Source organism: Anser anser (assembly GCF_964211835.1).
Source record: "Anser anser genome assembly, contig: HAP1_SCAFFOLD_51, whole genome shotgun sequence".
Classification (NCBI taxonomy): domain Eukaryota; kingdom Metazoa; phylum Chordata; class Aves; order Anseriformes; family Anatidae; genus Anser; species Anser anser.
In genome coordinates this window covers 577,967-650,055 of record NW_028154169.1, presented here as the reverse complement: position 1 = coordinate 650,055, position 72,089 = coordinate 577,967, and positions in this window count along the sequence as shown.

Below are 72,089 nucleotides of genomic sequence, written 5' to 3'. Positions count from 1 at the left end.
CCCGGTGTCTGCAGTGGGGGTCCACGGGCACCCCGGAGGACGTACCCTGGTGACTCCAGAGAGTCCACTTGAACCCCGGAGGACCCACCCCGGTGACTCCAGAGAGTCCACTTGCACCCCCGAGGACCCACCCCGGTCACTCCAGAGAGTCCACTTGCACCTGGAGGACCCACCCCGGTGACTCCAGAGAGTCCACTTGCATCCCGGAGGACTCTCCCCGGTAACTGCGGAAAGTCCACTTGCAACACAGAGGACCCACACCGGTGTCTCCCAGCGGGTCCACTGGATCCACGGAGGACCCACCCCGGTGTCTCCAGAGAGTCGACTTGCACCCCGGAGGATCCAACACGCTGTGTCCAGAGAGTCCACGGGCACCCTGGAGGACCCAACCCGGTGTCTCCAGAAAGTCCACGGGCTCCAACAAGGACCCATCCCAGCGACTCCAGAAAGTCTACTTGCACCCCGAACGACCCGCCCCGGTGACTCCAGAGTCCACTTTCACCACGGGGGACTCACCCTGGTGACTGCAGAGAGTCCACTTGCACCACTGGGGACTTAACCCGGAGACTCCAGAGAGTCCACTGGCACCACTGGGGACCCACCCCGGTGACTCTAGAGAGTCCACTGGCAGCAATGGGGACCCACCCCGGTGACTCTAGAGAGTCCACTGGCACCACGGGGGACCCACCCCGGTGACTCTAGAGAGTCCACTGGCAGCACTGGGGACCCATCCAGGTGACTCCAGAGAGTCCACTGGCACCACGAGGGACCCACTGCGGTGACTCCAGAGAGTCCACTTGCACCACGGGGGACCCGCCCCGGTGACTCCAGAGAGTGTCCACATGCACCACAGTGGACCCACCTAGGTCACTCCAGAGAGTCCACTGGCAGCACTAGGGACCCACCCCTGTGACTCCAGAGAGTCCACTTGCACCACTGTGGACCGACTCCGGTGACTCCAGAGAGTCCACTGGCACCACTGGGCACCCACGCCGGTGACTCCAGAGAGTCCACTTTCACCACGGGGCACCGACCCCGGTGACTCCCGAGAGTCGACTGTCACCAATGGGGACCCACCCCGGTGACTCCAGAGAGTCCAGTGGCACAACTGGGGACCCAGCACGGAGACTCCAGAGAGTCCACTGGCACCACTGGGGATGCACCCCGGTGACTCCACAGAGTGCACTGGCTCCGCTGAGTATGCACTCCGGTGACTCCAGAGAGTGCACTGGCACCGCTGGGGATGCACTCCGGTGACTCCAGAGAGTGCACTGGCACCACTAGGGATTCCCTGCAGTGACTCCAGAGAGTGCACTTGCACCACTGGGGATGCACCCCGGTGACTCCAGAGAGTGCACTGGCACCACTGGGGGTGCACCCCGGTGACTCCAGAGAGTGCACTGGGACCACTGGGGATGCACCCCGGTGAGTCCAGAGAGTGCACTGGCACCACTGGGGATGCACCCCGGTGACTCCAGAGAGTGCCCTGGCACCACTGGGGATGCACCCCGGTGAGTCCAGAGAGTACACTGGCACCACTGGGGATGCACTGCGGTGACTCCAGAGACTGCACTGGCACCACTGGGGATGCACCCCGGTGACTCCAGAGAGTGCACTGGCACCACTGCGGATGCACCCCGGTGATTCCAGTGAGTGCCCTGGCACCACTGGGGATGCACCCCGGTGACTCCAGAGAGTGCACTGGCACCACTGGGGATGCACAACGGAGACTCCATAGACTGCACTGGCACCACTGGGGATGCACTGCAGTGACTCCAGAGAGTGCACTGGTACGACTGGGGATGCACTGCAGTGACTCCAGAGACTGCACTGCCACCACTGGGGACCCACCCCGGTGACTCCAGAGAGTCCAGGGCACCACTGGGGACCTAACCTGGTGTCTCCAGAGAGTCCACTTGCACCACAGGAGACCAACCCCGGTGACTCCAGAGACTGCACTGGCACCACTGGGGATGCAGTACAGAGACGCCAGAGAGTGCACTGGCACCACTGGGGATGCACCCGGGTGAGTCCAGAGAGTGCACTGGCACCACTGGGCATGCACCCGGGAGACTCCAGAGAGTGCACTGGCACCACTGTGGATGCACCTCGGTGAGACCAGAGAGTGCCCTGGCACCACTGGGGATGCACCCCGGTGACTCCAGAGACTGCACTGGCACCACTGGTGATGCACTGCGGTGACTCCTGAGAGTGCACTGACACCACTGGGGATGCACTGCGGTGACTCCAGACAGGGCACTGGCACCACTGGGGATGCACTGCGGTGACTCCAGAGAGTGCCCTGGCACCACTGGGGATGCACCCCGGTGACTCCAGAGAGTGCCCTGGCACCACTGGGGATGCACTGCGGTGACTCCAGAGAGTGCCCTGGCACCACTGGGGATGCACCCCGGTGACTCCTGAGAGTGCACTGGCACCACTGGGGATGCACCCGGGTGATTCCAGAGAGTGCACTGGCACCACTGGGGATGCACTCCGGTGACTCCAGAGAGTGCACTGGTACCACTGGGGATGCACCCCGGTGAGTCCAGAGAGTGCACTGGCACCACTGGGGATGCACCCCGGTGAGTCCAGAGAGTGCACTGGTACCACTGGGGATGCACCCGGGAGACTCCAGAGAGTGCACTGGCACCACTGGGGATGCAACCCGGTGAGTCCAGAGAGTGCACTGGCACCACTGGGGATGCACCCAGCTGACTCCAGTGATTGCACTGGCACCACTGGTGATGCACTGCGGTGACTCCAGAGAGTGCACTGGCACCACTGGGGATGCACTGCGGTGACTCCAGAGAGTGCCCTGGCACAACTGGGGATGCACCCCAGTGACTCCAGAGAGTGCCCTGGCACCACTGGGGATGCACCCCGGTGACTCCAGAGAGTGCACTGGCACCACTGCGGATGCACCCGGGTGATTCCAGTGAGTGCCCTGGCACCACTGGGGATGCACCCCGGTGACTCCAGAGAGTGCACTGGCACCACTGGGGATGCACAACGGAGACTCCATAGACTGCACTGGCACCACTGGGGATGCACTGCAGTGACTCCAGAGAGTGCACTGGCACCACTGGGGATGCACCCCGGTGACTCCAGAGAGTGCCCTGGCACCACTGGGGGTGCACCCCGGTGACTCCAGTGAGTGCACTGGCACCACTGGGGATGCACTCCAGTGACTCCAGAGAGTGCACTGGCAGCACTGGGGATGCACCCCGGTGACTCCAGAGAGTGCACTGGCACCACTGGGGATGCACTCCAGTGACTCCAGAGAGTGCACTGGCAGCACTGGGGATGCACCCTGGTGACTCCAGAGAGTGCACTGGCACCACTGGGTATGCACCCCGGTGACTCCAGAGAGTGGCCTGGCACCACTGGGGATGCACCCCGGTGACTCCAGAGAGTGCACTGGCACCACTGGGGATGCACTGCAGTGACTCCAGAGAGTGCACTGGCACCACTGTGGATGCACCCGGGTGACTCCAGAGAGTGCACTGGCACCACTGGGGATGCACCCCGGTTAGTCCAGAGAGTGCACTGGCACCACTGGGGATGCACTGCGGTGACTCCAGAGAGTGCACTGGCACCACTGGGGATGCACCCCAGTGACTCCAGAGAGTGCCCTGGCACCACTGGGGATGCACCCCCGTGAGTCCAGAGAGTGCACTGGCACCACTGGGGATGCACTCCAGTGTCTCCAGAGAGTGCACTGGCAGCACTGGGGATGCACCGCGGTGACTCCAGAGAGTGCACTGGCACCACTGGGGATGCACCCCGGTGACTCCTGAGAGTGCACTGGCACCACTGGGGATGCACCCCAGTGACTCCTGAGAGTGCACTGGCACCACAGAGGATGCACCCCGGTGACTCCAGAGAGTGCACTGGCACTACGGAGACCCACCCCGGTGATTCCAGAGAGTCCACTTGCACCACTGGGGACTCACCCCGGTGATTCCAGAGAGTCCACTAGCACCACTGGGGTCCCACTCTGGTGACTCCAGAGAGTCCAGTGGCACAACTGGGGACCCAGCCCTGTGTCTCCAGAGAGTCCACTTGTACCACTAGGGACCCACCCCGGTGACTTCCGAGAGTTCACTGGCAGCACTTGGGAGCCACCCCGGAGACTCCAGAGAGTCCACTTGCACCACGGGGGACCCATCCCGGAGACACCAGAGAGTGCATTGGCACCACTGGGGACCCACCGCGGTGACTCCAGAGAGTCCACTATCACTACTGCGGACCCACCCCAGTGATTCCAGAGAAACCACTGGCACCACTGCGGACCCACCCCGGTGACTCCAGAGAGTCCACTTGCACTCCGGAGGACCCACCCCGGTGTCTGCAGTGGGGGTCCACGGGCACCCCGGAGGACGTACCCTGGTGACTCCAGAGAGTCCACTTGAACCCCGGAGGACCCACCCCGGTGACTCCAGAGAGTCCACTTGCACCCCCGAGGACCCACCCCGGTCACTCCAGAGAGTCCACTTGCATCCCGGAGGACTCTCCCCGGTAACTGCAGAAAGTCCACTTGCAACACAGAGGACCCACACCGGTGTCTCCCAGCGGGTCCACTGGATCCACGGAGGACCCACCCCGGTGTCTCCAGAGAGTCGACTTGCACCCCGGAGGATCCAACACGCTGTGTCCAGAGAGTCCACGGGCACCCTGGAGGACCCAACCCGGTGTCTCCAGAAAGTCCACGGGCTCCAACAAGGACCCATCCCAGCGACTCCAGAAAGTCTACTTGCACCCCGAACGACCCGCCCCGGTGACTCCAGAGTCCACTTTCACCACGGGGGACTCACCCTGGTGACTGCAGAGAGTCCACTTGCACCACTGGGGACTTAACCCGGAGACTCCAGAGAGTCCACTGGCACCACTGGGGACCCACCCCGGTGACTCTAGAGAGTCCACTGGCAGCAATGGGGACCCACCCCGGTGACTCTAGAGAGTCCACTGGCACCACGGGGGACCCACCCCGGTGACTCTAGAGAGTCCACTGGCAGCACTGGGGACCCATCCAGGTGACTCCAGAGAGTCCACTGGCACCACGAGGGACCCACTGCGGTGACTCCAGAGAGTCCACTTGCACCACGGGGGACCCGCCCCGGTGACTCCAGAGAGTGTCCACATGCACCACAGTGGACCCACCTAGGTCACTCCAGAGAGTCCACTGGCAGCACTAGGGACCCACCCCTGTGACTCCAGAGAGTCCACTTGCACCACTGTGGACCGACTCCGGTGACTCCAGAGAGTCCACTGGCACCACTGGGCACCCACGCCGGTGACTCCAGAGAGTCCACTTTCACCACGGGGCACCGACCCCGGTGACTCCCGAGAGTCGACTGTCACCAATGGGGACCCACCCCGGTGACTCCAGAGAGTCCAGTGGCACAACTGGGGACCCAGCACGGAGACTCCAGAGAGTCCACTGGCACCACTGGGGATGCACCCCGGTGACTCCACAGAGTGCACTGGCTCCGCTGAGTATGCACTCCGGTGACTCCAGAGAGTGCACTGGCACCGCTGGGGATGCACTCCGGTGACTCCAGAGAGTGCACTGGCACCACTAGGGATTCCCTGCAGTGACTCCAGAGAGTGCACTTGCACCACTGGGGATGCACCCCGGTGACTCCAGAGAGTGCACTGGCACCACTGGGGGTGCACCCCGGTGACTCCAGAGAGTCCACTTGCACCACTGGGGGTGCACCCCGGTGAGTCCAGAGAGTGCACTGGGACCACTGGGGATGCACCCCGGTGACTCCAGAGAGTGCACTGGCACCACTGGGGATGCACCCCGGTGAGTCCAGAGAGTGCCCTGGCACCACTGGGGATGCACCCCGGTGAGTCCAGAGAGTACACTGGCACCACTGGGGATGCACTGCGGTGACTCCAGAGAGTGCACTGGCACCACTGGGGATGCACCCCGGTGAGTCCAGAGAGTGCACTGGTACCACTGGGGATGCACCCCGGTGACTCCAGAGAGTGCCCTGGCACCACTGGGGATGCACCCCGGTGACACCAGAGAGTGCCCTGGCACCACTGGAGATGCACTGCGGTGACTCCAGAGAGTGCCCTGGCACCACTGGGGATGCACCCCGGTGACTCCTGAGAGTGCACTGGCACCACTGGGGATGCACCGCGGTGACTCCAGAGAGTGCCCTGGTACCACTGGGGATGCACCCCGGTGAGTCCAGAGAGTGCACTGGCACCACTGGGGATGCACCCCGGTGAGTCCAGAGAGTGCACTGGTACCACTGGGGATGCACCCGGGAGACTCCAGAGAGTGCACTGGCAACACTGGGGATGCAACCCGGTGAGTCCGGAGAGTGCACTGGCACCACTGGGGATGCACCCCGCTGACTCCAGTGATTGCACTGGCACCACTGGTGATGCACTGCGGTGACTCCAGAGAGTGCACTGGCACCACTGGGGATGCAGTGCAGTGAGTCCAGAGAGTGCCCTGGCACAACTGGGGATGCACCCCAGTGACTCCAGAGAGTGCCCTGGCACCACTGGGGATGCACCCTGGTGACTCCTGAGAGTGCACTGGCACCACTGGAGATGCACCCCGGTGAGTCCAGAGAGTGCACTGGCACCACTGGGGATGCACCCTGGTGACTACGGAGAGTGCACTGGCACCACTGGGGACGCACTGTGGTGACTCCAGAGAGGGCACTGGCACCACTGGAGATGCACCGCGGTGACTCCAGAGAGTGCACTGGCACCCCTGGGATGCACCCCGGTGAGTCCACAGAGTGCACTGGCACCACTGGGGATTCACCCGGGAGACTCCAGAGAGTGCACTGGCACCACTGGTGATGCACCGCGGTGACTCCAGAGAGTGCACTGGCACCACTGGGGATGCACTGCGGTAACTCCAGAGAGTGCCCTGGCACCACTGGGGATGCACACCGGTGACTCCAGAGAGTGCTCTGGCACCACTGGGGATGCACTGCGGTGACTCCAGAGAGTGCACTGGCACCACTGGGGATTCACCCCGGTGACTCCTGAGAGTGCACTGGCACCACTGGGGATGCACTGCAATGACTCCTGAGAGTGCACTGGCACCACTGGGGATGCACCACGGTGAGTCCAGAGAGTGCACTGGTACCACTGGGGATGCACCGCGGTGACTCCAGAGAGTGCACTGGCACGGCTGGAGATGCACCCCGCTGACTCCAGAGAGTGCACTGGCACCACTGGGGATACACCCCGGTTGACTCCAGAGAGTGCACTGGCACCACTGGGGTCGCACTGCGGTGACTCCAGAGAGTGCACTGGCACCACTGTGGATACACTGCAGTGACTCCAGAGAGTGCATTGACACCAGTGGGGATGCACCCCGGTGACTCCAGAGAGTGCACTGGCACCACTGGGGACCCACCCCGGTGACTCCAGAGAGTCCACTGGCAGCACTTGGGACCTACCCCGGAGACTCCAGAGAGTCCACTGGCAGCACTGGGGACCCACCCCGGAGACTCCAGAGAGTCCACTGGCACCATGGGGGACGCATCCCAGTGACTCCAGAGAGTCCACTTGCACCACTGGGGACCCGGCCCAGAGACTCCAGAGAGTCTACTGGCACCACTGGGGAACCACCCCGGTGACTCCTGAGAGTCCACAAGCACCACTGGGGACCCACCCCCGTGACTCCAGAGAAACCACTGGGACCACTGCGGACCCACCCCGGTGATTCCAGAGAGTCCACTTGCACCACGGGGGACCCACACCCGTGACTCCAGAGAGTCCACTGGCACCACGGGACACCCACCCCGGTAACTCTAGAGAGTCCACTTGCACCACTGGGGATGCACTGCGGTGACTCCAGAGAGTCCACTTGCACCACTGGGGATGCACTGCGGTTACTTCAGAGAGTGCACTGGCACCACTGGGGATGCACCGCGGTGACTCCAGAGAGTGCACTGGCACCTCTGGGGATGCACTGCGGAGACTCCAGTTAGTGCACTGGCACCACTGGGGATGCACTGCGGTGACTCCAGAGAGTGCACTGGCACCAATGGGGATGCACTGCGGTGACTCCAGAGATTGCACTGGCACCACTGGGGATGCACCCGGGTGACTCCAGAGACTGCACTGGCACCACTGGTGATGCACTGCGGTGACTCCTGAGAGTGCACTGACACCACTGGGGATGCACTGCGGTGACTCCAGACAGGGCACTGGCACCACTGGGGATGCACTGCGGTGACTCCAGAGAGTGCCCTGGCACCACTGGGGATGCACCCCGGTGACTCCAGAGAGTGCCCTGGCACCACTGGGGATGCACTGCGGTGACTCCAGAGAGTGCCCTGGCACCACTGGGGATGCACCCCGGTGACTCCTGAGAGTGCACTGGCACCACTGGGGATGCACCCGGGTGATTCCAGAGAGTGCACTGGCACCACTGGGGATGCACCGCGGTGACTCCAGAGAGTGCACTGGTACCACTGGGGATGCACCCCGGTGAGTCCAGAGAGTGCACTGGCACCACTGGGGATGCACCCCGGTGAGTCCAGAGAGTGCACTGGTACCACTGTGGATGCACCCGGGAGACTCCAGAGAGTGCACTGGCACCACTGGGGATGAAACCCGGTGAGTCCAGAGAGTGCACTGGCACCACTGGGGATGCAGCCCGCTGACTCCAGTGATTGCACTGGCACCACAGGTGATGCACTGCGGTGACTCCAGAGAGTGCACTGGAACCACTGGGGATGCACTGCGGTGACTCCAGAGAGTGCCCTGGCACAACTGGGGATGCACCCCAGTGACTCCAGAGAGTGCCCTGGCACCACTGGGGATGCACCCTGGTGACTCCTGAGAGTGAACTGGCACCACTGGAGATGCACCCCGGTGAGTCCAGAGAGTGCACTGGCACCACTGGGGATGCACCCTGGTGACTACGGAGAGTGCACTGGCACCACTGGGGATGCACTGTGGTGACTCCAGAGAGTGCACTGGCACCACTGGGGATGCACCCGGGTGAGTCCAGAGAGTGCACTGGCACCACTGGGGATGCACCCGGGAGACTCCAGAGAGTGCACTGGCACCACTGTGGATGCACCTCGGTGAGACCAGAGAGTGCCCTGGCACCACTGGGGATGCACCCCGGTGACTCCAGAGACTGCACTGGCACCACTGGTGATGCACTGCGGTGACTCCTGAGAGTGCACTGACACCACTGGGGATGCACTGCGGTGACTCCAGACAGGGCACTGGCACCACTGGGGATGCACTGCGGTGACTCCAGAGAGTGCCCTGGCACCACTGGGGATGCACCCCGGTGACTCCAGAGAGTGCCCTGGCACCACTGGGGATGCACTGCGGTGACTCCAGAGAGTGCCCTGGCACCACTGGGGATGCACCCCGGTGACTCCTGAGAGTGCACTGGCACCACTGGGGATGCACCCGGGTGATTCCAGAGAGTGCACTGGCACCACTGGGGATGCACCGCGGTGACTCCAGAGAGTGCACTGGTACCACTGGGGATGCACCCCGGTGAGTCCAGAGAGTGCACTGGCACCACTGGGGATGCACCCCGGTGAGTCCAGAGAGTGCACTGGTACCACTGTGGATGCACCCGGGAGACTCCAGAGAGTGCACTGGCACCACTGGGGATGAAACCCGGTGAGTCCAGAGAGTGCACTGGCACCACTGGGGATGCAGCCCGCTGACTCCAGTGATTGCACTGGCACCACAGGTGATGCACTGCGGTGACTCCAGAGAGTGCACTGGAACCACTGGGGATGCACTGCGGTGACTCCAGAGAGTGCCCTGGCACAACTGGGGATGCACCCCAGTGACTCCAGAGAGTGCCCTGGCACCACTGGGGATGCACCCTGGTGACTCCTGAGAGTGAACTGGCACCACTGGAGATGCACCCCGGTGAGTCCAGAGAGTGCACTGGCACCACTGGGGATGCACCCTGGTGACTACGGAGAGTGCACTGGCACCACTGGGGATGCACTGTGGTGACTCCAGAGAGTGCACTGGCACCACTGGGGATGCACCCGGGTGAGTCCAGAGAGTGCACTGGCACCACTGGGGATGCACCCGGGAGACTCCAGAGAGTGCACTGGCACCACTGTGGATGCACCTCGGTGAGACCAGAGAGTGCCCTGGCACCACTGGGGATGCACCCCGGTGACTCCAGAGACTGCACTGGCACCACTGGTGATGCACTGCGGTGACTCCTGAGAGTGCACTGACACCACTGGGGATGCACTGCGGTGACTCCAGACAGGGCACTGGCACCACTGGGGATGCACTGCGGTGACTCCAGAGAGTGCCCTGGCACCACTGGGGATGCACCCCGGTGACTCCAGAGAGTGCCCTGGCACCACTGGGGATGCACTGCGGTGACTCCAGAGAGTGCCCTGGCACCACTGGGGATGCACCGCGGTGACTCCTGAAAGTGCACTGGCACCACTGGGGATGCACCCCGGTGAGTCCAGAGAGTGCACTGGCACCACTGGGGATGCACCCCGGTGAGTCCAGAGAGTGCACTGGTACCACTGGGGATGCACCCGGGAGACTCCAGAGAGTGCACTGGCACCACTGGGGATGCAACCCGGTGAGTCCAGAGAGTGCACTGGCACCACTGGGGATGCACTGTGGTGACTCCAGAGAGGGCACTGGCACCACTGGAGATGCACCGCGGTGACTCCAGAGAGTGCACTGGCACCCCTGGGGATGCACCCCGGTGAGTCCACAGAGTGCACTGGCACCACTGGGGATTCACCCGGGAGACTCCAGAGAGTGCCCTGGCACCACTGGTGATGCACCGCGGTGACTCCAGAGAGTGTACTGGCACCACTGGGGATGCACCGCGGTGACTCCAGAGAGTGCCCTGGCACCACTGGGGATGCACACCGGTGACTCCAGAGAGTGCTCTGGCACCACTGGGGATGCACTGCGGTGACTCCAGAGAGTGCACTGGCACCACTGGGGATGCACTGCAATGACTCCTGAGAGTGCACTGGCACCACTGGGGATGCACCACGGTGAGTCCAGAGAGTGCACTGGTACCACTGGGGATGCACCGCGGTGACTCCAGAGAGTGCACTGGTACGGCTGGAGATGCACCCCGCTGACTCCAGAGAGTGCACTGGCACCACTGGGGATACACCCCGGTTGACTCCAGAGAGTGCACTGGCACCACTGGGGTCGCACTGCGGTGACTCCAGAGAGTGCACTGGCGCCACTGGGGATACACTGCAGTGACTCCAGAGAGTGCATTGACACCAGTGGGGATGCACCCCGGTGACTCCAGAGAGTGCACTGGCACCACTGGGGACCCACCCCGGTGACTCCAGAGAGTCCACTGGCAGGACTTGGGACCTACCCCGGAGACTCCAGAGAGTCCACTGGCAGCACTGGGGACCCACCCCGGAGACTCCAGAGAGTCCACTGGCACCATGGGGGACGCATCCCAGTGACTCCAGAGAGTCCACTTGCACCACTGGGGACCCGGCCCAGAGACTCCAGAGAGTCTACTGGCACCACTGGGGAACCACCCCGGTGACTCCTGAGAGTCCACAAGCACCACTGGGGACCCACCCCCGTGACTCCAGAGAAACCACTGGGACCACTGCGGACCCACCCCGGTGATTCCAGAGAGTCCACTTGCACCACGGGGGACCCACACCCGTGACTCCAGAGAGTCCACTGGCACCACGGGACACCCACCCCGGTAACTCTAGAGAGTCCACTTGCACCACTGGGGATGCACTGCGGTGACTCCAGAGAGTCCACTTGCACCACTGGGGATGCACTGCGGTAACTTCAGAGAGTGCACTGGCACCACTGGGGATGCACCGCGGTGACTCCAGAGAGTGCACTGGCACCTCTGGGGATGCACTGCGGAGACTCCAGTTAGTGCACTGGCACCACTGGGGATGCACTGCGGTGACTCCAGAGAGTGCACTGGCACCAATGGGGATGCACTGCGGTGACTCCAGAGATTGCACTGGCACCACTGGGGATGAACCCGGGTGACTCCAGAGAGTACACTGGCAACACTGGGGATGCACCCCGGTGAGTCCAGAGAGTGCACTGGCACCACTGGGGATGCACCGCGGTGACTCCAGACAGTGCACTGGCACCACTGGGGATGCACCCCGTTTGACAACCGAGAGTGCACTGGCACCACTGGGGATGCACTGCGGTGACTCCTGAGAGTGCACTGGCACCACTGGGGATGCAGTGCGGTGACTCCAGAGAGTGCACTTGCTCCACTGGGGATGTACTCCAGTGACTCCAGAGAGTGCACTGGCACCACTGGGGACGCACTGCGGTGACTTCAGAGAGTGCACTGGCACCAGTGGTAATGCACTCCAGTGAATCCAGAGAGGGCACTAGCACCAGTGGGCATGCACCCCGGTGACTCCAGAGAGTGCCCTGGCTCCACTGGGGATGCACTGCGGTGACTCCAGAGAGTGCCCTGGCTCCACTGGGGATGCACCCCGGTGACTCCAAAGAGTGCACTGGCACCACTGGGGATGCACCCTGGTGACTCCAGAGAGTGCACTGGCACCACTGGGGATGCACCCCGGTGAGTCCAGAGAGTGCCCTGGCACCACTGGGGATGCACCCCGGTGACTCCAGAGAGTGCACTGGCACCACTGGGGATGCACCCCGGTGACTCCAGAGAGTGCACTGGCACCACTGGGGATGCACCCCAGTGAGTCCAGAGAGTGCACTGGCACCACTGGGGATGCACTGCAGTGACTACAGAGAGTGCACTTGCAGGACTGGGGATGCACCGCGGTGACTCCAGAGAGTGCACTGGCACGACTGGGGATGCACTGCGGTGACTCCAGAGAGTGCACTGGCACCACTGGGGATGTACTCCAGTGACTCCAGAGAGTGCCCTGCAACCACGGGGGACACACTGCGGTGACTTCAGTGAGTGCACTGGCACCACTGGGGATGCACCCCGGTGACTCAGGAGACTGCACTGGCACCACTGGGGATGCACCCCGGTGACTCCAGAGAGTGCACTGGCACCACTTAGGACGCACCCCGGTGACTCCAGACAGTGCACTGGCACCTGTGGGGATGCACTGCAATGACTCCAGAGAGTGCACTGGCACCACTGGGGATGCACTGCAGTGACTCCAGAGAGTGCACTGGCACCACTGGGGATGCGCCCCGGTGACTCCAGAGAGTGCACTGGCACCACTGGTGATGCACCCCGATGACTCCAGAGAGTGCACTGGCACCACTGGGGATGCACCCCGGTGACTCCAGAGAGTGCACTGGCACCACTGGGGATGCACCCCGGTGATTCCAGCGAGTGCACTGGCACCACTGGGGATGCACCCCAGTGACTCCAGAGAGTGCACTGGCACCACTGGGGATGCACTCCGGTGACTCCAGAGAGTGCACTGGCATGACTGGGGATGCACTGCGGTGACTCCAGAGAGTGCACTGGCACCACTGGGGATGTACTCCAGTGACTCCAGAGAGTGCCCTGGCACACGGGGGACGCACTGCGGTGACTCCAGAGAGTGCACTGGCACCTCTGGGGATGCACTGCGGAGACTCCAGTCAGTGCACTGGCACCACTGGGGATGCACCCCGGTGACTCCAGAGAGTGCACTGGCCCCTATGGGGATGCACTGCGATGACTCCAGAGAGTGCACTGGCACCACTGGGGATGCAGTGCAGTGACTCCAGAGAGTGCACTGGCACCACTGGGGATGCACTGCAGTGACTCCTGAGAGTGCACTGGCACCACTGGGGATGCACCCGGGTGACTCCAGAGAGTACACTGGCAACACTGGGGATGCACCCCGGTGAGTCCAGAGAGTGCACTGGCACCACTGGGGATGCACTGCGGTGACTCCGTAGAGTGCACTGGCACCACTGGGGATGCACCCCGGTGACTCCCCACAGTGCCCTGGCACCACTGGGGATGCACCCCGGTGACTCCAGAGAGTGCACTGGCACCACTGGGGATGCACCCCGGTGAGTCCAGAGAGTGCCCTGGCACCACTGGGGATGCACCGCGGTGACTCCAGAGAGTGCACTGGCACCAGTGGGGATGCACCGCCGTGACTCCAGAGAGTGCACTGGCACCACTGGGGATGTACTCCAGTGACTCCAGAGAGTGCCCTGGCACCACGGGTGACGCACTGCGGTGACACCGGAGAGTGCACTGGCACCACTGGGGATGCACTGCGGAGACTCTAGTGAGTGCACTGGCACCACTGGGAATGCACTGCGGTGACTTCAGAGAGTGCACTGGCACCACTGGGTATGCACCCCGGTGACTCCAGACAGTGCACTGGCACCACTGGGGATGCACCCCGGTGACTCCAGAGAGTGCAATGGCACCTATGGGGATGAACTGCGATGACTCCAGAGAGTGCACTGGCACCACTGGGGATGCACTACGGTGACTCCAGAGAGTGCACAGGCACCACTGGGGATGCACTGCAGTTACTCCTGAGAGTTCACTGGCACCACAGGGGATGCACCCCGGTGACTCCAGAGAGTGCACTGGCACCACAGGGGATGCACCCCGGTGACTCCAGAGAGTGCACTGTCACCTCTGGGGATGCACTGCAGTGACTCCAGAGAGTGCACTGGTACGACTGGGGATGTAGTGCAGTGACTCCAGAGACTGCACTGGCACCACTGGTGATGCAGTGCAGTGAGTCCAGAGAGAGCACTGGCACCACTGGGGATGCACTGCAGTGAGTCCAGAGAGTGCACTGGCACCTCTGGGGATGCACTGCAGTGAGTCCAGAGAGTGTACTGGCACCACTGGGGATGCAGTGCAGTGAGTCCAGGGAGTGCACTGGCACCACTGGGGATGCAGTTTAGTGAGTCCAGAGACTGCACTGGCACCAACTGGAGCTGCACTGCAGTGAGTCCAGAGAGTGCACTGGCACCACTGGGGATGCAGTGCAGTGAGTCCAGAGAGTGCACTGGCACCACTGGGGATGCACTGCAGTGAGTCCAGAGAGTGCACTGGCACCAATGGGGATGCACTGCAGTGAGTACAGAGAGTGCACTGGGAACACTCGGGATGCACTGCAGTGACTCTTAAGAGTGCACTGGCCCCACTGGGGATGCAGTGCAGTGAGTCCAGAGAGTGCACTGGCACCTTGGGGATGCAGTGCAGTGAGTCCAGAGAGTGCACTGGCACCACTGGGGATGCACTGCAGTGAGTCCAGAGAGTGCACTGGCACCACTGGGGATGCACTGCAGTGAGTCCAGAGAGTGCACTGGCACCACTGGGGATGCACTGCAGTGACTCTTAAGAGTGCACTGGTACCACTGGGGATGCAGTGCAGTGAGTCCAGAGAGTGCACTGGCACCACTGGGGATGCAGTGCAGTGAGTACAGAGAGTGCACTGGGAACAGTCGGGATGCACTGCAGTGACTCTTAAGAGTGCACTGGCACCACTGGGGATGCAGTGCAGTGAGTCCAGAGAGTGCACTGGCACCACTGGGGATGCAGTGCAGTGAGTCCAGAGAGTGCACTGGCACCACTGCGGATGCACTGCAGTGAGTCCAGAGAGTGCACTGGCACCACTGGGGATGCACTGCAGTGAGTGCAGAGAGTGCACTGGCACCACTGGGGATGCACTGCAGTGACTCTTAAGAGTGCACTGGCACCACTGGGGATGCAGTGCAGTGAGTCCAGAGAGTGCACTGGCACCTTGGGGATGCAGTGCAGTGCCTCCAGAGAGTGCACTGGCACCACTGGGGATGCAGTGCAGTGAGTCCAGAGAGTTCACTGGCACCAATGGGGATGCAGTGCAGTGACTCCAGAGAGTGCAATGGCACCACTGGGGATGAAGTGCAGTGAGTCCAGAGAGTGCACTGGTACCACTGGGGATGCAGTGCAGTGAGTCCAGAGAGTGCATTGGCACCACTGGGGATGCAGTGCAGTGAGTCCAGAGAGTGCACTGGCACCACTGGGGATGCAGTGCAGTTGAGTCCAGAGAGTGCACTGGCACCTTGGGGATGCAGTGCAGTGAGTCCAGAGAGTGCACTGGCACCACTGGGGATGCAGTGCAGTGAGTCCAGAGACTGCACTGGCACCACTAGGGATGCACTGCAGTGAGTCCAGAGAGTGCACTGGCACCACTGGGAATGCAGTGCAGTGACTCAGAGAGTGCACTGGCACCACTGGGGATGCACTGCAGTAGGTCCAGATAGTCCACTGGCACCAATAGGGATGCAGTGCAGTGACTCCAGAGAGTGCACTGGCACCACTGGGGATGCACTGCAGTGAGTCCAGAGAGTGCACTGGCACCTCAGGGGCTGCACTGCAGTGAGTCCAGAGAGTGCACTGGCACCACTGGGGATGCAGTGCAGTGAGTCCAGAGAGTGCACTGGCACCACTGGGGACGCACTGCATTGAGTCCAGAGAGTGCACTGGAACCACTGGGGATGCAGTGCAGTGAGTACAGAGAGTGCACTGGGAACACTCGGGATGCAGTGCAGTGAGTCCAGAGACTGCACTGGCACCACTGGAGCTGCACTGCAGTGAGTCCAGAGAGTGCACTGGCACCACTGGGGATGCAGTGCAGTGAGTCCAGAGAGTGCACTGGCACCACTGTTGATGCAGTGCAGTGAGTCCAGAGAGTGCAGTGGCAGCACGGGGGATGCACTGCAGTGAGTCCAGAGACTGCACTGGCACCTCAGGGGCTGCACTGCAGTGAGTCCAGAGAGTGCACTGGCACCACAAGGGGATTCAGTGCAGTGAGTCCAGTGAGTGCACTGGCACCACTGGGGATGCACCTCGGTGAGTCCAGAGAGTGCACTGGCACCACTGGGGATGCAGTGCAGTGAGTGCAGAGAGTGCACTGGCACCACTGGGGATGCAGTGCAGTGAGTCCAGAGACTGCACTGGCACCACTGGGGATGCAGTGCAGTGAGTCCAGAGAGTGCAGTGGTACCACTGGGGATGCAGTACAGTGAGTCCAGAGAGTGTACTGGCACCTCTGGGGCTTTAGTGCAGTGAGTCGAGAGAGTGCACTGGCACCACTGGGGATGCAGTGCAGTGAGGCCAGAGAGTTCACTGGCACCACTGGGGATGCAGTTCAGTGAGAACAGAGGGTGCACAGGCACCACTGGGGATACACTGCAGTGAGTCCAGAGAGTGCACTGGCACCACTGGGGATGCAGTGCAGTGAGTCCAGAGACTGCACTGGCACCAACTGGAGCTGCACTGCAGTGAGTCCAGAGAGTGCACTGGCACCACTGGGGATGCAGTGCAGTGAGTCCAGAGACTGCACTGGCACCTCAGGGGCTGCACTGCAGTGAGACCAGAGAGTGCACTGGCATCAATGGGGATGCACTGCGGTGACTCCAGAGATTGCACTGGCACCACTGGGGATGCACCCGGGTGACTCCAGAGAGTACACTGGCAACACTGGGGATGCACCCCGGTGAGTCCAGAGAGTGCACTGGCACCACTGGGGATGCACCCCGTTTGACAACCGAGAGTGCACTGGCACCACTGGGGATGCACTGCGGTGACTCCTGAGAGTGCACTGGCACCACTGGGGATGCAGTGCGGTGACTCCAGAGAGTGCACTGGCTCCACTGGGGATGTACTCCAGTGAGTCTAGAGAGTGCACTGGCACCACTAGGGACGCACTGCGGTGACTTCAGAGAGTGCACTGGTACCAGTGGTAATGCACTCCAGTGAATCCAGAGAGGGCACTAGCACCAGTGGGCATGCACCCCGGTGACTCCAGAGAGTGCCCTGGCTCCACTGGGGATGCACTGCGGTGACTCCAGAGAGTGCCCTGGCTCCACTGGGGATGCACCCCGGTGAGTCCAAAGAGTGCACTGGCACCAGTGGGGATGCACCCTGGTGACTCCAGAGAGTGCACTGGCACCACTGGGGATGCACCCCGGTGAGTCCAGAGAGTGCCCTGGCACCACTGGGGATGCACCCCGGTGACTCCAGAGAGTGCACTGGCACCACTGGGGATGCACCCCGGTGACTCCAGAGAGTGCACTGGCACCACTGGGGATGCACCCCAGTGAGTCCAGAGAGTGCACTGGCACCACTGGGGATGCACTGCAGTGACTACAGAGAGTGCACTTGCAGGACTGGGGATGCATCGCGGTGACTCCAGAGAGTGCACTGGCACGACTGGGGATGCACTGCGGTGACTCCAGAGAGTGCACTGGCACCACTGGGGATGTACTCCAGTGACTCCAGAGAGTGCCCTGCAACCACGGGGGACGCACTGCGGTGACTTCAGTGAGTGCACTGGCACCACTGGGGATGCACCCCGGTGACTCAGGAGACTGCACTGGCACCACTGGGGATGCACCCCGGTGACTCCAGACAGTGCACTGGCACCACTTGGGACGCACCCCGGTCACTCCAGAGAGTGCACTGGCACCTATGGGGATGCACTGCGATGACTCCAGAGAGTGCACTGGCACCACTGGGGATGCACTACGGTGACTCCAGAGAGTGCACAGGCACCACTGGGGATGCACTGCAGTTACTCCTGAGAGTTCACTGGCACCACAGGGGATGCACCCCGGTGACTCCAGAGAGTGCACTGTCACCTCTGGGGATGCACTGCAGTGACTCCAGAGAGTGCACTGGTACGACTGGGGATGCACTGCAGTGACTCCAGAGACTGCACTGGCACCACTGGGGATGCAGTGCAGTGAGTCCAGAGAGTGCACTGGCACCACTGGGGATGCACTGCAGTGAGTCCAGAGACTGCACAGGCACCACTGGTGATGCAGTGCAGTGAGTCCAGAGAGTGCACTGGCACCACTGGGGATGCAGTGCAGTGAGTCCAGAGAGTGCACTGGCACCACTGGGGATGCAGTGCAGTGAGTCCAGAGACTGCACTGGCACCAACTGGAGCTGCACTGCAGTGAGTCCAGAGAGTGCACTGGCACCACTGGGGATGCAGTGCAGTGAGTCCAGAGAGTGCACTGGCACCACTGGGGATGAAGTGCAGTGAGTCCGGAGAGTGCACTGGCACCACTGGGGATGCAGTGCAGTGAGTGCAGAGAGTGCCCTGGCACCACTGGGGATGCACTGCAGTGAGTCCAGAGAGTGCACTGGCACCACTGGGGATGCAGTGCAGTACTCCAGAGAGTGCACTGGCACCACTGGGGATGCAGTGCAGTGACTCCAGAGAGTGCACTGGCACCACTGGGGATGCACTGCAGTGAGTCCAGAGAGTGCACTGGCACCTTGCGGATGCAGTGCAGTGCCTCCAGAGAGTGCACTGGCACCACTGGGGATGCAGTGCAGTGAGTCCAGAGAGTGCACTGGCACCAATGGGGATGCAGTGCCGTGACTCCAGAGAGTGCGCTGGCACCACTGGGGATGAAGTGCAGTGAGTCCAGAGAGTGCACTGGCACCACTGGGGATGCAGTGCAGTGAGTCCAGAGAGTGCACTGGCACCACTGGGGATGCACTGCAGTGAGTCCAGAGACTGCACAGGCACCACTGGTGATGCAGTGCAGTGAGTCCAGAGAGTGCACTGGCACCACTGGGGATGAAGTGCAGTGAGTCCAGAGAGTGCACTGGCACCACTGGGGATGCAGTGCAGTGAGTCCAGAGACTGCACTGGCACCAACTGGAGCTGCACTGCAGTGAGTCCAGAGAGTGCACTGGCACCACTGGGGATGCAGTGTAGTGAGTCCAGAGAGTGCACTGGCACCACTGGGGATGAAGTGCAGTGAGTCCGGAGAGTGCACTGGCACCACTGGGGATGCAGTGCAGTGAGTCCAGAGAGTGCCCTGGCACCACTGGGGATGCAGTGCAGTGAGTCCAGAGAGTGCACTGGCACCACTGGGGATGCAGTGCAGTACTCCAGAGAGTGCACTGGCACCACTGGGGATGCAGTGCAGTGACTCCAGAGAGTGCACTGGCACCACTGGGGATGCACTGCAGTGAGTGCAGAGAGTGCACTGGCACCTTGGGGATGCAGTGCAGTGCCTCCAGAGAGTGCACTGGCACCACTGGGGATGCAGTGCAGTGAGTCCAGAGAGTGCACTGGCACCAATGGGGATGCAGTGCAGTGACTCCAGAGAGTGCACTGGCACCACTGGGGATGAAGTGCAGTGAGTCCAGAGAGTGCACTGGTACCACTGGGGATGCAGTGCAGTGAGTCCAGAGAGTGCATTGGCACCACTGGGGATGCAGTGCAGTGAGTCCAGAGAGTGCACTGGCACCACTGGGGATGCAGTGCAGTTGAGCCCAGAGAGTACACTGGCACCTTGGGGATGCAGTGCAGTGAGTCCAGAGAGTGCGCTGGCACCAATGGGGATGCAGTGCAGTGAGTCCAGAGACTGCACTGGCACCACTAGGGATGCACTGCAGTGAGTCCAGAGAGTGCACTGGCACCACTGGGAATGCAGTGCAGTGACTCAGAGAGTGCACTGGCACCACTGGGGATGCACTGCAGTGAGTCCAGATAGTCCACTGGCACCAATAGGGATGCAGTGCAGTGAGTCCAGAGAGTGCACTGGCACCACTGGGGATGCACTGCAGTGAGTCCAGAGAGTGCACTGGCACCTCTGGAGATGCAGTGCAGTGAGTCCAGAGAGTGCACTGGCACCACTGGGGATGCAGTGCAGTGAGTCCAGAGAGTGCACTGGCACCACTGGGGACGCACTGCATTGAGTCCAGAGAGTGCACTGGCACCACTGGGGATGCAGTGCAGTGAGTCCGGAGAGTGCCCTGGCACCACTGGGGATGCACTGCATTGAGTCCAGAGAGTGCACTGGAACCACTGGGGATGCACTGCAGTGAGTCCAGAGATTGCACTGGCACCACTGGGGATGCAGTGCAGTGAGTCCAGAGAGTGCACTGGCACCACTGTTGATGCAGTGCAGTGAGTCCAGAAAGTGCAGTGGCAGCACGTGGGATGCACTGCAGTGAGTCCAGAGACTGCACTGGCACCTCAGGGGCTGCACTGCAGTGAGTCCAGAGAGTGCACTGGCACCACAAGGGGATGCAGAGCAGTGAGTCCAGTGAGTGCACTGGCACCACTGGGGATGCACCTCGGTGAGTCCAGAGAGTGCACTGGCACCACTGGGGATGCAGTGCAGTGAGTGCAGAGAGTGCACTGGCACCACTGGGGATGCAGTGCAGTGAGTCCAGAGACTGCACTGGCACCACTGGGGATGCAGTGCAGTGAGTCCAGAGAGTGCACTGGTACCACTGGGGATGCAGTACAGTGAGTCCAGAGAGTGTACTGGCACCTCTGGGGCTTTAGTGCAGTGAGTCGAGAGAGTGCACTGGCACCACTGGGGATGCACTGCAGTGAGGCCAGAGAGTTCACTGGCACCACTGGGGATGCAGTGCAGTGAGTCCAGAGAGTGCACTGGCACCACTGGGGATGCAGTGCAGTGAGTGCAGAGAGTGCACTGGCACCACTGGGGATGCAGTGCAGTGAGTCCAGAGAGTGCACTGGCACCACTGGGGATGCAGTACAGTGAGTCCAGAGAGTGCACTGGCACCACTGGGGATCCAGTGCAGTGAGTGCAGAGAGTGCACTGGCACCACAGGGGATGCAGTGTAGTGACTCGAAAGAGTGCACTGGCACCACAGGGGATGCAGTGCAGTGAGTGCAGAGAGTGCACTGGCACCACTGGGGATGCAGTGCAGTGAGTCCAGAGAGTGCACTGGCACCACTGGGGATGCAGTGCAGTGAGTCCAGAGAGTGCACTGGCACCACTGGGGATGCACTGCAGTGAGTCCAGAGAGTGCACTGGTACCACTGGGGATGCAGTGCAGTGAGTCCAGAGAGTGCATTGGCACCCCAGGGGATGCACTGCAGTGAGTGCAGAGAGTGCACGGGCACCACTGGGGATGCAGTGCAGTGAATCTATAGAGTGCACTGGCACCACTGGTGATGCAGTGCAGTGAGTCCAGAGAGTGCACTGGCACCACTGGGGATGCACTGCAGTGAGTCCAGAGAGTGCACTGGCACCACTGGGGATGCAGTGTAGTGAGTCCAGAGAGTGCACTGACACCACTGGGGATGCAGTGCAGTGAGTCCAGAGAGTGCACTGGCACCACAGGGGATGCAGTGCAGTGAGTGCAGAGAGTGCACTGGCACCACTGGGGATGCACTGCAGTGAGTGCAGAGAGTGCACTGGCACCACTGGGGATGCACTGCAGTGAGTCCAGAGACTGCACTGGCACCACTGGGGATGCAGTGCAGTGACTCCAGAGAGTGCACTGGAACCACTGGGGATGCAGTGCAGTGAGTCCAGAGAGTGCACTGGCACCACTGGGGATGCACTGCATTGAGTCCAGAAAGTGCACTGGCACCACTGGGGATGCAGTGCAGTGAGTCCGGAGAGTGCCCTGGCACCACTGGGGATGCACTGCATTGAGTCCAGAGAGTGCACTGGAACCACGGGGGATGCAGTGCAATGAGTCCAGAGACTGCACTGGCACCACTGGAGCTGCACTGCAGTAGGTCCAGAGATTGCACTGGAACCACTGGGGATGCACTGCAGTGAGTCCAGAGAGTGCACTGGCACCACTGTTGATGCAGTGCAGTGAGTCCAGAGAGTGCAGTGGCACCACTGGGGATGCACTGCAGTGAGTCCAGAGACTGCACTGGCACCTCAGGGGCTGCACTGCAGTGAGTCCAGAGAGTGCACTGGCACCACTGGGGATGCAGTGCAGTGAGTCCAGAGAGTGCACTGGCACCACTGGGGATGCAGTACAGTGAGACCAGAGAGTGCACTGCCACCACTGGGGATGCACTGCAGTGAGTACAGAGAGTGCACTGGGAACACTGGGGTGCAGTGCAGTGAGTCCAGAGAGTGCCTTGGCACCACTAGGGATGCAGTGCAGTGAGTGCAGAGAGTGCACTGGCACCACAGGGGATGCAGTGTAGTGACTCGAAAGAGTGCACTGGCACCACTGGGGATGCAGTGCAGTGAGTCCAGAGAGTGCACTGGCACCACTGGGGATGCAGTGCAGTGAGTCCAGAGAGTGCACTGGCACCACTGGGGATGCAGTGCAGTGAGTCCAGAGAGTGCACTGGCACCACTGAGGATGCAGCGCAGTGAGTCCAGAGAGTGCACTGGTACCACTGGGGATGCACTGCAGTGAGTCCAGAGAGTGCATTGGCACCACTGGGGATGCACTGCAGTGAGTGCAGAGAGTGCACTGGCACCACTGGGGATGCACTGCAGTGAATCTATAGAGTGCACTGGCACCACTGGTGATGCAGTGCAGTGAGTCCAGAGAGTGCACTGACACCACTGGGGATGCAGTGCAGTGAGTCCAGAGAGTGCACTGGCACACTGGGGATGCACTGTAGTGAGTCCAGAGAGTGCAGTGGCACCACTGGTGATGCAGTGCAGTGAGTCCAGAGAGTGCACTGACACCACTGGGGATGCACTGCAGTGAGTCCAGAGAGTGCACTGGCAAAACTGGGGATGCACTGCAGTGAGTCCAGAGAGTGCACTGGCACCACTGGGGATGCAGTGTAGTGAGTCCAGAGAGTGCACTGACACCACTGGGGATGCAGTGCAGTGAGTCCAGAGAGTGCACTGGCACCACAGGGGATGCAGTGCAGTGAGTGCAGAGAGTGCACTGGCACAGCAGGGGATGCACTGCAGTGAGTGCAGAGAGTGCACTGGCACCACTGGGGATGCACTGCAGTGAGTCCAGAGAGTGCACTGGCACCACTGGGGATGCAGTGCAGTGACTCCAGAGAGTGGACTGGAACCACTGGGGATGCAGTGCAGTGAGTCCAGAGAGTGCACTGGCACCACTGGGGATGCACTGCATTGAGTCCAGAAAGTGCACTGGCACCTTTGGGGATGCAGTGCAGTGAGTCCGGAGAGTGCCCTGGCACCACTGGGGATGCACTGCATTGAGTGCAGAGAGTGCACTGGAACCACGGGGGATGCAGTGCAATGAGTCCTGAGAGTGCACTGGCACCACTGGGGATGCAGTGCAGTGAGTCCAGAGAGTGCACTGGCACCACTGGAGCTGCACTGCAGTAGGTCCAGAGATTGCACTGGAACCACTGGGGATGCACTGTAGTGAGTCCAGAGAGTGCACTGGCACCACTGGGGATGCAGTGCAGTGAGTCCAGAGACTGCACTGGCACCAAGTGGAGCTTCACTGCAGTGAGTCCAGAGAGTGCACTGGCACCACTGGGGATGCAGTGCAGTGAGTCCAGAGAGTGCCCTGGCACCACTGGGGATGCACTGCATTGAGTCCATAGAGTGCACTGGCACCACTGGGGATGCAGTGCAGTACTCCAGAGAGTGCACTGGCACCACTGTGGATGCAGTGCAGTGAGTCCAGAGAGTGCACTGGCACCACTGGGGATGCACTGCAGTGAGTCCAGAGAGTGCACTGGCACCCCTGGGGATGCAGTGCAGTGACTCGAAAAAGTGCACTGGCACCCCTGGGGATGCAGTGCAGTGAGTCCAGAGAGTGCACTGGCACCTCTGGGGATGCAGTGCAGTGAGTCCAGAGAGTGCACTGGCACCACTGAGGATGCAGTGCAGTGAGTCCATAGAGTGCACTGGTACCACTGGGGATGCAGTGCAGTGAGTCCACAGAGTGCATTGGCACCACTGGGGATGCAGTGCAGTGAGTCCAGAGAGTGCACTGGCACCACTGGGGATGCAGTGCAGTTGAGTCCAGAGAGTGCACTGGCACCTTGGGGATGCAGTGCAGTGAGTCCAGAGAGTGCACTGGCACCACTGGGGATGCACTGCAGTGAGTCCAGAGAGTGCACTGGCACCACTGGGAATGCAGTGCAGTGACTCAGAGAGTGCACTGGAACCACTGGGGATGCAGTGCAGTGAGTCCAGATAGTCCACTGGCACCAATGGGGATGCAGTGCAGTGAGTCCAGAGAGTGCACTGGCACCACTGGGAATGCACTGCAGTGAGTCCAGAGAGTGCACTGGCACCACTGGGGATGCAGTGCAGTGAGTCCAGAGATTGCACTGGCACCACTGGGGATGCAGTGCAGTGAGTCCAGAGATTGCACTGGCACCACTGGGCTTGCACTGCAGTGAGTCCGGAGAGTGCCCTGGCACCAATGGTGATGCAGTGCAGTGAGTCCAGAGAGTGCACAGGCACCACTGGGGATGCAGTGCAGTGAGTCCAGAGAGTGCACTGGCACCACTGGGGATGCAATGCAGTGAGACCAGAGAGTGCACTTGCACCACTGGGGATGCAGTGCAATAAGTCCATAGAGTGCACTGGCACCACAGGGGATGCACTGCAGTGATTCCAGAAAGTGCACTGGCACCACTGGTGTTTTAGTCCAGTGAGTGCAGAGAGTGCACTGGCACGACTGGGGATGCAGTGCAGTGAGTCCAGAGAGTGCACCGGCTCCAATGGCGATACACAGCAGTGAGTCCAGACAGTGCACTGGCACCACTGGGGATGCAGTGCAGTGAGTCCAGAGAGTGCACTGGCACCACTGGGGATGCAGTGCAGTGAGTCCAGAGAGTGCTCTGGCACCACTGAGCTACACTGCAGTGAGTCCAGTAGTTGCACTGGCACCACTGGGGATGCACTGCTGTGAGTCCAGAGACTACACTGGCACCACTGGGGATGTAGTGCAGTGAGTGCAGAGAGTGCACTGGCACCAATGTTGATGCAGTGCAGTGAGTCCAGAGAGTGCTCTGGCACCACTGGGGATGCAGTTCAGTGAGTCCAGAGAGTGCACTGGCACCACTGGGGATACACTGCAGTGACTCCCGAGAGTGCACTGGCACCACTGGGGATGCACTGCAGTTAGTCCAGAGAGTGCACTGGCACCAGTGGGGATGCAGTGCAGTGAGTCCAGAGAGTGCACTGGCACCAGTGGGGATGGAGTGCAGTGAGTCCAGAGAGTGCACTGGCTCCACTGGGGATGAACTGTAGTGAGTCCAGAGACTGCACAGGCACCACTGGGGATGCAGTGCAGTGAGTCCAGAGAGTGCACTGGCACCACTGGGGATGCAGTGCAGTGAGTGCAGAGAGTGCACTGGCACCACTGGGGATGCAATGCAGTGAGTCCAGAGAGTGCACTGGCACCACTGGGGATGCACTGCAGTGAGTCCAGAGAGTGCACGGGCACCACTGGGGATGCAGTGCAGTGAGTCCAGAGAGTGCACTGGCACCTTGGGGATGCAGTGCAGTGAGTCCAGAGAGTGCACTGGCACCAGTGCGGAAGCACTGCAGTGAGTCCAGAGAGTGCACTGGCACCACTGGGGATGCACTGCAGTGAGTCCAGAGAGTGCACTGGCACCACTGGGGATGCAGTACAGTGAGTCCAGAGAGTGCACTGGCACCACTGGGGATGCAGTGCAGTGAGTCCAGAGAGTGCACTAGCACCAATGGGATGCAGTGCAGTGAGTCCAGAGAGTGCACTGGCGCCACTGGGGATGCACTGCAGTGAGTCCAGAGAGTGCACTGGCACCACTGGTGATGCAGTGCAGTGAGTCCAGAGAGTGCACTGGCACCACTGGGGATGCAGTGCAGTGACTCCAGAGAGTGCACTGGCAACACTGGGGATTCACTGCAGTGAGTCCAGAGAGTGCACTGGCACCACAGGGGATGCAGTGCAGTGAGTCCAGAGAGTGCACTGGCACCACTGGGGATGCACGCCGGTGAGTCCAGAGAGTGCACTCGCACCACTGGGGATGCACTGCAGTGAGTCCAGAGAGTGCACTGGCACCACTGGGGATGTAGTGCAGTGAGTCCACAGAGGGCACTGGCACCACTGGGGATGCAGCGCAGTGACTCCAGAGAGTGCACTGGCACCACTGGGGATGCAGTGCAGTGAGTCCAGAGAGTGCACTGGCACCACTGGAGTTGCAGTGCAGTGAGTCGAGAGAGTGCCCTGGAACCACTGGGGATGCAGCGCAGTGACTACAGAGAGTGAACTGTCTCCACTGGGGATGCAGTGCAGTGAGTCCAGAGAGTGCACTGTCAGCACTGGGGATGCAGTGCAGTGAGTCCAGAGAGTGCACTGGCACCTTTGGGATGCAGTGCAGTGAGTCCAGAGAGTGCACTGGCACCACTGGGGATGCAGTGCAGTGACTCCAGAGACTGCACTGGCACCACTGGGGATGCAGTGCAGTGAGTCCAGAGAGTGCACTGGCGCAAAAGGGGATGCACTGCAGTGAGTCCAGAGAGTGCACTGTCAGCACTGGGGATGCAGTGCAGTGAGTCCAGAGAGTGCACTGGCACCACTGGGGATGCACTGCAGTGACTCCAGAGACTGCACTGGCACCAATGGGGATGCACTGCAGTGAGTCCAGAGAATGCACTGGCACCACTGGGGATGCAGTGCAGTGACTCGAAAGAGTGCACTGACACCACTGGGGATACACTGCAGTGAGTCCGGAGAGTGCCCTGGCACCAATGGTGATGCAGTGCAGTGATCCAGAGAGTGCACTGGAACCACTGGGGATGCAGTGCAGTGAGTGCAGAGAGTGCACTGGCACCACTGGGGATGCAGTGCAGTGAGTCCAGAGAGTGCACTGGCACCACTGGGTATGCAGTGCAGTTAGTCCATAGAGTGCACTGGCTCCACTGGGGATGCAGTGCAGTGACTCAAGAGAGTGCACAGGCACCACTGGGGACGGAGTGCAGTGAGTCCAGAGAGTGCAATGGCAGCACAGGGGATGCACTGCAGTGATTCCAGAGAGTGCACTGTCACCACTGGGGATGCAGTGCAGTGAGTCCAGAGAGTACACTGGCACCTCAGGGGCTGCACTGCAGTGAGTCCAGAGAGTGCACTGGCACCACTGGGGATGCAGTGCAGTACTCCAGAGAGTGCACTGGCACCACTGGGGATGCAGTGCAGTGACTCCAGAGAGTGCACTGGCACCACTGGGGATGCACTGCAGTGAGTCCAGAGAGTGCACTGGCACCTTGGGGATGCAGTGCAGTGCCTCCAGAGAGTGCACTGGCACCACTGGGGATGCAGTGCAGTGAGTCCAGAGAGTGCACTGGCACCAATGGGGATGCAGTGCAGTGACTCCAGAGAGTGCACTGGCACCACTGGGGATGAAGTGCAGTGAGTCCAGAGAGTGCACTGGTACCACTGGGGATGCAGTGCAGTGAGTCCAGAGAGTGCATTGGCACCACTGGGGATGCAGTGCAGTGAGTCCAGAGAGTGCACTGGCACCACTGGGGATGCAGTGCAGTTGAGCCCAGAGAGTACACTGGCACCTTGGGGATGCAGTGCAGTGAGTCCAGAGAGTGCGCTGGCACCAATGGGGATGCAGTGCAGTGAGTCCAGAGACTGCACTGGCACCACTAGGGATGCACTGCAGTGAGTCCAGAGAGTGCACTGGCACCACTGGGAATGCAGTGCAGTGACTCAGAGAGTGCACTGGCACCACTGGGGATGCACTGCAGTGAGTCCAGATAGTACACTGGCACCAATAGGGATGCAGTGCAGTGAGTCCAGAGAGTGCACTGGCACCACTGGGGATGCACTGCAGTGAGTCCAGAGAGTGCACTGGCACCTCTGGAGATGCAGTGCAGTGAGTCCAGAGAGTGCACTGGCACCACTGGGGATGCAGTGCAGTGAGTCCAGAGAGTGCACTGGCACCACTGGGGACGCACTGCATTGAGTCCAGAGAGTGCACTGGCACCACTGGGGATGCAGTGCAGTGAGTCCGGAGAGTGCCCTGGCACCACTGGGGATGCACTGCATTGAGTCCAGAGAGTGCACTGGAACCACTGGGGATGCACTGCAGTGAGTCCAGAGAGTGCACTTTGAACACTCGGGATGCAGTGCAGTGAGTCCAGAGACTGCACTGGCACCACTGGAGCTGCACTGCAGTGAGTCCAGAGATTGCACTGGCACCACTGGGGATGTAGTGCAGTGAGTGCAGAGAGTGCACTGGCACCAATGTTGATGCAGTGCAGTGAGTCCAGAGAGTGCTCTGGCACCACTGGGGATGCAGTTCAGTGAGTCCAGAGAGTGCACTGGCACCACTGGGGATACACTGCAGTGACTCCCGAGAGTGCACTGGCACCACTAGGGATGCACTGCAGTTAGTCCAGAGAGTGCACTGGCACCAGTGGGGATGCAGTGCAGTGAGTCCAGAGAGTGCACTGGCACCACTGGGGATGCACTGCAGTGAGTCCAGAGAGTGCACTGGCTCCACTGGGGATGAACTGTAGTGAGTCCAGAGACTGCACAGGCACCACTGGGGATGCAGTGCAGTGAGTCCAGAGAGTGCACTGGCACCACTGGGGATGCAGTGCAGTGAGTGCAGAGAGTGCACTGGCACCACTGGGGATGCAATGCAGTGAGTCCAGAGAGTGCACTGGCACCACTGGGGATGCACTGCAGTGAGTCCAGAGAGTGCACGGGCACCACTGGGGATGCAGTGCAGTGAGTCCAGAGAGTGCACTGGCACCTTGGGGATGCAGTGCAGTGAGTCCAGAGAGTGCACTGGCACCAGTGCGGAAGCACTGCAGTGAGTCCAGAGAGTGCACTGGCACCACTGGGGATGCACTGCAGTGAGTCCAGAGAGTGCACTGGCACCACTGGGGATGCAGTACAGTGAGTCCAGAGAGTGCACTGGCACCACTGGGGATGCAGTGCAGTGAGTCCAGAGAGTGCACTAGCACCAATGGGATGCAGTGCAGTGAGTCCAGAGAGTGCACTGGCGCCACTGGGGATGCACTGCAGTGAGTCCAGAGAGTGCACTGGCACCACTGGTGATGCAGTGCAGTGAGTCCAGAGAGTGCACTGGCACCACTGGGGATGCAGTGCAGTGACTCCAGAGAGTGCACTGGCAACACTGGGGATTCACTGCAGTGAGTCCAGAGAGTGCACTGGCACCACTGGGGATGCAGTGCAGTGAGTCCAGAGAGTGCACTGGCACCACTGGTGATGCACCCCGGTGAGTCCAGAGAGTGCACTCGCACCACTGGGGATGCACTGCAGTGAGTCCAGAGAGTGCACTGGCACCACTGGGGATGTAGTGCAGTGAGTCCACAGAGGGCACTGGCACCACTGGGGATGCAGCGCAGTGACTCCAGAGAGTGCACTGGCACCACTGGGGATGCAGTGCAGTGAGTCCAGAGAGTGCACTGGCACCACTGGAGTTGCAGTGCAGTGAGTCGAGAGAGTGCCCTGGAACCACTGGGGATGCAGCGCAGTGACTACAGAGAGTGCACTGTCTCCACTGGGGATGCAGTGCAGTGAGTCCAGAGAGTGCACTGTCAGCACTGGGGATGCAGTGCAGTGAGTCCAGAGAGTGCACTGGCACCACTGGTGATGCAGTGCAGTGAGTCCAGAGAGTGCACTGGCACCACTGGGGATGCAGTGCAGTGACTCCAGAGACTGCACTGGCACCACTGGGGATGCAGTGCAGTGAGTCCAGAGAGTGCACTGGCGCAAAAGGGGATGCACTGCAGTGAGTCCAGAGAGTGCACTGTCAGCACTGGGGATGCAGTGCAGTGAGTCCAGAGAGTGCACTGGCACCACTGGGGATGCACTGCAGTGACTCCAGAGACTGCACTGGCACCAATGGGGATGCACTGCAGTGAGTCCAGAGAATGCACTGGCACCACTGGGGATGCAGTGCAGTGACTCGAAAGAGTGCACTGACACCACTGGGGATACACTGCAGTGAGTCCGGAGAGTGCCCTGGCACCAATGGTGATGCAGTGCAGTGATCCAGAGAGTGCACTGGAACCACTGGGGATGCAGTGCAGTGAGTGCAGAGAGTGCACTGGCACCACTGGGGATGCAGTGCAGTGAGTCCAGAGAGTGCACTGGCACCACTGGGGATGCAGTGCAGTGAGTGCAGAGAGTGCACTGGCACCACTGGGGATGCAATGCAGTGAGTCCAGAGAGTGCACTGGCACCACTGGGGATGCACTGCAGTGAGTCCAGAGAGTGCACGGGCACCACTGGGGATGCAGTGCAGTGAGTCCAGAGAGTGCACTGGCACCTTGGGGATGCAGTGCAGTGAGTCCAGAGAGTGCACTGGCGCCAGTGCGGAAGCACTGCAGTGAGTCCAGAGAGTGCACTGGCACCACTGGGGATGCACTGCAGTGAGTCCAGAGAGTGCACTGGCACCACTGGGGATGCAGTACAGTGAGTCCAGAGAGTGCACTGGCACCACTGGGGATGCAGTGCAGTGAGTCCAGAGAGTGCACTAGCACCAATGGGATGCAGTGCAGTGAGTCCAGAGAGTGCACTGGCGCCACTGGGGATGCACTGCAGTGAGTCCAGAGAGTGCACTGGCACCACTGGTGATGCAGTGCAGTGAGTCCAGAGAGTGCACTGGCACCACTGGGGATGCAGTGCAGTGACTCCAGAGAGTGCACTGGCAACACTGGGGATTCACTGCAGTGAGTCCAGAGAGTGCACTGGCACCACTGGGGATGCAGTGCAGTGAGTCCAGAGAGTGCACTGGCACCACTGGGGATGCACCCCGGTGAGTCCAGAGAGTGCACTCGCACCACTGGGGATGCACTGCAGTGAGTCCAGAGAGTGCACTGGCACCACTGGGGATGTAGTGCAGTGAGTCCACAGAGGGCACTGGCACCACTGGGGATGCAGCGCAGTGACTCCAGAGAGTGCACTGGCACCACTGGGGATGCAGTGCAGTGAGTCCAGAGAGTGCACTGGCACCACTGGAGTTGCAGTGCAGTGAGTCGAGAGAGTGCCCTGGAACCACTGGGGATGCAGCGCAGTGACTACAGAGAGTGCACTGTCTCCACTGGGGATGCAGTGCAGTGAGTCCAGAGAGTGCACTGTCAGCACTGGGGATGCAGTGCAGTGAGTCCAGAGAGTGCACTGGCACCACTGGTGATGCAGTGCAGTGAGTCCAGAGAGTGCACAGGCACCACTGGGGATGCAGTGCAGTGACTCCAGAGACTGCACTGGCACCACTGGGGATGCAGTGCAGTGAGTCCAGAGAGTGCACTGGCGCAAAAGGGGATGCACTGCAGTGAGTCCAGAGAGTGCACTGTCAGCACTGGGGATGCAGTGCAGTGAGTCCAGAGAGTGCACTGGCACCACTGGGGATGCACTGCAGTGACTCCAGAGACTGCACTGGCACCAATGGGGATGCACTGCAGTGAGTCCAGAGAATGCACTGGCACCACTGGGGATGCAGTGCAGTGACTCGAAAGAGTGCACTGACACCACTGGGGATACACTACAGTGAGTCCGGAGAGTGCACTGGCACCAATGGTGATGCAGTGCAGTGATCCAGAGAGTGCACTGGAACCACTGGGGATGCAGTGCAGTGAGTGCAGAGAGTGCACTGGCACCACTGGGGATGCAGTGCAGTGAGTCCAGAGAGTGCACTGGCACCACTGGGTATGCAGTGCAGTTAGTCCATAGAGTGCACTGGCTCCACTGGGGATGCAGTGCAGTGACTCAAGAGAGTGCACAGGCACCACTGGGGACGGAGTGCAGTGAGTCCAGAGAGTGCAATGGCAGCACAGGGGATGCACTGCAGTGATTCCAGAGAGTGCACTGTCACCACTGGGGATGCAGTGCAGTGAGTCCAGAGAGTACACTGGCACCTCAGGGGCTGCACTGCAGTGAGTCCAGAGAGTGCACTGGCACCACTGGGGATGCAGTGCAGTACTCCAGAGAGTGCACTGGCACCACTGGGGATGCAGTGCAGTGACTCCAGAGAGTGCACTGGCACCACTGGGGATGCACTGCAGTGAGTCCAGAGAGTGCACTGGCACCTTGGGGATGCAGTGCAGTGCCTCCAGAGAGTGCACTGGCACCACTGGGGATGCAGTGCAGTGAGTCCAGAGAGTGCACTGGCACCAATGGGGATGAAGTGCAGTGAGTCCAGAGAGTGCACTGGTACCACTGGGGATGCAGTGCAGTGAGTCCAGAGAGTGCATTGGCACCACTGGGGATGCAGTGCAGTGAGTCCAGAGAGTGCACTGGCACCACTGGGGATGCAGTGCAGTTGAGCCCAGAGAGTACACTGGCACCTTGGGGATGCAGTGCAGCGAGTCCAGAGAGTGCGCTGGCACCAATGGGGATGCAGTGCAGTGAGTCCAGAGACTGCACTGGCACCACTAGGGATGCACTGCAGTGAGTCCAGAGAGTGCACTGGCACCACTGGGAATGCAGTGCAGTGACTCAGAGAGTGCACTGGCACCACTGGGGATGCACTGCAGTGAGTCCAGATAGTACACTGGCACCAATAGGGATGCAGTGCAGTGAGTCCAGAGAGTGCACTGGCACCACTGGGGATGCAGTGCAGTGAGTCCAGAGAGTGCACTGGCACCTCTGGAGATGCAGTGCAGTGAGTCCAGAGAGTGCACTGGCACCACTGGGGATGCAGTGCAGTGAGTCCAGAGAGTGCACTGGCACCACTGGGGACGCACTGCATTGAGTCCAGAGAGTGCACTGGCACCACTGGGGATGCAGTGCAGTGAGTCCGGAGAGTGCCCTGGCACCACTGGGGATGCACTGCATTGAGTCCAGAGAGTGCACTGGAACCACTGGGGATGCACTGCAGTGAGTCCAGAGAGTGCACTGGGAACACTCGGGATGCAGTGCAGTGAGTCCAGAGACTGCACTGGCACCACTGGAGCTGCACTGCAGTGAGTCCAGAGATTGCACTGGCACCACTGGGGATGCAGTGCAGTGAGTCCAGAGAGTGCACTGGCACCACTGTTGATGCAGTGCAGTGAGTCCAGAAAGTGCAGTGGCAGCACGTGGGATGCACTGCAGTGAGTCCAGAGACTGCACTGGCACCTCAGGGGCTGCACTGCAGTGAGTCCAGAGAGTGCACTGGCACCACAAGGGGATGCAGAGCAGTGAGTCCAGAGATTGCACTGGCACCACTGGGGATGCAGTGCAGTGAGTGCAGAGAGTGCACTGGCACCACTGGGGATGCAGTGCAGTGAGTCCAGAGACTGCACTGGCACCACTGGGGATGCAGTGCAGTGAGTCCAGAGAGTGCACTGGTACCACTGGGGATGCAGTACAGTGAGTCCAGAGAGTGTACTGGCACCTCTGGGGCTTTAGTGCAGTGAGTCGAGAGAGTGCACTGGCACCACTGGGGATGCACTGCAGTGAGGCCAGAGAGTTCACTGGCACCACTGGGGATGCAGTGCAGTGAGTCCAGAGAGTGCACTGGCACCACTGGGGATGCAGTGCAGTGAGTGCAGAGAGTGCACTGGCACCACTGGGGATGCAGTGCAGTGAGTCCAGAGAGTGCACTGGCACCACTGGGGATGCAGTACAGTGAGTCCAGAGAGTGCACTGGCACCACTGGGGATGCAGTGCAGTGAGTGCAGAGAGCGCACTGGCACCACAGGGGATGCAGTGTAGTGACTCGAAAGAGTGCACTGGCACCACTGGGGATGCAGTGCAGTGAGTCCAGAGAGTGCACTGGCACCACTGGGGATGCAGTGCAGTGAGTCCAGAGAGTGCACTGGCACCACTGGGGATGCAGTGCAGTGAGTCCAGAGAGTGCACTGGTACCACTGGGGATGCAGTGCAGTGAGTCCAGAGAGTGCATTGGCACCCCAGGGGATGCACTGCAGTGAGTGCAGAGAGTGCACTGGCACCACTGGGGATGCAGTGCAGTGAGTCCAGAGAGTGCACTGGCACCACTGGGGATGCACTGCAGTGAGTCCAGAGAGTGCACTGGCACCACTGGGGATGCAGTGTAGTGAGTCCAGAGAGTGCACTGACACCACTGGGGATGCAGTGCAGTGAGTCCAGAGAGTGCACTGGCACCACAGGGGATGCAGTGCAGTGAGTGCAGAGAGTGCACTGGCACAGCAGGGGATGCACTGCAGTGAGTGCAGAGAGTGCACTGGCACCACTGGGGATGCACTGCAGTGAGTCCAGAGACTACACTGGCACCACTGGGGATGCAGTGCAGTGACTCCAGAGAGTGCACTGGAACCACTGGGGATGCAGTGCAGTGAGTCCAGAGAGTGCACTGGCACCACTGGGGATGCACTGCATTGAGTCCAGAAAGTGCACTGGCACCACTGGGGATGCAGTGCAGAGAGTCCGGAGAGTGCCCTGGCACCACTGGGGATGCACTGCATTGAGTCCAGAGAGTGCACTGGAACCACGGGGGATGCAGTGCAATGAGTCCAGAGACTGCACTGGCACCACTGGAGCTGCACTGCAGTAGGTCCAGAGATTGCACTGGAACCACTGGGGATGCACTGCAGTGAGTCCAGAGAGTGCACTGGCACCACTGTTGATGCAGTGCAGTGAGTCCAGAGAGTGCAGTGGCACCACTGGGGATGCACTGCAGTGAGTCCAGAGACTGCACTGGCACCTCAGGGGCTGCACTGCAGTGAGTCCAGAGAGTGCACTGGCACCACTGGGGATGCACTGCAGTGAGTCCAGAGAGTGCACTGGCACCACTGGGGATGCACCTCGGTGAGTCCAGAGAGTGCACTGACAACCCTGGGATGCAGTGCAGTGAGTCCAGAGAGTGCACTAGCACCACTGGGGATGCACTGCAGTAAGTCCAGAGACTGCACAGGCACCACTGGGGATGCAGTGCAGTGAGTCCAGAGAGTGCACTGGCACCACTGGGGATGCACTGCATTGAGTCCAGAGAGTTCACTGGCACCACTGGGGATGCACTGCAGTGAGTCCAGATAGTGCACTGGCACCACTGGGGATGCACTGCAGTGAGTGCAGAGAGTGCACTGGCACCACTGGGGATGCAGTGCAGTGAGTCCAGAGAGTGCACTGGCACCACTGGCGATGCAGTGCAGTGAGTCCAGAGAGTGCACTGGCACCACTGGGATGCAGTGCAGTGAGTCCAGAGAGTGCACTGGCACCACTGGGGATGCAGTGCAGTGAGTCCGGAGACTGCACTGGCACCAACTGGAGCTTCACTGCAGTGAGTCCAGAGATTGCACTGGCACCACTGGGGATGCAGTGCAGTGAGTCCAGAGAGTGCCCTGGCACCACTGGGGATGCACTGCATTGAGTCCATAGAGTGCACTGGCACCACTGGGGATGCAGTGCAGTACTCCAGAGAGTGCACTGGCACCACTGTGGATGCAGTGCAGTGAGTCCAGAGAGTGCACTGGTACCACTGGGGATGCAGTACAGTGAGTCCAGAGAGTGTACTGGCACCTCTGGGGCTTTAGTGCAGTGAGTCGAGAGAGTGCACTGGCACCACTGGGGATGCACTGCAGTGAGGCCAGAGAGTTCACTGGCACCACTGGGGATGCAGTGCAGTGAGTCCAGAGAGTGCACTGGCACCACTGGGGATGCAGTGCAGTGAGTCCAGAGAGTGCACTGGCACCACTGAGGATGCAGCGCAGTGAGTCCAGAGAGTGCACTGGTACCACTGGGGATGCACTGCAGTGAGTCCAGAGAGTGCATTGGCACCACTGGGGATGCACTGCAGTGAGTGCAGAGAGTGCACTGGCACCACTGGGGATGCACTGCAGTGAATCTATAGAGTGCACTGGCACCACTGGTGATGCAGTGCAGTGAGTCCAGAGAGTGCACTGACACCACTGGGGATGCAGTGCAGTGAGTCCAGAGAGTGCACTGGCACACTGGGGATGCACTGTAGTGAGTCCAGAGAGTGCACTGGCAAAACTGGGGATGCACTGCAGTGAGTCCAGAGAGTGCACTGACACCACTGGGGATACAGTGCAGTGAGTCCAGAGAGTGCACTGGCACCACAGGGGATGCAGTGCAGTGAGTGCAGAGAGTGCACTGGCACAGCAGGGGATGCACTGCAGTGAGTGCAGAGAGTGCACTGGCACCACTGGGGATGCACTGCAGTGAGTCCAGAGAGTGCACTGGCACCACTGGGGATGCAGTGCAGTGACTCCAGAGAGTGGACTGGAACCACTGGGGATGCAGTGCAGTGAGTCCAGAGAGTGCAGTGGCACCACTGGGGATGCACTGCATTGAGTCCAGAAAGTGCACTGGCACCACTGGGGATGCAGTGCAGTGAGTCCGGAGAGTGCCCTGGCACCACTGGGGATGCACTGCATTGAGTGCAGAGAGTGCACTGGAACCACGGGGGATGCAGTGCAATGAGTCCTGAGAGTGCACTGGCACCACTGGGGATGCACTGCAGTGAGTCCAGAGAGTGCACTGGCACCACTGTTGATGCAGTGCAGTGAGTCCAGAGAGTGCACTGGCACCCCTGGGGATGCAGTGCAGTGACTCGAAAGAGTGCACTGGCACCCCTGGGGATGCAGTGCAGTGAGTCCAGAGAGTGCACTGGCACCACTGGGGATGCAGTTCAGTGCCTCCAGAGAGTGCACTGGCACCACTGGGGATGCAGTGCAGTGAGTCCAGAGAGTGCACTGGCACCTCTGGGGATGCAGTGCAGTGAGTCCAGAGAGTGCACTGGCACCACTGAGGATGCAGTGCAGTGAGTCCAGAGAGTGCACTGGTACCACTGGGGATGCAGTGCAGTGAGTCCAGAGAGTGCATTGGCACCACTGGGGATGCAGTGCAGTGAGTCCAGAGAGTGCACTGGCACCACTGGGGATGCAGTGCAGTTGAGTCCAGAGAGTGCACTGGCACCTTGGGGATGCAGTGCAGTGAGTCCAGAGAGTGCACTGGCACCACTGGGGATGCACTGCAGTGAGTCCAGAGAGTGCACTGGCACCACTGGGAATGCAGTGCAGTGACTCAGAGAGTGCACTGGAACCACTGGGGATGCACTGCAGTGAGTCCAGAGAGTGCACCGGCTCCAATGGCGATACACTGCAGTGAGTCCAGACAGTGCACTGGCACCACTGGGGATGCAGTGCAGTGAGTCCAGAGAGTGCACTGGCACCACTGGGGATGCAGTGCAGTGAGTCCAGAGAGTGCTCTGGCACCACTGAGCTACACTGCAGTGAGTGCAGTAGTTGCACTGGCACCACTGGGGATGCACTGCTGTGAGTCCAGAGACTACACTGGCACCACTGGGGATGTAGTGCAGTGAGTGCAGAGAGTGCACAGGCACCAATGTTGATGCAGTGCAGTGAGTCCAGAGAGTGCTCTGGCACCACTGGGGATGCAGTTCAGTGAGTCCAGAGAGTGCACTGGCACCACTGGGGATACACTGCAGTGACTCCCGAGAGTGCACTGGCACCACTGGGGATGCACTGCAGTTAGTCCAGAGAGTGCACTGGCACCAGTGGGGATGCAGTGCAGTGAGTCCAGAGAGTGCACTGGCACCAGTGGGGATGGAGTGCAGTGAGTCCAGAGAGTGCACTGGCTCCACTGGGGATGAACTGTAGTGAGTCCAGAGACTGCACAGTCACCACTGGGGATGCAGTGCAGTGAGTCCAGAGAGTGCACTGGCACCACTGGGGATGCAGTGCAGTGAGTGCAGAGAGTGCACTGGCACCACTGGGGATGCAATGCAGTGAGTCCAGAGAGTGCACTGGCACCCCTGGGGATGCAGTGCAGTGAGTCCAGAGAGTGCACTGGCACCACTGGGGATGCAGTGCAGTGAGTCCGGAGACTGCACTGGCACCAACTGGAGCTTCACTGCAGTGAGTCCAGAGATTGCACTGGCACCACTGGGGATGCAGTGCAGTGAGTCCAGAGAGTGCCCTGGCACCACTGGGGATGGACTGCATTGAGTCCATAGAGTGCACTGGCACCACTGGGGATGCAGTGCAGTACTCCAGAGAGTGCACTGGCACCACTGTGGATGCAGTGCAGTGAGTCCAGAGAGTGCACTGGTACCACTGGGGATGCAGTACAGTGAGTCCAGAGAGTGTACTGGCACCTCTGGGGCTTTAGTGCAGTGAGTCGAGAGAGTGCACTGGCACCACTGGGGATGCACTGCAGTGAGGCCAGAGAGTTCACTGGCACCACTGGGGATGCAGTGCAGTGAGTCCAGAGAGTGCACTGGCACCACTGGGGATGCAGTGCAGTGAGTCCAGAGAGTGCACTGGCACCACTGAGGATGCAGCGCAGTGAGTCCAGAGAGTGCACTGGTACCACTGGGGATGCACTGCAGTGAGTCCAGAGAGTGCATTGGCACCACTGGGGATGCACTGCAGTGAGTGCAGAGAGTGCACTGGCACCACTGGGGATGCACTGCAGTGAATCTATAGAGTGCACTGGCACCACTGGTGATGCAGTGCAGTGAGTCCAGAGAGTGCACTGACACCACTGGGGATGCAGTGCAGTGAGTCCAGAGAGTGCACTGGCACACTGGGGATGCACTGTAGTGAGTCCAGAGAGTGCAGTGGCACCACTGGTGATGCAGTGCAGTGAGTCCAGAGAGTGCACTGACACCACTGGGGATGCACTGCAGTGAGTCCAGAGAGTGCACTGGCAAAACTGGGGATGCACTGCAGTGAGTCCAGAGAGTGCACTGACACCACTGGGGATACAGTGCAGTGAGTCCAGAGAGTGCACTGGCACCACAGGGGATGCAGTGCAGTGAGTGCAGAGAGTGCACTGGCACAGCAGGGGATGCACTGCAGTGAGTGCAGAGAGTGCACTGGCACCACTGGGGATGCACTGCAGTGAGTCCAGAGAGTGCACTGGCACCACTGGGGATGCAGTGCAGTGACTCCAGAGAGTGGACTGGAACCACTGGGGATGCAGTGCAGTGAGTCCAGAGAGTGCACTGGCACCACTGGGGATGCACTGCATTGAGTCCAGAAAGTGCACTGGCACCACTGGGGATGCAGTGCAGTGAGTCCGGAGAGTGCCCTGGCACCACTGGGGATGCACTGCATTGAGTGCAGAGAGTGCACTGGAACCACGGGGGATGCAGTGCAATGAGTCCTGAGAGTGCACTGGCACCACTGGGGATGCAGTGCAGTGAGTCCAGAGAGTGCACTGGCACCACTGGAGCTGCACTGCAGTAGGTCCAGAGATTGCACTGGAACCACTGGGGATGCACTGCAGTGAGTCCAGAGAGTGCACTGGCACCACTGTTGATGCAGTGCAGTGAGTCCAGAGAGTGCACTGGCACCCCTGGGGATGCAGTGCAGTGACTCGAAAGAGTGCACTGGCACCCCTGGGGATGCAGTGCAGTGAGTCCAGAGAGTGCACTGGCACCACTGGGGATGCAGTTCAGTGCCTCCAGAGAGTGCACTGGCACCACTGGGGATGCAGTGCAGTGAGTCCAGAGAGTGCACTGGCACCTCTGGGGATGCAGTGCAGTGAGTCCAGAGAGTGCACTGGCACCACTGAGGATGCAGTGCAGTGAGTCCAGAGAGTGCACTGGTACCACTGGGGATGCAGTGCAGTGAGTCCAGAGAGTGCATTGGCACCACTGGGGATGCAGTGCAGTGAGTCCAGAGAGTGCACTGGCACCACTGGGGATGCAGTGCAGTTGAGTCCAGAGAGTGCACTGGCACCTTGGGGATGCAGTGCAGTGAGTCCAGAGAGTGCACTGGCACCACTGGGGATGCACTGCAGTGAGTCCAGAGAGTGCACTGGCACCACTGGGAATGCAGTGCAGTGACTCAGAGAGTGCACTGGAACCACTGGGGATGCAGTGCAGTGAGTCCAGAGAGTGCACCGGCTCCAATGGCGATACACTGCAGTGAGTCCAGACAGTGCACTGGCACCACTGGGGATGCAGTGCAGTGAGTCCAGAGAGTGCACTGGCACCACTGGGGATGCAGTGCAGTGAGTCCAGAGAGTGCTCTGGCACCACTGAGCTACACTGCAGTGAGTGCAGTAGTTGCACTGGCACCACTGGGGATGCACTGCTGTGAGTCCAGAGACTACACTGGCACCACTGGGGATGTAGTGCAGTGAGTGCAGAGAGTGCACTGGCACCAATGTTGATGCAGTGCAGTGAGTCCAGAGAGTGCTCTGGCACCACTGGGGATGCAGTTCAGTGAGTCCAGAGAGTGCACTGGCACCACTGGGGATACACTGCAGTGACTCCCGAGAGTGCACTGGCACCACTGGGGATGCACTGCAGTTAGTCCAGAGAGTGCACTGGCACCAGTGGGGATGCAGTGCAGTGAGTCCAGAGAGTGCACTGGCACCAGTGGGGATGGAGTGCAGTGAGTCCAGAGAGTGCACTGGCTCCACTGGGGATGAACTGTAGTGAGTCCAGAGACTGCACAGTCACCACTGGGGATGCAGTGCAGTGAGTCCAGAGAGTGCACTGGCACCACTGCGGATGCAGTGCAGTGAGTGCAGAGAGTGCACTGGCACCACTGGGGATGCAATGCAGTGAGTCCAGAGAGTGCACTGGCACCCCTGGGGATGCAGTGCAGTGACTCGAAAGAGTGCACTGGCACCCCTGGGGATGCAGTGCAGTGAGTCCAGAGAGTGCACTGGCACCTTGGGGATGCAGTGCAGTGAGTCCAGAGAGTGCACTGGCACCAGTGCGGAAGCACTGCAGTGAGTCCAGAGAGTGCACTGGCACCACTGGGGATGCACTGCAGTGAGTCCAGAGAGTGCACTGGCACCACTGGGGATGCAGTACAGTGAGTCCAGAGAGTGCACTGGCACCACTGGGGATGCAGTGCAGTGAGTCCAGAGAGTGCACTAGCACCAATGGGATGCAGTGCAGTGAGTCCAGAGAGTGCACTGGCGCCACTGGGGATGCACTGCCGTGAGTCCAGAGAGTGCACTGGCACCACTGGTGATGCAGTGCAGTGAGTCCAGAGAGTGCACTGGCACCACTAGGGATGCAGTGCAGTGACTCCAGAGAGTGCACTGGCAACACTGGGGATTCAGTGCAGTGAGTCGAGAGAGTGCACTGGCACCACTGGGGATGCAGTGCAGTGAGTCCAGAGAGTGCACTGGCACCACTGGGGATGCACCCCGGTGAGTCCAGAGAGTGCACTCGCACCACTGGGGATGCACTGCAGTGAGTCCAGAGAGTGCACTGGCACCACTGGGGATGTAGTGCAGTGAGTCCACAGAGGGCACTGGCACCACTGGGGATGCACTGCAGTGACTCCAGAGAGTGCACTGGCACGACTGGGGATGCAGTGCAGTGAGTCCAGAGAGTGCACTGGCACCACTGGAGTTGCAGTGCAGTGAGTCGAGAGAGTGCCCTGGAACCACTGGGGATGCAGCGCAGTGACTACAGAGAGTGCACTGTCTCCACTGGGGATGCAGTGCAGTGAGTCCAGAGAGTGCACTGTCAGCACTGGGGATGCAGTGCAGTGAGTCTAGAGAGTGCACTGGCACCACTGGGGATGCACTGCAGTGAGTCCAGAGAGTGCACTGGCACCACTGGGGATGCAGTGCAGTGAGTCCAGAGAGTGCACTGGCACCACTGAGGATGCAGTGCAGTGACTCCAGAGAGTGCACTGGCACCACTGGGGATGCACTGCAGTGAGTCCAGAGAGTGCACTGTCAGCACTGGGGATGCAGTGCAGTGAGTCCAGAGAGTGCACTGGCACCACTGGGGATGCACTGCAGTGACTCCAGAGACTGCACTGGCACCAAAGGGGATGCACTGCAGTGAGTCCAGAGAATGCACTGGCACCACTGGGGAGGAAGTGCAGTGACTCGAAAGAGTGCACTGACACCACTGGGGATACACTGCAGTGAGTCCGGAGAGTGCCCTGGCACCAATGGTGATGCAGTGCAGTGATCCAGAGAGTGCACTGGAACCACTGGGGATGCAGTGCAGTGAGTGCAGAGAGTGCACTGGCACCACTGGGGATGCAGTGCAGTGAGTCCAGAGAGTGCACTGGCACCACTGGGTATGCAGTGCAGTTAGTCCATAGAGTGCACTGGCTCCACTGGGGATGCAGTGCAGTGACTCAAGAGAGTGCACAGGCACCACTGGGGACGGAGTGCAGTGAGTCCAGAGAGTGCAATGGCAGCACAGGGGATGCACTGCAGTGATTCCAGAGAGTGCACTGTCACCACTGGGGATGCAGTGCAGTGAGTCCAGAGAGTACACTGGCACCTTAGGGTCTGCACTGCAGTGAGTCCAGAGAGTGCACTGGCACCACTGGGGATGCAGTGCGGTGAGTCCAGAGAGTGCACTGGCACCACTGGGGATGCACCTCGGTGAGTCCAGAGAGTGCTCTGGCAACACCGGGGATGCAGTGCAGTGAGTGCAGAGAGTGCACTGGCACCACTGAGGATGCAGTGCAATGAGTGCAGAGAGTGCACTGGCACCACTGGGGATCCACTGCAGTGAGTCCAGAGAGTGCACTGTCAGCACTGGGGATGCAGTGCTGTGAGTCCAGAGAGTGCACTGGCACCACTGGGGATGCAGTGCAGTGAGTCCAGAGAGTGCACTGTCAGCACTGGGGATGCAGTGCTGTGAGTCCAGAGAGTGCACTGGCACCTCTGGGGATGCAGTGCAGTGAGTCCAGAGAGTGCACTGGCACCACTGGGGATGCAGTGCAGTGAGTCCAGAGAGTGCACTGGCACCACTGGGGATGCACTGCAATGACTCCAGAGAATGCACTGGCACTAATGGGGATGCAGTGCAGTGACTCGAAAGAGTGCACTGGCACCACTGCGGATGCACTGCAGTGAGTCCGGAGAGTGCCCTGGCACCAATGGTGATGCAGTGCAGTGAGTCCACAGAGTGCACTGGCACCACTGGGGATGCAGTGCAGTGAGTCCAGAGAGTGCACTGGCACCACTCGGGATGCACTGCAGTGAGTCCAGAGAGTGCTCTGGGAACACTGGGGATGCAGTGCAGTGAGTGCAGAGAGTGCACTGGCACCACTGGGGATGCAGTGCAGTGAGTCCAGAGAGTGCACTGGCACCACTGGGGATGCACTGCAGTGACTCGAAAGAGTGCACTGGCACCACTGCGGATGCACTGCAGTGAGTCCGGAGAGTGCCCTGGCACCAATGGTGATGCAGTGCAGTGAGTCCAGAGAGTGCAGTGGCACCACTGGGGATGCAGTGCAGTGAGTCCAGAGAGTGCACTGGCACCACTGGGGATGCAATGCAGTGAGTCCAGAGAGTGCACTGGCACCACTGGGGATGAAGTGCAGTGAGTCCAGAGAGTGCACTGGCACCACTGGGGATGCAGTGCAGTGAGTCCAGAGAGTGCACTGGCACCACTGGGGATGCACTGCAGTGAGTCCAGAGAGTGCACTGGCACCACTGGGGATGCACTGCAGTGAGTCCAGAGAGTGCACTGGCAGCACTGGGGATGCAGTCCAGTGACTCCAGAGATTGCAGAGGCACCACTGTTGCTGCAGTGCTGCGACTCCAGAGAGTGCACTGGCACTACTGGGGATGCAGTGCAGTGAGTCCAGAGAGTGCACTGGCACCACTGGGGATGCACTGCAGTGAGTCCAGAGAGTGCACTGGCACCACAGGGGATGCAGTGCAGTGAGTGCAGAGAGTGCACTGGCACAGCAGGGGATGCACTGCAGTGAGTGCAGAGAGTGCACTGGCACCACTGGGGATGCACTGCAGTGAGTCCAGAGAGTGCACTGGCACCACTGGGGATGCAGTGCAGTGAGTCCAGAGAGTGGACTGGAACCACTGGGGATGCAGTGCAGTGAGTCCAGAGAGTGCACTGGCACCACTGGGGATGCACTGCATTGAGTCCAGAAAGTGCACTGGCACCACTGGGGATGCAGTGCAGTGAGTCCGGAGAGTGCCCTGGCACCACTGGGGATGCACTGCATTGAGTGCAGAGAGTGCACTGGAACCACGGGGGATGCAGTGCAATGAGTCCTGAGAGTGCACTGGCACCACTGGGGATGCAGTGCAGTGAGTCCAGAGAGTGCACTGGCACCACTGGAGCTGCACTACAGTAGGTCCAGAGATTGCACTGGAACCACTGGGGATGCACTGCAGTGAGTCCAGAGAGTGCACTGGCACCACTGGGGATGCAATGCAGTGAGTCCAGAGAGTGCACTGGCACCACTGGGGATGCACTGCAGTGAGGGCAGAGAGTGCACTGGCACCACTGGGGATGCACTGCAGTGAGGGCAGAGAGTACACTGGCACCACTGGGGATGCACTGCAGTGAGTGCAGAGAGTGCACTGGCACCACTGGGGATGCAGTGCAGTGAGTCCAGAGAGTGCACTGGCACCACTGGCGATGCAGTGCAGTGAGTCCAGAGAGTGCACTGGCACCACTGGGATGCAGTGCAGTGAGTCCAGAGAGTGCACTGGCACCACTGGGGATGCAGTGCAGTGAGTCCGGAGACTGCACTGGCACCAACTGGAGCTTCACTGCAGTGAGTCCAGAGATTGCACTGGCACCACTGGGGATGCAGTGCAGTGAGTCCAGAGAGTGCCCTGGCACCACTGGGGATGCACTGCATTGAGTCCATAGAGTGCACTGGTACCACTGGGGATGCAGTGCAGTACTCCAGAGAGTGCACTGGCACCACTGTGGATGCAGTGCAGTGAGTCCAGAGAGTGCACTGGTACCACTGGGGATGCAGTACAGTGAGTCCAGAGAGTGTACTGGCACCTCTGGGGCTTTAGTGCAGTGAGTCGAGAGAGTGCACTGGCACCACTGGGGATGCACTGCAGTGAGGCCAGAGAGTTCACTGGCACCACTGGGGATGCAGTGCAGTGAGTCCAGAGAGTGCACTGGCACCACTGGGGATGCAGTGCAGTGAGTCCAGAGAGTGCACTGGCACCACTGGGGATGCAGCGCAGTGAGTCCAGAGAGTGCACTGGCACCACTGGGGATGCAGTACAGTGAGTCCAGAGAGTGCACTGCCACCACTGGGGATGCACTGCAGTGAGTACAGAGAGTGCACTGGGAACACTGGGGTGCAGTGCAGTGAGTCCAGAGAGTGCCTTGGCACCACTAGGGATGCAGTGCAGTGAGTGCAGAGAGTGCACTGGCACCACAGGGGATGCAGTGTAGTGACTCGAAAGAGTGCACTGGCACCACTGGGGATGCAGTGCAGTGAGTCCAGAGAGTGCACTGGCACACTGGGGATGCAGTGCAGTAGGTCCAGAGAGTGCACTGGCACCACTGGGGATGCAGTGCAGTTGAGTCCAGAGAGTGCACTGGCACCTTGGGGATGCAGTGCAGTGAGTCCAGAGAGTGCACTGGCACCACTGGGGATGCACTGCAGTGAGTCCAGAGAGTGCACTGGCACCACTGGGAATGCAGTGCAGTGACTCAGAGAGTGCACTGGAACCACTGGGGATGCAGTGCAGTGAGTCCAGATAGTCCACTGGCACCAATGGGGATGCAGTGCAGTGAGTCCAGAGAGTGCACTGGCACCACAGGGGATGCACTGCAGTGAGTCCAGAGAGTGCACTGGCACCACTGGGGATGCAGTGCAGTGAGTCCAGAGAGTGCACTGGCACCACTGGGGATGCAGTGCAGTGAGTCCAGAGATTGCACTGGCACCACTGGGCTTGCACTGCAGTGAGTCCGGAGAGTGCCCTGGCACCAATGGTGATGCAGTGCAGTGAGTCCAGAGAGTGCACAGGCACCACTGGGGATGCAGTGCAGTGAGTCCAGAGAGTGCACTGGCACCACTGGGGATGCAATGCAGTGAGACCAGAGAGTGCACTTGCACCACTGGGGATGCAGTGCAATGAGTCCAGAGAGTGCACTGGCACCACAGGGGATGCACTGCAGTGATTCCAGAAAGTGCACTGGCACCACTGGTGTTTTAGTCCAGTGAGTGCAGAGAGTGCACTGGCACGACTGGGGATGCAGTGCAGTGAGTCCAGAGAGTGCACCGGCTCCAATGGCGATACACTGCAGTGAGTCCAGACAGTGCACTGGCACCACTGGGGATGCAGTGCAGTGAGTCCAGAGAGTGCACTGGCACCACTGGGGATGCAGTGCAGTGAGTCCAGAGAGTGCTCTGGCACCACTGAGCTACACTGCAGTGAGTCCAGTAGTTGCACTGGCACCACTGGGGATGCACTGATGTGAGTCCAGAGACTACACTGGCACCACTGGGGATGTAGTGCAGTGAGTGCAGAGAGTGCACTGGCACCAATGTTGATGCAGTGCAGTGAGTCCAGAGAGTGCTCTGGCACCACTGGGGATGCAGTTCAGTGAGTCCAGAGAGTGCACTGGCACCACTGGGGATACACTGCAGTGACTCCCGAGAGTGCACTGGCACCACTGGGGATGCACTGCAGTTAGTCCAGAGAGTGCACTGGCACCAGTGGGGATGCAGTGCAGTGAGTCCAGAGAGTGCACTGGCACCAGTGGGGATGGAGTGCAGTGAGTCCAGAGAGTGCACTGGCTCCACTGGGGATGAACTGTAGTGAGTCCAGAGACTGCACAGGCACCACTGGGGATGCAGTGCAGTGAGTCCAGAGAGTGCACTGGCACCACTGGGGATGCAGTGCAGTGAGTGCAGAGAGTGCACTGGCACCACTGGGGATGCAATGCAGTGAGTCCAGAGAGTGCACTGGCACCACTGGGGATGCACTGCAGTGAGTCCAGAGAGTGCACGGGCACCACTGGGGATGCAGTGCAGTGAGTCCAGAGAGTGCACTGGCACCTTGGGGATGCAGTGCAGTGAGTCCAGAGAGTGCACTGGCACCAGTGCGGAAGCACTGCAGTGAGTCCAGAGAGTGCACTGGCACCACTGGGGATGCACTGCAGTGAGTCCAGAGAGTGCACTGGTACGATTGGGGATGCAGTACAGTGAGTCCAGAGAGTGCACTGGCACCACTGGGGATGCAGTGCAGTGAGTCCAGAGAGTGCACTAGCACCAATGGGATGCAGTGCAGTGAGTCCAGTGAGTGCACTGGCGCCACTGGGGATGCACTGCAGTGAGTCCAGAGAGTGCACTGGCACCACTGGTGATGCAGTGCAGTGAGTCCAGAGAGTGCACTGGCACCACTGGGGATGCAGTGCAGTGACTCCAGAGAGTGCACTGGCAACACTGGGGATTCACTGCAGTGAGTCCAGAGAGTGCACTGGCACCACTGGGGATGCAGTGCAGTGAGTCCAGAGAGTGCACTGGCACCACTGGGGATGCACCCCGGTGAGTCCAGAGAGTGCACTCGCACCACTGGGGATGCACTGCAGTGAGTCCAGAGAGTGCACTGGCACCACTGGGGATGTAGTGCAGTGAGTCCACAGAGGGCACTGGCACCACTGGGGATGCAGTGCAGTGACTCCAGAGAGTGCACTGGCACCACTGGGGATGCAGTGCAGTGAGTCCAGAGAGTGCACTGGCACCACTGGAGTTGCAGTGCAGTGAGTCGAGAGAGTGCCCTGGAACCACTGGGGATGCAGCGCAGTGACTACAGAGAGTGCACTGTCTCCACTGGGGATGCAGTGCAGTGAGTCCAGAGAGTGCACTGGCACCACTGGGGATGCAGTGCAGTGAGTCCAGAGAGTGCACTGGCACCACTGGGGATGCACTGCAGTGAGTCCAGAGAGTGCACTGGCACCACTGGGGATGCAGTGCAGTGACTCCAGAGACTGCACTGGCACCACTGGGGATGCAGTGCAGTGAGTCCAGAGAGTGCACTGGCGCAAAAGGGGATGCACTGCAGTGAGTCCAGAGAGTGCACTGTCAGCACTGGGGATGCAGGGCAGTGAGTCCAGAGAGTGCACTGGCACCACTGGGGATGCACTGCAGTGACTCCAGAGACTGCACTGGCACCAATGGGGATGCACTGCAGTGAGTCCAGAGAATGCACTGGCACCACTGGGGATGCAGTGCAGTGACTCGAAAGAGTGCACTGACACCACTGGGGATACACTGCAGTGAGTCCGGAGAGTGCCCTGGCACCAATGGTGATGCAGTGCAGTGATCCAGAGAGTGCACTGGAACCACTGGGGATGCAGTGCAGTGAGTGCAGAGAGTGCACTGGCACCACTGGGGATGCAGTGCAGTGAGTCCAGAGAGTGCACTGGCACCACTGGGTATGCAGTGCAGTTAGTCCATAGAGTGCACTGGCTCCACTGGGGATGCAGTGCAGTGAGTCCAGAGAGTGCAATGGCAGCACAGGGGATGCACTGCAGTGATTCCAGAGAGTGCACTGTCACCACTGGGGATGCAGTGCAGTGAGTCCAGAGAGTACACTGGCACCTCAGGGGCTGCACTGCAGTGAGTCCAGAGAGTGCACTGGCACCACTGGGGATGCAGTGCGGTGAGTCCAGAGAGTGCACTGGCACCACTGGGGATGCACCTCGGTGAGTCCAGAGAGTGCTCTGGCAACACCGGGGATGCAGTGCAGTGAGTGCAGAGAGTGCACTGGCACCACTGGGGATGCAGTGCAGTGAGTGCAGAGAGTGCACTGGCACCACTGGGGATCCACTGCAGTGAGTCCAGAGAGTGCACTGGCACCACTGGGGATGCAGTGCAGTGAGTCCGGAGAGTGCACTGGCACCACTGGGGATGCACTGCAGTGAGTCCAGAGAGTGCACTGTCAGCACTGGGGATGCAGTGCTGTGAGTCCAGAGAGTGCACTGGCACCTCTGGGGATGCAGTGCAGTGAGTCCAGAGAGTGCACTGGCACCACTGGGGATGCAGTGCAGTGAGTCCAGAGAGTGCACTGGCACCACTGGGGATGCACTGCAATGACTCCAGAGAATGCACTGGCACTAATGGGGATGCAGTGCAGTGACTCGAAAGAGTGCACTGGCACCACTGGGGATGCAGTGCAGTGAGTCCAGAGAGTGCACTGGCACCACTGGGGATGCACTGCAGTGAGTCCAGAGAGTGCTCTGGGAACACTGGAGATGCAGTGCAGTGAGTGCAGAGAGTGCACTGGCACCACTGGGGATGCAGTGCAGTGAGTCCAGAGAGTGCACTGGCACCACTGGGGATGCACTGCAGTGACTCGAAAGAGTGCACTGGCACCACTGCGGATGCACTGCAGTGAGTCCGGAGAGTGCCCTGGCACCAATGGTGATGCAGTGCAGTGAGTCCAGAGAGTGCAGTGGCACCACTGGGGATGCAGTGCAGTGAGTCCAGAGAGTGCACTGGCACCACTGGGGATGCAATGCAGTGAGTCCAGAGAGTGCACTGGCACCACTGGGGATGAAGTGCAGTGAGTCCAGAGAGTGCACTGGCACCACTGGGGATGCAGTGCAGTGAGTCCAGAGAGTGCACTGGCACCACTGGGGATGCACTGCAGTGAGTCCAGAGAGTGCACTGGCACCACTGGGGATGCACTGCAGTGAGTCCAGAGAGTGCACTGGCAGCACTGGGGATGCAGTCCAGTGACTCCAGAGATTGCAGAGGCACCACTGTTGCTGCAGTGCTGCGACTCCAGAGAGTGCACTGGCACTACTGGGGATGCAGTGCAGTGAGTCCAGAGAGTGCACTGGCACCACTGGGGATGCACTGCAGTGAGTCCAGAGAGTGCACTGTCACCACTGGGGATGCAGTGCAGTGACTCGAAAGAGTGCACTGACACCACTGGGGATGCACTGCAGTGAGTCCGGAGAGTGCACTGGCACCAATGGTGTTGCAGTGCAGTGAGTGCAGAGAGTGCAGTGGCACCACTGGGGATGCAGTGCAGTGAATCCAGAGAGTGCACTGGCACCAATGGTGATGCAATGCAGTGAGTCCAGAGAGTGCCCTGGCACCACTGGGGATGCAGTGCAGTGAGTCCAGAGAGTGCACTGGCACCACTGGGGATGCAGTGCAGTGAGTCCAGAGAGGGCACTGGCACCACTGGGGATGCAGTGCAGTGACTCCAGAGAGTGCACTGGCACCACTGGGGATGCAGTGCAGTGACTCGAAAGAGTGCACTGACACCACTGGGGATGCACTGCAGTGAGTCCGGAGAGTGCACTGGCACCAATGGTGTTGCAGTGCAGTGAGTGCAGAGAGTGCAGTGGCACCACTGGGGATGCAGTGCAGTGAATCCAGAGAGTGCACTGGCACCAATGGTGATGCAATGCAGTGAGTCCAGAGAGTGCACTGGCACCACTGGGGATGCACCCCGGTGAGTCCAGAGAGTGCACTCGCACCACTGGGGATGCACTGCAGTGAGTCCAGAGAGTGCACTGGCACCACTGGGGATGTAGTGCAGTGAGTCCACACAGGGCACTGGCACCACTGGGGATGCAGTGCAGTGACTCCAGAGAGTGCACTGGCACCACTGGGGATGCAGTGCAGTGAGTCCAGAGAGTGCACTGGCACCACTGGAGTTGCAGTGCAGTGAGTCGAGAGAGTGCCCTGGAACCACTGGGGATGCAGCGCAGTGACTACAGAGAGTGCACCGTCTCCACTGGGGATGCAGTGCAGTGAGTCCAGAGAGTGCACTGGCACCACTGGGGATGCACTGCATTGAGTCCAGAGAGTGCACTGGCACCACTGGGGATGCACTGCAGTGAGTCCAGAGAGTGCACTGGCACCACTGGGGATGCAGTGCAGTGACTCCAGAGACTGCACTGGCACCACTGGGGATGCAGTGCAGTGAGTCCAGAGAGTGCACTGGCGCAAAAGGGGATGCACTGCAGTGAGTCCAGAGAGTGCACTGTCAGCACTGGGGATGCAGGGCAGTGAGTCCAGAGAGTGCACTGGCACCACTGGGGATGCACTGCAGTGACTCCAGAGACTGCACTGGCACCAATGGGGATGCACTGCAGTGAGTCCAGAGAATGCACTGGCACCACTGGGGATGCAGTGCAGTGACTCGAAAGAGTGCACTGACACCACTGGGGATACACTGCAGTGAGTCCGGAGAGTGCCCTGGCACCAATGGTGATGCAGTGCAGTGATCCAGAGAGTGCACTGGAACCACTGGGGATGCACTGCAGTGAGGGCAGAGAGTGCACTGGCACCACTGGGGATGCAGTGCAGTGAGTCCAGAGAGTGCACTGGCACCACTGGGTATGCAGTGCAGTTAGTCCATAGAGTGCACTGGCTCCACTGGGGATGCAGTGCAGTGACTCAAGAGAGTGCACAGGCACCACTGGGGACGGAGTGCAGTGAGTCCAGAGAGTGCAATGGCAGCACAGGGGATGCACTGCAGTGATTCCAGAGAGTGCACTGTCACCACTGGGGATGCAGTGCAGTGAGTCCAGAGAGTACACTGGCACCTCAGGGGCTGCACTGCAGTGAGTCCAGAGAGTGCACTGGCACCACTGGGGATGCAGTGCGGTGAGTCCAGAGAGTGCACTGGCACCACTGGGGATGCACCTCGGTGAGTCCAGAGAGTGCTCTGGCAACACCGGGGATGCAGTGCAGTGAGTGCAGAGAGTGCACTGGCACCACTGGGGATCCACTGCAGTGAGTCCAGAGAGTGCACTGGCACCACTGGGGATGCAGTGCAGTGAGTCCGGAGAGTGCACTGGCACCACTGGGGATGCACTGCAGTGAGTCCAGAGAGTGCACTGTCAGCACTGGGGATGCAGTGCTGTGAGTCCAGAGAGTGCACTGGCACCTCTGGGGATGCAGTGCAGTGAGTCCAGAGAGTGCACTGGCACCACTGGGGATGCAGTGCAGTGAGTCCAGAGAGTGCACTGGCACCACTGGGGATGCACTGCAATGACTCCAGAGAATGCACTGGCACTAATGGGGATGCAGTGCAGTGACTCGAAAGAGTGCACTGGCACCACTGGGGATGCAGTGCAGTGAGTCCAGAGAGTGCACTGGCACCACTGGGGATGCACTGCAGTGAGTCCAGAGAGTGCTCTGGGAACACTGGAGATGCAGTGCAGTGAGTGCAGAGAGTGCACTGACACCACTGGGGATGCAGTGCAGTGAGTCCAGAGAGTGCCCCGGCACCACTGGGGATGCAGTGCAGTGACTCGAAAGAGTGCACTGGCACCACTGCGGATGCACTGCAGTGAGTCCGGAGAGTGCCCTGGCACCAATGGTGATGCAGTGCAGTGAGTCCAGAGAGTGCAGTGGCACCACTGGGGATGCAGTGCAGTGAGTCCAGAGAGTGCACTGGCACCACTGGGGATGCAATGCAGTGAGTCCAGAGAGTGCACTGGCACCACTGGGGATGAAGTGCAGTGAGTCCAGAGAGTGCACTGGCACCACTGGGGATGCAGTGCAGTGAGTCCAGAGAGTGCACTGGCACCACTGGGGATGCACTGCAGTGAGTCCAGAGAGTGCACTGGCACCACTGGGGATGCACTGCAGTGAGTCCAGAGAGTGCACTGGCAGCACTGGGGATGCAGTCCAGTGACTCCAGAGATTGCAGAGGCACCACTGTTGCTGCAGTGCTGCAACTCCAGAGAGTGCACTGGCACTACTGGGGATGCAGTGCAGTGAGTCCAGAGAGTGCACTGGCACCACTGGGGATGCACTGCAGTGAGTCCAGAGAGTGCACTGGCACCACTGGGGATGCAGTGCAGTGACTCGAAAGAGTGCACTGACACCACTGGGGATGCACTGCAGTGAGTCCGGAGAGTGCACTGGCACCAATGGTGTTGCAGTGCAGTGAGTGCAGAGAGTGCAGTGGCACCACTGGGGATGCAGTGCAGTGAATCCAGAGAGTGCACTGGCACCAATGGTGATGCAATGCAGTGAGTCCAGAGAGTGCCCTGGCACCACTGGGGATGCAGTGCAGTGAGTCCAGAGAGTGCACTGGCACCACTGGGGATGCACTGCAGTGATTCCAGAGAGTGCACTGGCACCACTGGGGATGCAGTGCAGTGAGTCCAGAGAGTGCACTGGCACCACTGGGGATGCACTGCAGTGACTCGAAAGAGTGCACTGGCACCACTGCGGATGCACTGCAGTGAGTGCAGAGAGTGCACTGGCACCACTGGGGATGCAGTGCAGTGAGTCCAGAGAGTGCACTGGCACCACTGGGGATGGAATGCAGTGAGTCCAGAGAGTGCACTGGCACCACTGGGGATGCACTGCAGTGAGGGCAGAGAGTGCACTGGCACCACTGGGGATGCACTGCAGTGAGGGCAGAGAGTACACTGGCACCACTGGGGATGCACTGCAGTGAGGGCAGAGAGTGCACTGGCACCACTGGGGATGCAGTGCAGTGAGTCCAGAGAGTGCACTGGCACCACTGGGGATGCACTGCAGTGAGTCCAGGGAGTGCACTGGCACCACTGGGGATGCAGTGCAGTGACTCCAGAGAGTGCAGAGGCACCACTGTTGATGCAGTGCTGTGACTCCAGAGAGTGCACTGGCACCACTGGGGATGCACTGCAGTGAGTCCAGAGAGTGCACTGGCAGCACTGGGGATGCAGTGCAGTGAGTCCAGAGAGTGCACTGGCACCACTGGGGATGCAGTGCAGTGAGTCCAGAGAGTGCACTGGCACCACTGGGGATGCACTGCAGTGACTCGAAAGAGTGCACTGGCACCACTGGAGATGCACTGCAGTGAGTCCGGAGAGTGCCCTGGCACCAATGGTGATGCAGTGCAGTGAGTCCAGAGAGTGCACTGGCACCACTGGGGATGCACTGCAATGACTCCAGAGAATGCACTGGCACTAATGGGGATGCAGTGCAGTGACTCGAAAGAGTGCACTGGCACCACTGGGGATGCAGTGCATTGAGTCCAGAGAGTGCACTGGCACCACTGGGGATGCACTGCAGTGAGTCCAGAGAGTGCTCTGGGAACACTGGAGATGCAGTGCAGTGAGTGCAGAGAGTGCACTGGCACCACTGGGGATGCAGTGCAGTGAGTCCAGAGAGTGCACTGGCACCACTGGGGATGCACTGCAGTGACTCGAAAGAGTGCACTGGCACCACTGCGGATGCACTGCAGTGAGTCCGGAGAGTGCCCTGGCACCAATGGTGATGCAGTGCAGTGAGTCCAGAGAGTGCAGTGGCACCACTGGGGATGCAGTGCAGTGAGTCCAGAGAGTGCACTGGCACCACTGGGGATGCAATGCAGTGAGTCCAGAGAGTGCACTGGCACCACTGGGGATGAAGTGCAGTGAGTCCAGAGAGTGCACTGGCACCACTGGGGATGCAGTGCAGTGAGTCCAGAGAGTGCACTGGCACCACTGGGGATGCACTGCAGTGAGTCCAGAGAGTGCACTGGCACCACTGGGGACGCACTGCAGTGAGTCCAGAGAGTGCACTGGCAGCACTGGGGATGCAGTCCAGTGAGTCCAGAGATTGCAGAGGCACCACTGTTGCTGCAGTGCTGCGACTCCAGAGAGTGCACTGGCACTACTGGGGATGCAGTGCAGTGAGTCCAGAGAGTGCACTGGCACCACTGGGGATGCACTGCAGTGAGTCCAGAGAGTGCACTGGCACCACTGGGGATGCAGTGCAGTGACTCGAAAGAGTGCACTGACACCACTGGTGATGCACTGCAGTGAGTCCGGAGAGTGCACTGGCACCAATGGTGTTGCAGTGCAGTGAGTGCAGAGAGTGCAGTGGCACCACTGGGGATGCAGTGCAGTGAATCCAGAGAGTGCACTGGCACCAATGGTGATGCAGTGCAGTGAGTCCAGAGAGTGCCCTGGCACCACTGGGGATGCAGTGCAGTGAGTCCAGAGAGTGCACTGGCACCACTGGGGATGCACTGCAGTGATTCCAGAGAGTGCACTGGCACCACTGGGGATGCAGTGCAGTGAGTCCAGAGAGTGCACTGGCACCACTGGGGATGCACTGCAGTGACTCGAAAGAGTGCACTGGCACCACTGCGGATGCACTGCAGTGAGTGCAGAGAGTGCACTGGCACCACTGGGGATGCAGTGCAGTGAGTCCAGAGAGTGCACTGGCACCACTGGGGATGCAATGCAGTGAGTCCAGAGAGTGCACTGGCACCACTGGGGATGCACTGCAGTGAGGGCAGAGAGTGCACTGGCACCACTGGGGATGCACTGCAGTGAGGGCAGAGAGTACACTGGCACCACTGGGGATGCACTGCAGTGAGGGCAGAGAGTGCACTGGCACCACTGGGGATGCAGTGCAGTGAGTCCAGAGAGTGCACTGGCACCACTGGGGATGCACTGCAGTGAGTCCAGGGAGTGCACTGGCACCACTGGGGATGCAGTGCAGTGACTCCAGAGAGTGCAGAGGCACCACTGTTGATGCAGTGCTGTGACTCCAGAGAGTGCACTGGCACCACTGGGGATGCACTGCAGTGAGTCCAGAGAGTGCACTGGCAGCACTGGGGATGCAGTGCAGTGAGTCCAGAGAGTGCACTGGCACCACTGGGGATGCACTGCAGTGAGTCCAGAGAGTGCACTGGCACCACTGGGGATGCACTGCAGTGACTCGAAAGAGTGCACTGGCACCACTGCGGATGCACTGCAGTGAGTCCGGAGAGTGCCCTGGCACCAATGGTGATGCAGTGCAGTGAGTCCAGAGAGTGCAGTGGCACCACTGGGGATGCAGTGCAGTGAGTCCAGAGAGTGCACTGGCACCACTGGGGATGCAATGCAGTGAGTCCAGAGAGTGCACTGGCACCACTGGGGATGCAGTGCAGTGACTCCAGAGAGTGCAGAGGCACCACTGTTGATGCAGTGCTGTGACTCCAGAGAGTGCACTGGCACCACTGGGGATGCAGTGCAGTGAGTCCAGAGAGTGCACTGGCACCACTGGGGATGCAGTGCACTGAGTCCAGAGAGTGCACTGGCACCACTGGGGATGCACTGCAGTGAGTCCAGAGAGTGCACTGGCACCACTGGCGATGCAGTGCAGTGAGTCCAGAGAGTGCACTGGCACCACTGGGGATGCAGTGCAGTGAGTCCAGAGACTGCACTGGCACCAACTGGAGCTGCACTGCAGTGAGTCCTGAGATTGCACTGGCACCACTGGGGATGCACTACAGTGAGTCCAGAGACTACACTGGCACCACTGGGGATGCAGTGCAGTGAGTCCAGAGAGTGCACTGGCACCACTGTTCATACAGTGCAGTGAGTCCAAAGAGTGCACTGGCACCACTGGGTATGCAGTGCATGAGTGCAGAGAGTCCACTGGCACCACTGGGGATGCAGTGCAGTGAGTCCAGAGAGTGGACTGGCACCAGTGGGGATGGATTGCAGTGAGTCCAGAGAGTGCACTGGCACCACTGGGGATGCACTGCAGTGAGTCCAGAGAGTGCACTGGCAGCACTGGGGATGCACTGCAGTGAGTCCAGAGAGTGCTCTGGCACCAATGGTGATGCAGTGCAGTGAGTCCAGAGAGTGCACTGGCACCACTGGGGATGCACTGCAATGACTCCAGAGAATGCACTGGCACTAATGGGGATGCAGTGCAGTGACTCGAAAGAGTGCACTGGCACCACTGGGGATGCAGTGCATTGAGTCCAGAGAGTGCACTGGGACCACTGGGGATGCACTGCAGTGAGTCCAGAGAGTGCTCTGGGAACACTGGAGATGCAGTGCAGTGAGTGCAGAGAGTGCACTGGCACCACTGGGGATGCAGTGCAGTGAGTCCAGAGAGTGCACTGGCACCACTGGGGATGCACTGCAGTGACTCGAAAGAGTGCACTGGCACCACTGCGGATGCACTGCAGTGAGTCCGGAGAGTGCCCTGGCACCAATGGTGATGCAGTGCAGTGAGTCCAGAGAGTGCAGTGGCACCACTGGGGATGCAGTGCAGTGAGTCCAGAGAGTGCACTGGCACCACTGGGGATGCAATGCAGTGAGTCCAGAGAGTGCACTGGCACCACTGGGGATGAAGTGCAGTGAGTCCAGAGAGTGCACTGGCACCACTGGGGATGCAGTGCAGTGAGTCCAGAGAGTGCACTGGCACCACTGGGGATGCACTGCAGTGAGTCCAGAGAGTGCACTGGCACCACTGGGGATGCACTGCAGTGAGTCCAGAGAGTGCACTGGCAGCACTGGGGATGCAGTCCAGTGAGTCCAGAGATTGCAGAGGCACCACTGTTGCTGCAGTGCTGCGACTCCAGAGAGTGCACTGGCACTACTGGGGATGCAGTGCAGTGAGTCCAGAGAGTGCACTGGCACCACTGGGGATGCACTGCAGTGAGTCCAGAGATTGCACTGGCACCACTGGGGATGCAGTGCAGTGAGTCCAGAGAGTGCACTGGCACCACTGGGCATGCACTGCAGTGAGTCCAGAGAGTGCACTGGGACCACTGGGGATGTAGTGCAGTGACTCCAGAGAGTGCCCTGGCACCACTGGGGATGCAGTGCAGTGAGTCCAGAGAGTGCACTGGCACCACTGAGGATGCAGTGCAGTGACTCCAGAGAGTGCACTGGCACCACTGGGGATGCAGTGCAGTGAGTCCAGAGAGTGCACTGGCACAACTGGGGATGCAATGCGGTGAGTCCAGAGAGTGCACTGGCACCACTGGGGATGCAGTGCAGTGAGTCCAGAGAGTGCACTGGCACCACTGGGGATGCAGTGCAGTGAGTCCAGAGACTGCACTGGCACCAACTGGAGCTGCACTGCAGTGAGTCCTGAGATTGCACTGGCACCACTGGGGATGCAGTGCAGTGAGTCCAGAGAGTGCACTGGCACCACTGTTCATGCAGTGCAGTGAGTCCAAAGAGTGCACTGGCACCACTGGGTATGCAGTGCATGAGTGCAGAGAGTGCACTGGCACCACTGGGGATGCAGTGCAGTGAGTCCAGAGAGTGGACTGGCACCAGTGGGGATGGAGTGCAGTGAGTCCAGAGAGTGCACTGGCACCAGTGGGGATGGAGTGCAGTGAGTCCAGAGAGTGCACTGGCTCCACTGGGGATGAACTGCAGTGAGTCCAGAGAGTGCACTGGCACCACTGGGGATGCACTGCAGTGAGTCCAGAGAGTGCACTGGCACCACTGGGGATGCAGTGCAGTGAGTCCAGAGAGTGCACTGGCACCACTGGGGATGCAATGCAGTGAGTCCAGAGAGTGCACTGGCACCACTGGGGATGCACTGCAGTGAGTCCAGAGAGTGCACGGGCACCACTGGGGATGCAGTGCAGTGAGTCCAGAGAGTGCACTGGCACCTTGGGGATGCAGTGCAGTGAGTCCAGAGAGTGCACTGGCACCACTGGGGATGCAGTGCGGTGAGTCCAGAGAGTGCACTGGCACCACTGGGGATGCACTGCAGTGAGTCCAGAGAGTGCACTGGCACCACTGGAGTTGCAGTGCAGTGAGTCCAGAGAGTGCACTGGCACCACTTGGGATGCACTGCAGTGATTCCAGAGAGTGCACTGGCACCACTGGGAATGCAGTGCAGTGACTCAGAGAGTGCACTGGCACCACTGGGGATGAACTGCAATGAGTCCAGATAGTGCACTGGCACCACTGGGGATGCAGTGCAGTGAGTGCAGAGAGTGCACTGGCACCACTGGGGATGCAGTGCAGTGAGTCCAGAGAGTGCACTGGCACCACTGGGGATGCAGCGCAGTGAGTCCACAGAGTGCACTGGCACTACTGGGGATGCACTGCAGTGAGTCCAGAGAGTGCACTGGCACCACTGGGGATGCAGTGCAGTGAGTCCAGAGAGTGCACTGGCACCACTGGGGATGCACTGCAGTGAGGGCAGAGAGTGCACTGGCACCACTGGGGATGCACTGCAGTGAGGGCAGAGAGTACACTGGCACCACTGGGGATGCACTGCAGTGAGGGCAGAGAGTGCACTGGCACCACTGGGGATGCAGTGCAGTGAGTCCAGAGAGTGCACTGGCACCACTGGGGATGCACTGCAGTGAGGGCAGAGAGTGCACTGGCACCACTGGGGATGCAGTGCAGTGAGTCCAGAGAGTGCACTGGCACCACTGGGGATGCAATGCGATGAGTCCACAGAGTGCACTGGCTCCACAGGGAATGCAGTGCAGTGAGTCCAGAGAGTGCACTGGCACCACTGGGGATGCAATGCGATGAGTCCACAGAGTGCACTGACACCACTGGGGATGCAGTGCGGTGAGTTCAGAGAGTGCACTGGCACCACTGGGGATGCAGTGCAGTGAGTCCAGAGAGTGCACTGGCACCACAGGTGATGCAGTGCAGTGAGTACAGAGAGTGCACTGGCACCACAGGGGATGCACTGCAGTGATTCCAGAGAGTGCACTGGCACCACTGGGGATGCAGTGCAGTGAGTCCAGAGAGTGCACTGGCACCACTGCGGATGCACTGCAGTGAGTCCAGAGAGTGCACTGGCACCACTGGGGATGCAGTGAAGTGAGTCCAGAGAGTGCATGGGCACCACTGGGGATGCACTGCAGTGACTCGAAAGAGTGCACTGGCACCACTGCGGATGCACTGCAGTGAGTCCGGAGAGTGCCCTGGCACCAATGGTGATGCAGTGCAGTGAGTCCAGAGAGTGCAGTGGCACCACTGGGGATGCAGTGCAGTGAGTCCAGAGAGTGCACTTTCACCACTGGGGATGCAGTGCACTGAGTCCAGAGAGTGCACTGGCACCACTGGGGATGCAGTGCAGTGAGTCCAGAGAGTGCACTGGCACCACTGGCGATGCAGTGTAGTGAGTCCAGAGAGTGCACTGGCAGCACTGGGGATGCACTGCAGTGAGTCCAGAGAGTGCTCTGGCACCACTGGGGATGCAGTGCAGTGAGTCCAGAGACTGCACTGGCACCAACTGGAGGTGCACTGCAGTGAGTCCTGAGATTGCACTGGCACCACTGGGGATGCACTGCAGTGAGTCCAGAGACTACACTGGCACCACTGGGGATGCAGTGCAGTGAGTCCAGAGAGTGCAATGGCACCACTGTTCATGCAGTGCAGTGAGTCCAAAGAGTGCACTGGCACCACTGGGTATGCAGTGCATGAGTGCAGAGAGTCCACTGGCACCACTGGGGATGCAGTGCAGTGAGTCCAGAGAGTGGACTGGCACCAGTGGGGATGGAGTGCAGTGAGTCCAGAGAGTGCACTGGCACCACTGGGGATGCAGTGCAGTGATTCCAGAGAGTGCACTGGCTCCACTGGGGATGAACTGTAGTGAGTCCAGAGACTGCACAGGCACCACTGGGGATGCAGTGCAGTGACTCCAGAGAGTGCACTGGCACCACTGGGGATGCAGTGCAGTGAGTCCAGAGAGTGCACTGGCACCACTGGGGATGCAATGCAGTGAGTCCAGAGAGTGCACTGGCACCACTGGGGTTGCACTGCAGTGAGTCCAGAGATTGCACGGGCACCACTGGGGATGCACTGCAGTGAGTCCAGAGAGAGCACTGACACCACTGGGGATGCAGTGCAGTGATTCCGGAGAGTGCACTGGCACCACTGGGGATGCAGTGCAGTGAGTCCAGAGAGTGCACTGGCACCACTGGGGATGCAGTGCAGTGAGTCCAGAGAGTGCACTGGCAGCACTGGGGATGCACTGCAGTGAGTCCAGAGAGTGCCATGGCACCACTGGGGATGCACTGCAGTGACTCGAAAGAGTGCACTGGCACCACTGCGGATGCACTGCAGTGAGTCCAGAGAGTGCACTGGCACCACTGGGGATGCAGTGCAGTGAGTGCAGAGAGTGCACTGGCACCACTGGGGATGCAGTGCAGTGAGTCCAGAGAGTGTACTGGCACCACTGGGGATGCAGCGCAGTGAGTCCAGAGAGTGCACTGGCACTACTGGGGATGCACTGCAGTGAGTCCAGAGAGTGCACTGGCACCACTGCGGATGCACTGCAGTGAGTCCAGAGAGTGCTCTGGCACCACTGGGGATGCAGTGCAGTGACTCCAGAGAGTGCACTGGCAAGACTGGGGATGCACTGCAGTGAGTCCAGAGAGTGCACTGGCACCACTGGGGATGCAGTGCAGTGAGTCCAGAGAGTGCACTGGCACCACTGGGGATGCACCCCGGTGAGCCCAGAGATTGCACTGGCACCACTGGGGATGCACTGCAGTGAGTGCAGAGAGTGCAGTGGCACCACTGGGGATGCAGTGCAGTGAGTCCAGAGAGTGCTCTGGGAACACTGGGGATGCAGTGCAGTGAGTCCAGAGAGTGCACTGGCACCACTGGGGATGCAGTGCAGTGACTCCAGAGAGTGCACTGGCACCACTGGGGATGCACTGCAGTGATTCCAGAGAGTGCACTGGCACCACTGGGGATGCACTGCAGTGAGTCCAGAGAGTACACTGGCACTACTGGGGATGCACTGCAGTGAGTCCAGAGAGTGCACTGGCAGCACTGGGGATGCACTGCAGTGAGTCCAGAGAGTGCTCTGGCACCACTGGGGATGCAGTTCAGTGAGTCCATAGAGTGCACTGGCACCACTGGGGATACACTGCAGTGACTCCAGAGAGTGCACTGGCACCACTGGGGATGCAATGCAGTGAGTCCAGAGAGTGCACTGGCACCAGTGGGGATGCACTGCAGTGAGTCCAGAGACTGCACTGGCACCAACTGGAGCTGCACTGCAGAGAGTCCTGAGATTGCACTGGCACCACTGGGGATGCACTACAGTGAGTCCAGAGACTACACTGGCACCTTGGGGATGCAGTGCAGTGAGTCCAGAGAGTGCACTGGCACCACTGGGGATGCAGTGCGGTGAGTCCAGAGAGTGCACTGGCACCACTGGGGATGCACTGCAGTGAGTCCAGAGAGTGCACTGGCACCACTGGGGTTGCAGTGCAGTGAGTCCAGAGAGTGCACTGGCACCACTTGGGATGCAGTGCAGTGAGTCCAGAGAGTGCACTGGCACCACTGGGAATGCAGTGCAGTAACTCAGAGAGTGCACTGGCAACACTGGGGATGCACTGCAATGAGTCCAGATAGTGCACTGGCACCACTGGGGATGCAGTGCAGTGAGTGCAGAGAGTGCACTGGCACCACTGGGGATGCAGTGCAGTGAGTCCAGAGAGTGCACTGGCACCACTGGGGATGCACCCCGGTGAGCCCAAAGATTGCACTGGCACTACTGGGGATGCAGTGCAGTGAGTCCAGAGAGATGCAGTGCAGTGAGTCCAGAGAGTGCACTGGCACCACGGCGGATGCACTGCAGTGAGTCCAGAGAGTGCACTGGCACCACTGGGGATGCAGTGCAGTGAGTCCAGAGAGTGCACTGGCACCACTGGGGATGCAGTGCAGTGAGTCCAGAGAGTGCACTGGCACCACTGGGGATGCACTGCAGTGAGTCCAGAGAGTGCACTGGCACCACTGGGGATGCAGTGCAGTGAGTCCAGAGAGTGCACTGGCACCACTGGGGATGCAGTGCAGTGAGTCCAGAGAGTGCACTGGCACCACTGGCGATGCAGTGCAGTGAGTCCAGAGAGTGCACTGGCACCACTGGGGATGCACCCCGGTGAGCCCAGAGATTGCACTGGCACCACTGGGGATGCACTGCAGTGAGTGCAGAGAGTGCACTGGCACCACTGGGGATGCAATGCAGTGAGGGCAGAGAGTGCACTGGGACCACTGGGGATGCAGTGCAGTGAGTCCAGAGAGTGCACTGGCACCACTGAGGATGCAGTGCAGTGACTCCAGAGAGTGCACTGGCACCACTGGGGATGCAGTGCAGTGAGTCCAGAGAGTGCACTGGCACCACTGGGGATGCACTGCAGTGAGGGCAGAGAGTGCACTGGCACCACTGGGGATGCAGTGCAGTGAGGGCAGAGAGTGCACTGGCACCACTGGGGATGCAGTGCAGTGAGTGCAGAGAGTGCACTGGCACCACTGGGGATGCACTGCAGTGAGGGCAGAGAGTGCACTGGCACCACTGGGGATGCAGTGCAGTGAGTCCAGAGAGTGCACTGGCACCACTGGGGATGCAATGCGATGAGTCCACAGAGTGCACTGGCACCACAGGGGATGCAGAGCAGTGAGTCCAGAGAGTGCACTGACACCACTGGAGATGCAGTGCGGTGAGTTCAGAGAGTGCACTGGCACCACTGGGGATGCAGTGCAGTGAGTCCAGAGAGTGCACTGGCACCACAGGTGATGCAGTGCAGTGAGTACAGAGAGTGCACTGGCACCACAGGGGATGCACTGCAGTGATTCCAGAGAGTGCACTGGCACCACTGGGGATGCAGTGCAGTGAGTCCAGAGAGTGCACTGGCACCACTGGGGATGCACTGCACTGAGTCCAGAGAGTGCACTGGCACCACTGGGGATGCAGTGCAGTGAGTCCAGAGAGTGCACTGGCACCACTGGGGATGCACTGCAGTGACTCGAAAGAGTGCACTGGCACCACTGCGGATGCACTGCAGTGAGTCCGGAGATTGCCCTGGCACCAATGGTGATGCAGTGCAGTGAGTCCAGAGAGTGCAGTGGCACCACTGGGGATGCAGTGCAGTGAGTCCAGAGAGTGCACTGGCACCACTGGGGATGCAATGCAGTGAGTCCAGAGAGTGCACTGGCACCACTGGGGATGCAGTGCAGTGAGTCCAGAGAGTGCACTGGCACCACTGGGGATGCACTGCAGTGAGTCCAGAGAGTGCACTGGCACCACTGGGGATGCACTGCAGTGAGTCCAGAGAGTGCACTGGCACCACTGGGGATGCAGTGCAGTGAGTCCAGAGACTGCACTGGCACCAACTGGAGCTGCACTGCAGTGAGTCCTGAGATTGCACTGGCACCACTGGGGATGCAGTGCAGTGAGTCCAGAGACTACACTGGCACCACTGGGGATGCAGTGCAGTGAGTCCAGAGACTGCACTGGCACCACTGGGTATGCAGTGCATGAGTGCAGAGAGTCCACTGGCACCACTGGGGATGCAGTGCAGTGAGTCCAGAGAGTGGACTGGCACCAGTGGGGATGGAGTGCAGTGAGTCCAGAGAGTGCACTGGCACCACTGGGGATGCAGTGCAGTGAGTCCAGAGAGTGCACTGGCTCCACTGGGGATGAACTATAGTGAGTCCAGAGACTGCACAGGCACCACTGGGGATGCAGTGCAGTGACTCCAGAGAGTGCACTGGCACCACTGGGGATGCAGTGCAGTTAGTGCAGAGAGTGCACTGGCACCACTCGGGATGCAATGCAGTGAGTCCAGAGAGTGCACTGGCACCACTGGGGATGCACTGCAGTGAGTCCAGAGAGTGCACTGACACCACTGCGGATGCAGTGCAGTGATTCCGGAGAGTGCACTGGCACCACTGGGGATGCACTGCAGTGAGTCCAGAGAGTGCACTGGCAGCACTGGGGATGCACTGCAGTGAGTCCAGAGAGTGCACTGGCACCACTGGGGATGCACTGCAGTGACTCGAAAGAGTGCACTGGCACCACTGCGGATGCACTGCAGTGAGTCCGGAGAGTGCCCTGGCACCACTGGGGATGCAGTGCAGTGAGTGCAGAGAGTGCACTGGCACCACTGGGGATGCAGTGCAGTGAGTCCAGAGAGTGCACTGGCACCACTGGGGATGCAGTGCAGTGAGTCCAGAGAGTGCACTGGCACCACTGGCGATGCAGTGCAGTGAGTCCAGAGAGTGCACTGGCATCACTGGGGATGCAGTACAGTGAGTCCAGAGAGTGCACTGGCACCACTGGGGATGCAGTGCAGTGAGTCCAGAGAGTGCACTGGCACCACTGGGGATGCAGTACAGTGAGTCCAGTGAGTGCACTGGCACCACTGGGGATGCACTGCAGTGAGTCCAGTGAGTGCACTGGCACCACTGGGGATGCAGTGCAGTGAGTCCAGAGAGTGCAATGGCACCACTGGGGATGCACGCCAGTGAGTCCAGAGAGTGCACTCTCTGGACTTGCCGGGGTGCATCCCCAGTGGTGCCAGTGCACTGGGGATGCACGTCAGTGAGTCCAGAGAGTGCACTCTCTGGACTTGCCGGGGTGCATCCCCAGTGGTGCCAGTGCACTCTCTGGACTCACTGCACTGCATCCCCAGTGGTGCCAGTGCACTCTCTGGACTCACTGCACTGCATCCCCTGTGGTTCCAGTGCACTCTCTGGACTCACCCGAGTGCATCCCCAGTGGTACCAGTGCACTCTCTGGACTCACCCGAGTGCATCCCCAGTGGTGCCAGTGCACTCTCTGGACTCACTGCACTGCATCCCCAGTGGTGCCAGTGCACTCTCTGGACTCACTGCACTGCATCCCCAGTGGTGCCAGTGCACTCTCTGGACTCACTGCGCTGCATCCTATTGGTGCCAGTGCACTCTCAGGACTCACTGCATTGCATCCCCAGTGGTGCCAGTGCACTCTCTGGACTCACTGCACTGCATCCCTAATCGTACCAGTGCCCTCTCTGGACTCGCTGCACTCCATTCCCAGTGGTGGCACTGCAATCTGTGGTCTCACTGCACTGCATCCCCAGTGGTGCCAGTGCACTCTCTGGACTCACTGCACTGCATCCCCAGTGGTGAGAGTGCACTCTCTGGACTTGCCGGGATGCATCCCCAGTGGTGCCAGTGCACTCTCTGTACTCACCGGGGTGCATCCCCAGTGGTGCCAGTGCACTGTCTGGACTCACTGCAGTGCATCCCCAGTGGTGCCAGTGACCTCTCTTGACTCACTGCACTGCATCCCCAGTGGTGCCAGTGCACTCTGGACTCACAGCACTGCATCCCCAGTGATGCCAGTGTACTCTCTGGACTCTCTGCACTGCATCCCCAGTGGTGCCAGTGACCTCTCTGGACTCACTGCACTGCATCCCCAGTGGTGCCAGTGCACTCTCAGGACTTGCCGGGATGCATCCCCAGTGGTGCCAGTGACCTCTCTGTACTCACCGGGGTGCATCCCCAGTGGTGCCAGTGCACTCTTTGGACTCACTGCAGTGCATTCCCTTTTGTGCCAGTGCACTCTCTGCACTCACTGCACTGCATCCCCAGTGGTGCCAGTGCACTCTCTGGACTCACTGCACTGCATCCCCAGTGGTGCCTGTGAAGTCTCTGGTCTCACTGCACTGCATCCCCAGGGGTGCCAGTGCACTCTCTGGACTCACTGCACTGTATCCCCATTGCTGACAGTGCCCTCTCTGAACTCACTGCACTGCATCCCCAGTGGTGCCAGTTCACTCTCTGGACTAAATGCACTGCATCCCCAGTGGTGCCAGTGGCTCTCTGGACTCATTGCACTGCATCACCAGTGGTGCCAGTGCACTCTCTGGACTCACTGCACTGCATCCACAGTGGCGCCAGTGTACTCTCTGGACTCACTGCACTGCATCACCAGTGGTGCCAGTGCACTCTCTGGACTCACTGCACTGCATCCCCAATGGTGCCACTGCACTCTCTGGACTCACTGCACTGCATCCCCAGTGGTGCCAGTGCACTCTCTGGACTCACTGCACTGCATCCCCAGTCGTGCCAGTGTACTCTGTGGACTCACTGCACTGCATCCCCAGTGGTGCCAGTGCACTCTCTGGACTCACTGAACTGCATCCGCAAGGTGCCAGTGCACTCTCTGGACTCACTGCACTGCATCCCCAGTGGTGACAGTGCACTCTCTAGACTCACTGCACTGCATCCCCCGTGGTGCCAGTGCACTCTCTGGACTCACTGCACTGCATCCCCAGTGGTGCCACTGCACTCTCTGAAAACACAGGGGTGCAACCGCAGCGGTGCCAGTGCACTCTCTGCACTCACGGCACTGCATCCCCAGTGGTGCCAGTGCACTCTCTGGACTCACTGCAGTGTATCCCCTGTGGTGCCAGTGCACTCTGTGGACTCAGTGCACTGCATCCCAGTGGTGCCAGTGCACTCTCTGGACTCACTGCACTGCATCCCAATGGTGCCAGTGCACTCTCTGGACTCACTGCAGTGCATCCCCAGTGGTGCCAGTGCACTCTCTGGACTCACTGCAGTGCATCCCCAGTGGTGCCAGTGCACTCTCTGGACTCACTGCACTGCATCCCCAGTGGTGCCAGTGCACTCTCTGGACTCACTGCAGTCCATCCCCAGTGGTGCCAGTGCACTCTCTGGACTCACTGCACTGCATCCACAGTGGTGCCAGTGCACTCTCTTTACTCACTGAACTGCATCCCCAGTGGTGCCAGTCCACTCTCTGGACTCACTGTACTGCATCCCCAGTGGTGCCAGTGCACTCTCTGGACTCACTGCACTGCATCCCCAGTGGTGCCAGTGCACTCTCTGGACTCACTGCACTGCATCCCCAGTGGTGCCAGTGCACTCTCTGGACTCACTGCAGTGCATCCCCAGTGGTGCCAGGGCACTCTCTGCACTCACTGCAGTGCATCCCCAGTGGTGCCAGTGCACTCTCTGGACTCACTGCACTGAATCCCCAGTGGTGCCAGTGCACTCTCTGGACTTGCCGGGGTGCATCCCCAGTGGTGCCACTGTACTCTCTGGACTCACTACACTGCATCCCCAGTGGTGCCAGTGCCCTCTGTGGACTCAGTGCACTACATCCCCAGTGGTGCCAGTGCACTCTCTGGACTCACTGCAGTGCATCCCCAGTGGTGCCAGTGCACTCTCTGGACTCACTGCACTGCATCCCCAGTGGTGCCAGTGCACTCTCTGGACTCACTGCAGTTCATCCCCTTTTGTGCCAGTGCACTCTCTGCACTCACTGCACTGCATCCCCAGTGGTGCCAGTGCACTCTCTGGACTCACTGCACTGCATCCCCAGTGGTGCCTGTGAAGTCTCTGGTCTCACTGCACTGCATCCCCAGTGGTGCCAGTGCACTCTCTGGACTCACTGCTCTGCATCCCCATTGCTGACAGTGCACTCTCTGGACTCAGTGCACTGCATCCCCAGTGGTGCCAGTTCACTCTCTGGACTAAATGCACTGCATACCCAGTGGTGCCAGTGGCTCTCTGGACTCACTGCACTGCATCCCCAATGGTACCACTGCACTCTCTGGACTCACTGCACTGCATCCCCAGTGGTGCCAGTGCACTCTCTGGACTCACTGCAGTGCATTTCCAGTGGTGCCAGTGTAGTCTCTGGACTCACTGCACTGCATCCCCAGTGGTGCCAGTGCACTCTCTGGACTCACTGAACTGCATCCCCAAGGTGCCAGTGCACTCTCTGGACTCACTGCACTGCATCCCCAGTGGTGCCAGTACACTCTCTGGACTCACTGCACTGCATTCCCAGTGGTGACAGTGCACTCTCTGGACTCACTGCACTGCATCCCCCGTGGTGCCAGTGCACTCTCTGGACTCACTGCACTGCATCCCCAGTGGTGCCACTGCACTCTCTGAAAACACCGTGGTGCAACCGCAGCGGTGCCAGTGCACTCACTGCACTCACGGCACTGCATCCCCAGTGGTGCCAGTGCACTCTCTGGACTCACTGCAGTGTATCCCCAGTGGTGCCAGTGCACTCTGTGGACTCAGTACACTGTATCCCAGTGGTGCCAGTGCACTCTCTGGACTCACTGCAGTGCATCCCCAGTGGTGCCATTGCACTCTCTGGACTCACTGCACTGCATCCCCAGTGGTGCCAGTTCACTCTCTGGACTAAATGCACTGCATCCCCAGTGGTGCCAGTGGCTCTCTGGACTCATTGCACTCCATCACCAGTGGTGCCAGTGCACTCTCTGGACTCACTGCACTGCATCCCCAATGGTGCCACTGCACTCTCTGAACTCACTGCACTGCATCCCCAGTGGTGCCAGTGCCCTCTCTGGACTCACTGCACTGCATCACCAGTGGTGCCAGTGTACTCTGTGGACTCACTGCACTGCATCCCCAGTGGTGCCAGTGCACTCTCTGGACTCAGTGCAGTCTATCCCCAGTGGTGCCAGTGCACTCTGTGGACTCAGTGCACTGCATCCCAGTGGTGCCAGTGCACTCTCTGGACTCACTGCAGTCCATCCCTAGTGGTGCCAGTGCACTCTCTGCACTCACTGCACTGCATCCACAGTGGTGCCAGTGCACTCTCTTTACTCACTGCACTGCATCTCCAGTGGTGCCAGTGCACTCTCTGGACTCACTGCACTGCATCCCCAGTGGTGCCAGTGCAGTCTCTGGAGTCACTGCAGTGCATCCCCAGCGGTGCCAGTGCACTCTCTGGACTTGCCGGGGTGCATCCCCAGTGGTGCCAGTGCACTCTCTGGACTCACTGCACTGCATCCCCAGTGGTGCCTGTGCACTCTCTGGACTCACTGCACTGCATCCCCAGTGGTGCCACTGCACTCTCTGAAAACACAGGGGTGCAACCGCAGCGGTGCCAGTGCACTCTCTGCACTCACGGCACTGCATCCCCAGTGGTGCCAGTGCACTCTCTGGACTCACTGCAGTGTATCCCCTGTGGTGCCAGTGCACTCTGTGGACTCAGTGCACTGCATCCCAAAGGTGCCAGTGCACTCTCTGGACTCACTGCAGTGCATCCCCAGTGGTGCCAGTGCACTCTCTGGACTCACTGCACTGCATCCCAATGGTGCCAGTGCACTCTCTGGACTCAGTGCAGTGCATCCCAAGTGGTGCCAGTGCACTCTCTGGACTCACTGCAGTGCATCCCCAGTGGTGCCAGTGCACTCTCTGGACTCACTGCACTGCATCCCCAGTGGTGCCAGTGCACTCTCTGGACTCACTGCAGTCCATCCCTAGTGGTGCCAGTGCACTCTCTGGACTCACTGCACTGCATCCACAGTGGTGCCAGTGCACTCTCTTTACTCACTGAACTGCATCCCCAGTGGTGCCAGTGCACTCTCTGGACTCACTGTACTGCATCCCCAGTGGTGCCAGTGCACTCTCTGGACTCACTGCACTGCATCCCCAGTGGTGCCAGTGCACTCTCTGGACTCACTGCACTGCATCCCCAGTGGTGCCAGTGCACTCTCTGGACTCACTGCAGTGCATCCCCAGTGGTGCCAGTGCACTCTCTGGACTCACTGCACTGAATCCCCAGTGGTGCCAGTGCACTCTCTGGACTTGCCGGGGTGCATCCCCAGTGGTGCCACTGTACTCTCTGGACTCACTACACTGCATCCCCAGTGGTGCCAGTGCCCTCTGTGGACTCAGTGCACTACATCCCCAGTGGTGCCAGTGCACTCTCTGGACTCACTGCACTGCATCCCCAGTGGTGCCAGTGCACTCTCTGGACTCACTGCACTGCATCCCCAGTGGTGCCAGTGCACTCTCTGGACTCACTGCGCTGCATCCTATTGGTGCCAGTGCACTCTCAGGACTCACTGCATTGCATCCCCAGTGGTGCCAGTGCACTCTCTGGACTCACTGCACTGCATCCCTAATCGTACCAGTGCCCTCTCTGGACTCGCTGCACTCCATTCCCAGTGGTGGCACTGCAATCTGTGGTCTCACTGCACTGCATCCCCAGTGGTGCCAGTGCACTCTCTGGACTCACTGCACTGCATCCCCAGTGGTGAGAGTGCACTCTCTGGACTTGCCGGGATGCATCCCCAGTGGTGCCAGTGCACTCTCTGTACTCACCGGGGTGCATCCCCAGTGGTGCCAGTGCACTGTCTGGACTCACTGCAGTGCATCCCCAGTGGTGCCAGTGACCTCTCTTGACTCACTGCACTGCATCCCCAGTGGTGCCAGTGCACTCTGGACTCACAGCACTGCATCCCCAGTGATGCCAGTGTACTCTCTGGACTCTCTGCACTGCATCCCCAGTGGTGCCAGTGACCTCTCTGGACTCACTGCACTGCATCCCCAGTGGTGCCAGTGCACTCTCAGGACTTGCCGGGATGCATCCCCAGTGGTGCCAGTGACCTCTCTGTACTCACCGGGGTGCATCCCCAGTGGTGCCAGTGCACTCTTTGGACTCACTGCAGTGCATTCCCTTTTGTGCCAGTGCACTCTCTGCACTCACTGCACTGCATCCCCAGTGGTGCCAGTGCACTCTCTGGACTCACTGCACTGCATCCCCAGTGGTGCCTGTGAAGTCTCTGGTCTCACTGCACTGCATCCCCAGGGGTGCCAGTGCACTCTCTGGACTCACTGCACTGTATCCCCATTGCTGACAGTGCCCTCTCTGAACTCACTGCACTGCATCCCCAGTGGTGCCAGTTCACTCTCTGGACTAAATGCACTGCATCCCCAGTGGTGCCAGTGGCTCTCTGGACTCATTGCACTGCATCACCAGTGGTGCCAGTGCACTCTCTGGACTCACTGCACTGCATCCACAGTGGCGCCAGTGTACTCTCTGGACTCACTGCACTGCATCACCAGTGGTGCCAGTGCACTCTCTGGACTCACTGCACTGCATCCCCAATGGTGCCACTGCACTCTCTGGACTCACTGCACTGCATCCCCAGTGGTGCCAGTGCACTCTCTGGACTCACTGCACTGCATCCCCAGTGGTGCCAGTGTACTCTGTGGACTCACTGCACTGCATCCCCAGTGGTGCCAGTGCACTCTCTGGACTCACTGAACTGCATCCGCAAGGTGCCAGTGCACTCTCTGGACTCACTGCACTGCATCCCCAGTGGTGACAGTGCACTCTCTAGACTCACTGCACTGCATCCCCCGTGGTGCCAGTGCACTCTCTGGACTCACTGCACTGCATCCCCAGTGGTGCCACTGCACTCTCTGAAAACACAGGGGTGCAACCGCAGCGGTGCCAGTGCACTCTCTGCACTCACGGCACTGCATCCCCAGTGGTGCCAGTGC